Here is a 60,948-nt window from a genome sequence, read left to right as displayed (position 1 = left end):
CCGCTATCAAGGCATATCTTAAAAGAAAACACCCTTTTGACTCCGTAAGGTGTAAAAAACTATAGAAAAAATAACATGGTTTGCATTAGTGAGAGACACTTTGTATAAAAAAGTTTTTAAGCACCATTCTCAAGTATATCTCCTCATTTGAAGTAGAGTAGGCATTAAAGGAAATTCATGAAGAGGTGTGTGGCCACCATGTAGATGGGTGAATATTAACATAGAAAGTGCTAACTCAAGGTTATTACTTGCCTATAATGAAGAAAAATATAGTGGAATTAGTAAAGAGATATGATAAATGCCAAAAGTTCACCAAGGTCTCTAGACAGTTAACGAAAGCCCTCAACCAGATTTTAAGTCTATTGCCATTTGCCTAATGAGGTATTGACATTTTGAGATTGTTTCTTATGGCGATTGCCTATAAGAAATTTATGATATTTGCTTATGATTATTTTACAAAGTGGGTAAAAGCAGACCTAATAGCCACCATCACTGTTAAGACAATAGAAGATTTTGTTCGAAAGTTTATTGTGTGTAGGTTTGACCTTCCTCACGCTATTGTGGCAGAAAATGGGACACAATTCCAAGCAGATAAGTTGAAAAAGTTCTACCAAAATTTCAAGATAGTCTTAGTTCACAATTCAATAACTCACCTGTAGACACCCCAATCTATTTGGTAGTCTATTAGAATAATTCTGTTAATATAAAAAATAAAAAAAATGAAAAAATAGTTGTGGAGTTTGTGTGAAATTGTATGAAGAGTTTAAGTTGAATTAAAATTAAGATATTGAAACTTAAAAGGAATTGAAATCCTTTTTGGTTTAGGGTTCTCGGATTTGAAACCCTATAAATACGTGCCCATACAGATCATACAAGAGGACACCATAGAAAATAGAGAAAAAAATATAGAAAAACATAGACCCAAGAAAGTTAAAATCCACAAAAGCAATCAGAAAGTGTAAAAGGTTTTAGAGGGATTTTTAGGAAAAAATAGATTTTTTTGGAAAATTTTCAATTTTCAATGAATTTTTTTACGAGGGTTGAATTTTTCAGTGAACTTTCCAATGCCGATTGAATTTTTTGGCAAGAATTCTAGATTTCGATGAGGTTCCCAATTTTTGACATCACATTTTCAGAAACCAACAAACCTTCAATGAATTTCTGACTAACATCCAATAACTCAACCCAGATTCTGACGAGATTACCAGAATTCGATGAAGAATTCAATCAGTGTTATTCAAATCTAGAAAGAGAATGATAGGAAAAAGATAATGAGAGAGAAGGGGGAAGCAGAAATCTGAAGGAAAAAGGTTGAAACTTGAGCTTTTATACCGTCTAAAAATGACATCATTTTGGGCATTTTATTCAGCCAGGATCCATGCATTTTGCAATCGGGTGACCCGACCCATAACATTGACCTGCTTATGACCCATTTCACTGTCATTGGCTCGAGCTGAGCCAAGCCTTAAATCGTGCCTTTTTTAGTCACTGTTCCTCCCTAAAACCAAGTCACGCTACTACCATTAGAGCCGAGCCATTTCCTGTTTTGGGTATTTTTTATTTCTATTTTATTCTATTTTTTTAGTATTTTTGCATGATTAAATTTAAAAAAATAAAAAAAATAAAAAAATGAAAAAAATATTTTTTGAGAATAAGTATTAATTATCCAATGATGAAATTTATAGAACTTTCAAATGGTAAATTTCTATAAAATTCCTAGATGAAGAATTTTTTCTAAATTTGTCCCAAATAGTGAAATAATTTAGATAAATTTTCAATAACAATAAGTAATGTTTATTCTCAATAAAAAAAAATAAAATTTTAATAAAATTTTGGAATTAAATACAAATTACCCAAGGATGAGATTCTTATAAATTTCAAATGGTAAATTTCTTAAGAAATCTCTAGGTGAGAAATTTCTCTAAATTTATTCCAAAAGGTGAAATAATTTAGATGAAATTTTAATAAAAGTAATTGTATTCTTTTCCAAATTTGGTTGAAAATATTTGATAATTATCCAATGATGAGATTCTTAGAAATTTCAAATGGTAAATTCCCAAGAAATCTCTAGGTGAGAAATTTCTTTAAATTTTCCTAAATGGTGAAAGAATTTAAATGAAATTTCAAGAAAAATAATTGTTATATTATTTTCTCTCCAAAAAAAATTTCTAAATAGGCCCAAATGGTGGAAATTTTAGAAATTCAAAAGAGAAAATATTTCTAATTTGGCCCAAATGGTGGAATAATTATATATATATTCAAATAAAAGCCAAATCAAAACAATTAATTAAACGTTTTTCTGACGACCGAGCCTTTTCAAGAAAATAATTGGGATTCTTGAATACTCTTAAGGTGAGAAAATATTTTTAAAAATTTTACCAAATTGATGGAGAAATCTTAAGAATTATTTCTAATATTTAACATAAAAATTTAAAACCATTAGAATCAAGACTTTAGGATAAATTTAAAATAATATGGTACTATCTTTTAGAAGGGCATGTAGGGGTGCTATAACCTTCCCCATATGTAACCGAACTCTCGAACCCTATTTTGGTATATAGACTTGAACCTATTCTTTTAGGGACCTTTAGTCAAGCTTAGAAGCTCCTTAAAAGGATAGATTCCTTAGGTGGCCAATCACACCTAGTAAAAAAAGATTGTTGGTGACTTCATTTGTTAGGTCTAGCTATAGATTTACAAATCTATATGTTATGACAGTTTGACAACTCCACAGGGAAAGCTATAGAGAGTTAGGCCATAACATTTTGATTTTATCCTGTCCTTTGATCTAATGGTTTTAAATTGTAATAATTTGTTTACTAACATTTTTTTTTTGTTTTTTATTTGATTTGTGGGGCATGAAACCTATATGTTCCTTCACACACACTATCACATGCATTTGCATTACATGAGCTCTATACCTGGGCTTCATCCCTTTTAAAAGGGAGTAAAGTACGTACGTTCTCATGAGATGATAATCTCCGTAATGGCTAGTGAAATACTCTCACTCAAATTGAATCTTTTTTGTTGGTAGCCTGTGATGGGTGAGGATTGGAATGCCTTACTAGTCTATGATGGAATATGATATAAGGAACAATTTAAGAATCTTTAGTGGTCAAAGTCACCTAACCTTGCATATAATCAACTCCTAAGAGGACCAGCCTTAAGATAAAGCCCTTTATACCCGGTGATAGATGCAACCCAAAGTTAGGACACAAAAAGGAACAGTTTATAATCTAACCAATTTGTTTAATTTGTGTGTTTGCATCATTTTAGTTTGTGCATTTGCATTAGCATATTATGCATCACTGTCATATGTAACATTATGCATTTGCATCATTTTCATATAAGATTTCATCCATGAAAATGTACATTCCATTCATGCATTAATGCCAAACATAAAGCATAGCATTTTTAATAATACATAATTGTGGTACTTAAGGTTCAAAGATAGCTCCACTAAGCAAGAACCTCACACACTCGACTCACCAATATAATACAAGGGTTCAAGTCAGACAGATGGAACAAGAAAATTTTAACCGTCTTGAGAAGATAGAAAAAGCCCAAGAAAAGCTTGAAGAGAAGTTGAATAGGATTTTATAGGCTTTGAATAAATTAAATAAGGGAAATGGGATAGAAAAAAATACTAACCAACAGGACCATCCATCACAAGAGGTGACTAACCCTTTGTACCCTTTAGGCTTTAGGCTACATCAAGCCCAGTCCATTCAAGATCCCTCACCACAGTAGTTTATATATCTGATAGGGTATACATACCTTAGAATGCCATCAGCTTCAAATCCAGGACAATACCAAAGTTATGTAAATCTTATATTTACTGAAAAGATAGTAGAACCAGTATCAATCCCTAACTTGGATGATCCAAAAGAGAAAGAGAAATTGAAGCCTAAGAAGAATGAGACTTTAGAAGCCTCAAAAGTTGAACAAAAAATGAACTTATTAGAGGAATGGTTACGGGCCATAGAGGCATTGATTTTTATGATTCTGTAGATGCTACTGGGTTTTGTTTTGTCCCAGATATGGTTGTTCCTATAAAGTTCAAGGTGCCAAAATTTGAGAAGTATGATGGTACGAAGTGCCCAAAGACTCATATTATCATGTACTGTCAAAAAATGATTACCCATACTAATAATGAAAAATTGTTAATGCACATTTTTCAAGAATACCTTACGGGCTCTACTGCTAGATGGTATATCCAATTAGACAGAACCCATATTCATTCTTGGAGTGATATGGCCTATGATTTCATCAGTCAATACTGACATATCATAAATTTAAGCCCTGATCGCTTGTCTTTGCAGAATATGAAAAAAAAAAGTGATTGAGTCATTCAAGGAATATGCCCAGAGATAGAAGGACATAGCTACTCAGTTGCAACCTCCTTTGATCGAGAAAGAAACTACAGTGTTATTTGTCAGCACTTTGAAACTCTTTATTACAAAAAGATGATAAGGAATGCCAAAAATTTTTTTGTTGACACGGTGATCTCAGGTGAAATCATTGAGAATGCCATTAAAAATGATAAATTAGAAGGAGGGGAACCCAAGAAGGTGCCAAAGAAAAAAAAAAGACTGAAGCTCAAGTTGTGAGCTTTGATAGATAGTTTAGGGGATATCAACCATATCCACCATAAGGTTATTCCACATACTATCCTACTGTGAACAATACCTCACCCTACCCATATCAACCGTATCTACCACCAACTTATCTATTAACCTACCAATCAGCCTTTCAAGCATCTACATCAGCTTCAAAGCTTAACAATAAGTAAGTGGATTAAGGAGATCTTGGGATAACCAAAAAAGGGCATACATTGATCCTATCCCCATGACTTATATTGAGTTATTCCCAAAACTGATCAAGAACAGCTTGGTATCTCTAATTATTCTAGAACCGTTGAAACCACCCTATCCAAAGTGGTACGATGCTAATACGACGTGCGATTATCATAATGGGAACTTAGGTCATTTTATTGAAACTTGCCCTACTTTTAAACACAAAGGACAAAGTTTGATTCAAAAAGGCTTGGTCAGCTTCAATGAATTAGAAGGGTAAAATGTCAATAAAGATCCTTCACTTGATTACACAAGGACATAATTTTAAGAAGGATGTTAAGGCTAATTGAAAGTTGTTTGTTATTTTGAGATTTTTTTTTTAGAGTAATGTTAGGATTTCTTTTAGGCAATAGGATTTTATTTGTTATCATTTTAATAAAAGGCAAGTTAATGCATTTCATTACATTTTCTCTTTCATTCAACCATTGTTCCATGCTTTGTCACCTTTCATAACTTTTCATTCCCATTCTCAAATTTTGGATGGTGAATATTTAGACAATGACAACAATAATTTTGGAATTTAATTTTGGAAACTCATTCATATTAATCTATGGGGACCATTTGAGCATAGGAAATAAGCTGTTGGTAGATATGAAATATATATGTTTTGAAGATATGCAGTCATTTATAAAGATCCATGAGCTTATTTTTGTTCAATAGATGATTTTTAAAGAAACCATTCACATTTAAGATGAAAAATGGCTGTTGTTCCTTTACCATGTGTAAAACCATTCATTGCTACCCCTTTGAACCTGTTATGATTTTTTTTTAAAGAACCCCCAACCAAGGATCACCCTCTATATTGGGGGGTAATTTTTTAAAGAAAAAAGCAAAACAAAGGGAAAAAAAGAGAAAAGAGAAAAAAAAAAGAATGCCACACATGATTTAGGGCAATGTAATGAGAATCTTTTTATGAAGAATGAAATGAATGAAAAAGGAAAAAGTAGTAAAATGATGTGAAATGGTGTAAAATGCCAAGTTGCATCAAATGATGAATGATTATTTGGTTTTGAACCCTTTAAACACATGTGTTTTGAGCCTATTTTATCCATTTTTTCATGGCCCCTCACCATAGCCTACATTACAACCTTTAAAAGTCCATTTAGATCAAATGTGAATGTTCGAATTGAATGATCATATGTTGGGCTAAAGCATGCTCGTAATGGAATAGCGAAATCATGCTATATTGCTCTAAAGATTGATGTGTGAGAGGTATCATTAATGGATGGAAAAAAATTTAAAAAAAAAAAAGAAAGAGAAAAAATATGACAAAAAGAGAAAAAAAATAAAAAGATAAAAAAATAGAAAAAAAAAGAGAAAAAATGAAAAAGAGGGAAAAGAAAAACTCAAATTGAAAACTCGAAAGGGAAATTTGGGTAGAAAAATCTCTAAGTTAAGAGTTGGATAAACAGTTCACATAGATGGAAGATTAAAGGCATATGAAGATCTCTTGAAGCTGGTGCAAAGTTCAATGAGCTTAAAATGAGTTCGAAAGTCAATGGAATGAGTTTTTGAAAAGGAATTTTAGATTAATGTTAAGAATTGTCTAAGTATTCATTATTTGGATATTGAGATACCATTCAGTGCCATTCCTAAGGACATGCTTTGAATTTGTTCCTTTGCCTATTTGTTTTTGTATTAACTCACTTTTCATTGATTACCTTTCTCTCAATTCACCTTGTGCTATCTTATTGTTGCATCCCTAGAATAAATTGAAAAAATATATGATTGCATTACATTTTTCCTAAATTGAAATGAAGATGAATGAATGATAATGTGCATAAAAGATTCTTGCATTTCTTTGAAAAAAATCAAGGATGATAGGGGGCCAAAAAATGAAGAGATGGCAAAAACTTGAAAAAATGATTTGGAAGAATATACGGTGATGAATATGGTGATGAATTGGTTGACATAATCTTTGAGTTGTGATTAAATGATGAAAATAATATGGATCAGAGGACAGAATTTATTCTAAAATGGTAAAGTGTTGACAAGCCTATGATTGTGGTGAAAATAGTATTGATCAATGGACAAAATTTGTTCTTAAATTGTTAAGTGCTAAAAAGCCTATGAATTATGGTCAAGTATCAATTGACGGAACTTATCCTAAATGGTTAGTGCTAAGAAGTTGAAAAAAAAAAGATGAAAGATGGTGGAGTCTTGAGAATCATATTACCATAATTAATTAGAATTTCATGATATGGACATCCGCATTACATGCATTACATTTGTATTATTATTTGGAGAATATTTGAAACTTTGGTTTGGCTATGCATATGTATTATGCAGTAAACATTTGAATCATGGTTGAGAATATAGCATTGTGAGAATCTAGATTATTGCATTTGCATCATTAAGAAAACATTTACATCATTGATAATGACATTAATTACATAACAAATTTTGACTCTGATAGAAGCCTAAAAGTCATCTGAAAAAGAAATTTTGAATCTTTGGATAAGTCTTTTGAGATAAGATTGTGAATCCTCAAATGAGAATCTTTGAATTTTCAAATGAGAGTATTTGAGTTTCAAATGAGAATATTTGAGTTTTCAAATGAAAATCTTTGAGTTTTAAGTTTCAAATGAGAATCTTTAAATTTTCAAATAAAAATTTTTGAGTTTTCAAATGAGAATCTTTGAATTTTCAAATGAAAATCTTTGAGTTTCAAATGAGAATCATTAAGATGTGAAACCCTAAAGTTTGTTAGATGTGAATCTTTAAACAAGAATGAAAAGCTTTGAAATTTTGGATGCGAATCTCTAAATTTGTGAAGAAGAACATTTGAATGAGAAACTTAAAAATAATTCAAATGTGAATCTTCAAAATGCTTTAAACCTTTTGGTGGTGAATCCCAAATTTTTCAAAAGTGAAGCTTTGAACTTAGATGTGAAGCTCTAAGATTTATTGACTATGAATATTTGAATTCGAATAAAGAGTTTGAAATTTTGGATGAAATCCTGAAGTTTTTATCTTTTGGGTGTGAATCTCTAAAATTCGAATATGAGCCCCTAGAATTTGATTATTTAAATGTTGGATGTGAGCTTCGTAATTTGCATGCGAACTCCTAAATTAAAATTTTGGATATGAATGTCACAAATGCAAATATTGAAATCTTGCAAATCAGAATTCTTTCGAAGTTGAAAAACCTTGTGAATCTAAAATTTTGTGAATCAAATTTCAGTGAATTCTCACGAAGCTAAAAGGTTCTTGCGAATCTAAACCTTTGAATTTTGAACTCAAATTGTGAATCTTTGAGTTTCGATTACAAATTTCAGTAGACACGATCTAGACTCCTCTAAACATGATTGTCAAGGAGCTTTTTTTATTTTTTAAAATTGTTGAGCCTCTGTTTAAAAGAGTATTTATTTTTCCAAAGTTATGGAGCCTCTGTTTATAGGAGTTTTTAGAAAGTGTGAGTATGCTTTAAAAAAATATGTCGAGTTGATTGAGTTGTATATGTTTTTGCACAATTCCTGTTTCACAAAAAAATATGCAAAGAAAGACAGCTATAAACACCTAAATCTGTTTGGGGGTCTACTGAGATAATTCTGTTAATATAAAAAATAAAAAAATAAAAAAATGAAGAAATAATTGTGGAGTTTGTGTGAAATTGTATGAAAAGATTAAGTTGAATTAAAATTAGGAGATTAAAACTCAGAAGGAATTGAAATCCTTTCTAGTTTAAGGTTCACGGATTCGAAACCTTATAAATACATGCTCATACAGATCACACAAGAGGACACACATAAAAAACAGAGAAAAAATACAGAGAAACACAAAGGCATGGAAGTTAGAATCTACAAAAGCAATCAAAAAGTGTGAAAAGTTTTAGGGAGGTTTTTAGGAAAAAATAGATTTTTTTTTGAAAAATTTCTGAAAAATTTCTAGTTTTTCAGTGAATTTTTCAACGCTGGTTGAATTTTTCGATGAACTTTTCGACGTCGGTTGAATTTTCTGGCAAGAATTCCAAATTTCAATGAGGTTTCCAATTTTCGGTGTCACATTTCCACAAACCGACAAACCTTCAGCTAACTTCAGGCGAACATCTGGCAACTCAACCCAGATTTTAGCTAGATTACTAGAATTTAGCAAAGAATTCAACCAGTGTTCTTCAAATCTAGAGAGAGAGGGAGAGGAAAAAAGAAAAGAGTGAGAAGGGACGCAAAAATCTGAAGGAAAAAGGCTTAAACTTGAGCTTTTATACTGTCTCAAAATGATGTCATTTTGGGCATTTTATTCAACTAGGATCTACGCGTTTTACAATTGAGTGACCTGATCCATAACGTCAACCCACTTGTGACTCGTTTCACTGTCATTGGCTTGAGCTGAGCTGAGCTTCAAGCCACACCTCTTTCAGCCACTGTTCGTCTTTAAAATCGAGTCGTGCCGCTGCCACTAGAGCCGAGCCACTTCCTGTTTTGTGTATTTTTTATTTCTATTTCATTCTTTTGTTTAGTATTTTTGCATGATTAAATTTTAAAAAATAAAATAAAAAATAAAAAAAATATTTTTTGAGAATAAGTATTAATTATCCAATGATGAAATTTATAGAACTTTTAAATGGTAAATTTTTGTAAAATTCTTAGGTAAGGAATTTTGTCTAAATTTGTCCTAAATGGTGGAATAGTTTAGACAAAATTTCAACAACAATAATTAATGTTTATTCTCAATAAAAAATAAAAAAAATAAAAATTTAACAAAATTTTGGAATTAAATACAAATTACCCAAGGATGAGATTTTTAAAAACTTTAAATGGTAAATTTCTTAAGAAATCTCTAAATAAGAAATTTCTCTACATTTGTCCCAAACGGTGGAATAATTTAGATGAAATTTCAAGAAAAGTAATTGTATTCTTTTCCAAATTTGATTGAAAATATTTGATAATTATCTAATGATGAGATGTTTAAAAATTTTAAATGGTAAATTCCTAAGAAATATCTAGGTGAAAATTTTCTTTAAATTTGTCCCAAATGGTGGAAGAATTTAAATAAAATTTAAAGAAAAATAATTTTCATATTATTTTCTCTCAAAAAAAAAAAGAAAAAAAATAAAGAGAATTTCTAAATATGCCCAAATGGTAGAAAGTTTAGAAATTCAAAAGAGAAAATATTTCTAATTTCGTCCAAATGGTGGAATAATTGGATATATTTTCAAATAAAAACTAAATCAAAATAATTAATTAAACTTTTTTCTGACGATAGACCCTCTTCAAGAAAACAAATGGGATTCTTGAATATTTCTTGACATGAGGAAATATTTTTAAAAATTTTACTAGATTGATGGAGAAATCTTAAGAATTATTTCTAATATTCAACATAAAAATTTAAAACCATTAGAATCAAGACCTTAGGATAAATTTAAAAAAATATGGTACCATCATTCGGATGGGCATGTAGGGGTGCTATAACCTTCTCCATATGTAATTGAACTCCCGAACCCTATTCTAGTATATAAACCTAAACTTATTCTTTTCGGGACCCTTAGTCAAGCTTAGAAGCTCTTTAAAAGAATAGATTCCTTAGGTGGCCAATCACACCTAGTAAAAAAGGATTGTTGGTGACTCCATTTGTTAAGTCTAGCTATAGATTTATGGATTTATATGTTATGATGTCACCTTCAAACGAATAGGTAGGTAGAGTTTATGAACCATAAGATTCTAATTGCCTTAAAAAAAAATTAGATGAAGTAAAAGAGGCTTGGGTAGAGAAAGCTCCTAGTATATTTTAGGCAGCCATGACCATAGATTAGTTAACAATAGGAGAAATGCCTTTTACAAGGACCTAAAAATAAAAGCAACAATACCTACTAAGATGGGTGTGAACATACTCAAGATAGCACAATTTAACCCCAATCAGAATGAAGAAGCTTTGAGGGCTAATTTGGATCTATTGCAAGAAATTAGGGACCTGGTTGAAATTAAAATGGCTATAAGGCTCAACAGGTCACCAAATATTATAACTTTAGAGTTAAGTATAGGCACTTTCATATGGGCAACCTAATTCTCAGAAACTGTGAGGCTTAGTAAACCAGTAGGTGAAAGGAAAAAGTCATCACTCAATTGGGAAGGACCATACAAAGTTTTAGTAGTAATTAGGTTTAGAGCTTATAGGTTGGAAGACATAAGGAGTGACCCCATACCAAGGACTTAGAACGCTACTCATTTGAAAAAGTACTGCATCTAGTCATTGCCAAGTCCTTTACATTTGAAAAGCATTTCAAAATATTTGTATTTACTTTTCAATACCTATATATTATTCAAATTATATTCTTAGGTTTCACTGCCCTCTCTTGCTAGCAATTTTGCACAGGAAACATCTTAATAAAAATTAATGGTGTTTAACTATTTTACTCCAAACCATATCTCACAATTCTTACACTTATTGCGTTAAGGCATATGAGTGAGCACAAACCCCATTTTTCACTAACACGCTCAACATACTGCTATATGCCATACTTATGTATTGCATCAAAGCTTTGCACCAATATGTCTAACATGCCCCATTGCACCACTTTTTATTATATAAAGGCTCTATTCCAACACACCCAATATGTTCCATATGTCACTCTTCACCTCGCCAATATAAACATTAAGCCAACAAGACTAAAACAAGGCTAGTGTGCTAAGAGAAAAGGCAACAAAACAAATACCTTATAACAAGATACACATACTTGTTAACTTTAACAAGTTGCTTTAATTCCACTATTACGTCTGAGTATTTTTTGGCAATGTTAGGCTTCAATTAAAGACTCTTCTTAAAACTATTAAAGATGTTAAATTTGAGATGTTATCCTTTTGATAAAGAAAAGTTTAGTTCATAGTACCGAGTCATAATTACTTTGTTACATTCTAAAAAGCAACTTTGTTCATAACATATGAAATTTATAGTGTTGATTACATTACTTAGTTTAGCTTACACAAATTCTTGAGGTATGATTCCAGTACTAGATATTCACTGCTATCAATGCAAGAAAATTTATAACTTAGCCTTTGCTGAAGACTAGGATGCAAAACCATAGTGTTCAAACTTTTTAACTTAGCAAATTTTTGTGCCAAGTTATAAATGAATGCCTAACTTTATCAACATTATACAAAGTTTGATAACTACTCATTTTTACTTAGTCATTTTAGGATAAGCAAACACATGGTTATATCATGTTAACAGTTGGTATTAAACCATTAAAACAATAAAGTTTGCTAATACACAAGGTTGTGAAAAAAGTTTATCTTATTAATAATTTTGAATTGTGTACATGATTGATAAAAAATAAAATTACAATTGAAAAAGAAATATGAAATATACAAGAAAAGCAAAAGCCGTAAGGGGCAACAACAACAGCATCATTTTTGGCAACAAGGGTGGTAGGCTCAACATCAGCAAAGAGACTAAAGACTTTGTTAACAAGCTCCTTAATCAAAGAAATAACTCATTTAAAGGCTAAGAAGCAACAACATCAGCACCTTTTTGTACACCAATAAGGGCGAGCTCTGCACTAGAGCTACTAGCCTTAGTATCACTAATAGTAGTTGGCAAAGCATTCAAGTTTAGGCTAGCAACAACTACAGTGGATTCTACAAAAGTCCTTAACCTCTTTAGTAGGGCTCGATCTTTAACAAATTCCATATTAAAGCCTCCAAAAGGATCCTTTATTTCTGAAATGTTTATATCTCTTAAGTTTAAAAGCCTTGCATGAAGTTGCACTTGGTAAAGAGCTGGCAACCTATATTACAGTCAGTACTCAAGCACCCTTTCGTCCATTTTGCATCTTATCCTTCAATCTTCCTAGATGATTTTGCCTTTTCTTTTTCTATCTCAACCTTCAGCTTGGCTAACTCCACATTCACCTGTAAGGTGTGCGCCAATGCCTGATCTTTATTTTTTAGGGCCTGGTCCTTGTCTTTTTACATTAGCTACTCAAGCCACTAATCCAGATTGCTCTACCCTTAGGTGATTCTTTTCCCCCTTGACATCATTTAAGTGAGCATTAGTGTTATCAAGGCGCTGTTGTAGGATTATATTCTTACTCGTGGTCTATTTTATTTTGGCTTTCATAGGCTTCATCTTTCTGATCAAGGAAGCATTACGGGCTTTCAAGGCCTTAATAGAGTCATCCTTCTCCTTCACGAGGGTATCCTAGTCGATAGTCCTTTAGCTCTCCCTCTATAACTCTTTCTTTAAAAAGTTCACATATTCCACCAATGCCCTAACCTACTTATAGATACCCATTTTGTTGGCCAAAGACTACACAAAACATAATAATATATAAGAGTTAGTTCTCAAGTTAGATACAACAAACCTATATACAATTTAATAACCATAATTCTTACCTCAACACCTTAGAAAAACTCATTTTGTAGGTTGCTAAGTAAAGAAAACCTTTAAACCCTATCCTTGGCAAACTTGGGTAGGTTGGTGGTAGCCTATACACAAGACCTATAAGTAGGAAAAAAGGTCCTAAGCCTTTCAAATATTTTAGCAAAGTACTTGGAGCATACTCTGTCTAGCTTCTCAATAGCAAATCCAACAGTAAGGGTACCAACTCGAAGGCTCACCTCAAATTGTTTAGTGGTTAGCCTACTTAATTCAGCCTTTGGAGTTATAGAGTTGGCCTCAGTTACTATTGATAAAGGCGAAATGGTTGGTGTTGGAGCAGTAGCTGATGTGGTGGTAAGAGTAGGTGGAGCAGTTGGGGGTGCTAGAGAAGCAATTTTTGGTGATGGTGAAGCAACAACAAGAATAGTAGCAAAAGTTCTTGTGATAACTGCCAGAACCACTATCATAGTTGAAAAAGGCTTGAAAATAGTAGTAGCAAGTAAATGTGGTGGAGTTGGGGCAACAACAATAGTAGTAGTGGCAGCAGAAGAGCTAGACCCTCCAACTGTGGGCCTCTTAACGGGAAGAAGACTGGTAACTATAGATCTTTTACCTTTCTATCTCTTATTGCTTATAACCCTTTGAAGTTTGGCTGCACGATCCATCTCTACAAAACAAAGTCACAATAATTAAAATCAGTTCACAAAACAAAAGTTAAAAACAAATACAATAGTTACCTCAAAGGAGCCACTGCCACTTGGTACGCCCACACTTTCCCCTATTTCACTATCCCTATTATGCTTCACACCCCAACTACTTTCTTCTCTTTCAACCTTTGGTGCTGAAATTGGTGCAGAGCTATTTCAAGGGTTATTTTTGTAGCCCTGTGTTAGCTCAAGTGTAGATAATAATCCAAGAAATTGGTGTATTGGATTATCTCCAAATTTTTTTCCAAAAATGGATTTTAATCAAATTGAATGGAAAATTAAAATCAAAAAAATCTTTGATGAAAATTTGATGAGATTAAAAATAATAAAGAAAATTAAAGCACAAATAAATAACAATGAATATAAAGAGTAGGGATAGAGAAATCAAATACAAAGATTTATAGAGGTTCGATAATTTTTCAAAGGCACTTACGTCCTCTCCCTTAGCCTCAATTACCAAGAAGTTCAATTCACTAATTAAATTTCAAAATACAATCATTATCTTTCAAGGACAAGATAACAACCTCTACGTTTTTTAGGATTCTACTTAATCTTATCAATTTCACATAAGAGGATATCTTACCCTTGACTCACCAAGTCTTTTTTTAATACAAAAGAATTTGCAAACTAAGAAATACCTCTCAAAGGTTAAGTGTTTGCTTAATTTAAGTATAAAGAATGATAAATAAAGAACAAATATAACTTGGATACAAGAATGGGAAGAATTAATAGTCTTTAGAAAACTCTCGAATTATTGAGAGAATGAATGTAAGACTTGTTGGTGCTTGCTCTCTCACTCCACAAATGTATTGGAATGCCCAATTGATAGAGAAAATGAGTTTGTAGCTGTTGGGGATGTTTGGAAAATGAAAATAGCCATTGAAAACATTATGGGCAAGACCTGATTGATCTGTTTTGATAGAGGATCGATCGATTTTTAGACCTAGTCAATCCATTCCTTTAGGAAATGATCCATTTTGGCTATCATGAAATCTCATGGCTTTTTGTATTAAAAATCGATTGATCCTATTCCATAGCGGATCGAGCCATTTTGCAAAATTCAAATTTGAAACCTTTCTACATAAAAAATCAATTGATAATTTTTACCAAGGGATCAATCCTGTCCTTTAGGGGATCGATCCCTTATTTCCAAAATTGTATAAAACATGTTTAAAACATGAAAAAAAAAGTTTTTTTTTTCTTTTATCTTAAAACATTTTCCTTTGAAAATTTGTTGGAAAACTTTTCTTTTTCAATTTAAATCAATTTGTTCCAACTTTTAGCAAATCAAATAACATTTCGAAAAGCATATTATTTATGTAGTACCAAAATAATAAATCATAAATATATGTACTAAATAAATCTTTTCAAGTCAAAAATCATTTTTCAAAATATATTATTCAATACCAAAATAATAAAACTTAAGAACATGTACTAAATAAATCTTTTTCGAAAACTTAATCAAGCTTATTTAGTTTAATATTTTGTTATTTTAAAATAAGGTTAAATTAAAGGCTAACAATCTCCCCTTTTTTGATACGATAGAACTTAAAGATAAATTTGCTTGATGAAAATCTTTCTTTAAAACATTTAAGAACTTTGAAAGCCATTTTGAAAATCTCTCCCTTAAGCAATGCATGTTTTCTAGCAAAAACTCCCCCTTAAATAATTCATTCTAATCCAACACTGAACATACATATATGTTAAAACATATATATCTACTAAGCACAAACACATATATGTATATCAAAGCAAATTTGTTCACAAAATATTTCTCCCTTTTTTTTGTCATAGCAAAAAAGAGATCAATTCAAGGTATATGACAAAATTCAAGATCAAATAATATCATGATGAGGAATCCATTTATTTAAGTGTAATATGCACAATCAAGTTCAAATGCATGTATACAAGCACAAGAGCATAAATGTATCAATATATCCAATTTAAACATTTTAGCACAAGTCTTAAATTTACTACATGAAACTTATGAGCAAAATGATAAAAGAATGATATGTGTGCTACTCATAAATCATGTTTTTATAAAATGTGCTTAAAATTTAAAACATCAATATCATTTAAGTATATATTCAAGCAAATATATTCAAGCTCATACCAAATGTTAAAGATATGTTATCACCTAAACAAATCATTTTAATTCAACCAAAATTGTATTATAAGATTTCTATTGTTTTTCAAAATAAGAATTAATCAATTTAAGGCACACAATTTTGCATGATAGGTGCAAGCTATATCAAGGATAGGTATACTTTATATCAAACATAGACATGAAAGCACAAGCATTTATGAAAGTTTAAAAAATCATTAGCAATTTTATCCACTAACTTCTAAAGAGCAAAAATATTTCATGCATATGAAAGATTTAATCAATAAATCTAAAATAATAAACCAATTTTTCTCAAGTATATTCTATCCAAACAAGAACCATAAGCTCATACATATGTAATGAAGCATGAGTATTACTGAGCAATGAGGTTTAGTCGTCATGTCATAACCAAAATTTATATAGGCATGATTTCCTAAACATGACAAACACATATATTGTAGCAAAAAAATAATAAAAGCATAATTATTCAAATATATTTCAAATTATTTCAATGCATAACAATATACTTAATCCAAGCATATGCAAGTATTTAAACATATATTTCAATCAAAATCATATAAGCATATGCAAAAGCATTTCAAATAATATATAGCAATATACCCAATTCAAAAAGATATACAAGTTGTTAGGCACAATATGATACATGCTATCTTAATGATCTTAATCAATAAATATGTATAAAATTTCAAATCATAAGTTCATAATCTATGAGTCAAAGCAATTTAAAGATCAAGAAATCAATATAGTCAACTCATAGCCATGTTCAAAGATTTTATCTTAAATAAATATTCATATATTAAAACATTATTAGTCGCATTAAAGCAAATAAGAACTAGGCATGATATCAATCAAGGTGCATTAATCAATCTGAGCTTTCAAGAATGTTAAGACAATATTTATCAAATAGCTTGGTGACTAATTTGTGTAATGAGTTCATATATTCAAGCACAAAATCATATATTTGCACATAAAAACATTCAAAGCAATCAAAGTATATATATATATATATATATATATCTTAAGCACATATCAAAGCAAGCATATATAAAAGCATATACTAAACATTATGTATGGTCTACTTGTAATAAGATAAAACAATCAATTAGTCATAAACCTATAATGTTTAGATTCAACAAATTTACCTCTATCCTTGTTAAGCTTTGTTGTTGTGCTCATTTGGTTTTGAATTCTCCAATCTACTTTATTTGAGCAAAACTAGGCTTAATTGATGAAGATTTCTTGCTTTGCTTGCTCTACTTGAAATCATAAAAAGAATGTTGACCCATTCATGCTCATTTTAAGTTTTCCTTGTATAGACTTAGAAAAATTCTTGACAAAGAAATATTCATAAATAGCATCAAGAATACCAATTGATAAAGATTATACCAACCGTTAGAAAATGAATTTCATATCCCAAGTCATAGGCCAAAAAAAAATTATCCATTTAGCATAAGTTGCCAATTGCAAGGGAGATACATTTTATTAAAACAATATCATTAACTTAAGCTATAGGCTATATATCACATTAAACATCAAACACTACAAACAATTTTCCATATACTAATGCTTGGTTATATTGACAATCAAATTTCGTTAGTAAAAATGACTTTTATTGATAGATTTTTAATACTGTCAGACTATACCATACTTATACCAACACTTTATTTAAACGTTGGTATAAATAAACTTTTTTTAATAGTATATGACTATTCGTTAGTATAAATATGTTATATATTGACAGTTATTAATGTAACCATTAGTATAGGCTCAAAACAAAAAAAAAATATTGGCTTACGAAAAATTGAATGGGATTATTGAAGGCGTTTTTGGCCAAAAACGAAAAACGCCTTCAATAATCTATAAAAAAAATTTTTGGAAGGGATTATTGAAGACATTTTTGGCCAAAAATGTCTTGAATAATCCTTTAGAAAAAATTGAATAGGATTATTGAAAGCATTGTTGGCCAAAAACACCTTGAATAATCCCTTAACAGAGTAGCTCAATTGGTTAGAGTATACGGTTATTAATCATAAAGTCGTAGGTTTGATCCCTCCCTCTAGCATTTTGAGGGTTTTTCAAGGGATTATTTAAGGTGTTTTTGGCCAAAAATGCCTTCAATAATCCATACAAAAAAAATTTATTAAGGGGATTATAATAATCCCTTAGAAAACCCTCAAAATGCTAGAAGGAAGGGTCGAACCTACGACCTTATGGTTAATAGGTGTATACTCTAATCAACTGAGCTGCTCTGGTGTTTTTGTTAAGGGATTATTCAATGCGTTTTTGGCCAAAAATGCCTTTAATAATCTAATTCAATTTTTTTGTAAAAGATTATTCAAGGCATTTTTAGCCAAAAACGCCTTCAATAATCCAAAAGAAAGTGGTAGGGGATTATTCAAGGCATTTTGGCCATAAACACTTTGAATAATCCCTTACCATTTTTTTAGATTATTCAATTCAAGGCGTTTTTGGTAAAAAATGCCTTGAATAATCTTTTAACAAAAACACGGGAGTAGTTCTGTCAGTTAAAGTATACGGTTATTAACCATAAGGTCATAAGTTCAATCCCTCTCTGTAACATTTTGAGGGTTTTTTAATGGATTATTTAAGACATTTTTTGCCACAAACACCTTCAATAATTCCTTCAATAAAATTTTTTGAGGGATTATTTAAGATATTTTTTGCCACAAACACTTTCAATAATTCCTTCAATAAAATTTTTTGGGTGCACTATTGAAGATATTTTTGGTGAAAAATGCCTTAAATAATCCCTTGAAAAACCCTCAAAATGCTATTAAGAAGGATCGAACCTATGACCTTATGGTTAATTAGTGTATGCTTTAACCGACTAAGCTACTTCAGTGTTTTTGTTAAGGAATTATTCAAGGCGTTTCTGACAAAAAGTGCCTTCAATAATCCAAAAAAAAAAAATGACAGCGGATTATTCAAGGCATTTTTGGCTAGAAACACTTTGAATAACCACATTTAATTTTTATGAGGGGATTATTCAAAGTGTTTCTTGCCAAAAAAACCTTGAATAATAAAAAAAAAATAGAGGATTATTCAAGGTATTTTTGGCCAGAAATACCTTAAGTAATCCCCTTCAATAAAAATTAAATGGGATTATTTAAGGCATTTTTGGCTAGAAATGTCTTGAATAACCCCATTAAATTTTTTGTAAGGATTATTGAAGGCGTTTTTGGTGAAAAACTCCTTGAATAATCCAAAAAATGCGAGCTTCTAAAATTAAATTATTTTCTTTACTTCCACCTCTCACCGATTCTACATACTTAATCTTCACCTCCCACTAACTCTCTTGACTCGTCAGTACCCGTAGTCTCATTAACTTTATAAACTTAAACCCATCAGCACCCATTTTATTTTAAAGTTGAATTAAAGTTGAAGCATCAAGACTCTCGTCATTTCTTAAAGGTATTTTTCATTTTCTGCATTTCAATTTTGTGTGATCAAGCATGCTTTTTTTTTTTTTTTGTATTTTTGGCTATATTAGATGAATCTAGGTTCATAATATATATAAAGGATTTGAGGTTGAGCCATTAGTAATAGCACCAGGAGGATTCTTTGATGCCAACTGGTTTACACAATTTTGTACAAAAAACACCCAAATCTCTACAAGTAGTGACTCAACACATTTGCAACCTTGGTGTAGGTACAATAAAATAGTAAATTGCATTGTTTAAAAAATATTTCCTGGAATTTAGTTATTAAATTATATATTTTCTTTGTATGTAGGTAATAATAATCATCTTATTAACAAAATCCTAGATCCATCTTATCTAGATAGTGGGCAGTAGCCCTTTAAAGACCCTCTAACAATTCTAAAGAATTCAACAACTTTAGAGTTACTTAGGTTGGTGAAGCAAGGGAAGCCTATAATAGTGGACAAAATCTTGTCTACAATTCATTTGTTTATAGTTTCTAGTATGCTTGGCTTGACCTTGGAAACATTTCCTATGTTAATTGACTAGAAAAAGCTTAATTTGACATGGAATTCTTTATTAGAGTTTACTAATTAAATAGGTATTCAAGCCAACTTGGGATGGCATCATCTTACTTTGGGGAGTTGTTTATTTACTTTGAGCACCATTTTTGTATACATTCAATTATAGATATTAATGTTCTTTTTTTTTATTTGGTATAATGATGTTAGTTCTTGACTTATTTTAAATTTGTGGATTATAAAACAATTTGATTGTTGTTTTATTTCAAATGTTATTAAATATTTTTACTTTTTTGTGTTTTTTTTTTACTTTATATGAAACTATATCATATTATGATTATAAATAAATTAATATTAATAATTGAAAATATAATTCAAAAAAAGAGTTTTTACCGAGGCCTTAATATTTATACTAACACATTTTGCTATTAAAATAATTTAGGCTATACTAACAATCATCACGGACCGTCGGTAAAAGTTAAAATGCATAAAGCTATACTGACAGGCATTAACCGTTAATAAAAGATATACTGATGAAGACATCATTGGTATAAGTTAAAAAAATTAAAACATACAAGTCTATACTAACGAAAACAACTATTGGTAAAAGGTATAATGCAGAACTCACAATAGTTGCAATACCAATAGCTATACATATAATGATGGACTAAAACCATCAGTATATCTCTGTTAAATATTTTGACAGCTTAAAAATTGTCAATATAAGTCTATACTAATAAGGGATATACTAACGGTTATAAATTTATCAGAATAGATATTTTGACCTTTAGTAAAGGGTTTATTGTGCTATACCGACGGATTTTTAAGTTTTATTAATGATTTTTTAAGTGTCAGTATAGAACAATTTTCTTGTAGTGAAATTTTCACAATATTGGCACTAAAGCTAAAGTTCTCATATAATGTGCAACCATAAATCCTTTTAGGCCACTTATAAACACAAAAAAGACATATCTAATATTCAAATGTATTCAAGAAATCACAAAAGAATATGTCAAAACTAATTAGGTCATATAAAAATTAAAAACTCAAACAAAACATATTTATCATCCAAACATATATTTAAGAAAATTTCAACACAAAAAATATATATATGTTTACACAAGTAATAGGCCATAAGGAACAATGACTTAAGGCAAATATAAGCACTATAAGAAAATTATTCACTTAAGTCATGTTGCAAATATGTCAAGTCAAACCAAAATCATATTCATATAAGTATATAACTTGACAAGCACAATAGATGAACTAACAATATATTTCATTTAAAAACAAGTTCTTCATCATACATCAAATTAAAAGCAAAAATCAAGAAATAAGTCAAATAAGTGCAAAAGTAAGCATATTTCAAAAATATTTCACAAAATCAAAAAATAAACAATTTAAGCATTTTAACTCACAATCATTAATTTCATAAAAATCATATATGTAGCACTAAACTCATTTAAGCAAATTTCTTTGTGCCAAACAAAATAGAAAGAACCATTCAAAGCTTAATAAGTCTAAGATTTTGATTTTTGACACTTTAAAACTCATTTTTGCTCAGAAAATACCTTGAAAAAAATCTCATAACTTGTCAAACTCATTTTTAACCATCTTTAAATATTCTAACAAATTTCAAATAACGAAAAAATTGTTTAAGTGAGGATTTGGCCTTAGAAACAAAGAAATAAAAAGTCAACTTTTAAACCCCATATTTCCTTGAAAAAGGCTACTAAGATTAGCAAATATGTTAAAAATATATTTTAAGCTCTTTAAACCATTTAGAAAAGTTTTATATCATGTCAATAAAAATTCATTACAAATCTCAACTATCAATCATATTTATTATAGGGATTTATTCTTGAATGAAAAAATTTTAGACGAACTATCAATTTGTTGAAAGTTTGGGTTCCATTTGTTTTACTGAAAATAGTTTTTTAAGAATAATTTTTGGAAAATAGACTTATTTTCTAAAAAATATAATTTTTTTTTGTTTGAATGATCCTTTGAAAAATATTTTTTTTGCGTTTGAATTTTTTACAGGAAAATCAGTATTTCTATTAAAATAATGTTCTTCACATAACTAGTTAAATAATATTTTTACACTTATTTACAATAATAAATATCATAAATATAAAAATAACAATTAATAATTAAAAAATATAACACAATAAAATCATTATAATAAGATCCTACAAACTTAAAATATAATAAAAATAGTTTATAATTTATTTTTACACAAATGATAGTCTTAAAAAATTTGCAAACTATGTCCATAATAATATAAATTGTAGGATTTTATCTAAATAAAATAGTTTTTAGGTGTACAAAATAATTAATATTGCTAGTAGACATAATAAACCTACAATAACCATAATTAGCCTACACAAAGAAATTATTTCTATTCAAATTTTATTAACATAACTATATTAAAATGTTCAAAATTATTTATTATTAAAATACTGAAATTAATTATTTTTTATTAAAATTATTATGTATTTTAATAATAATAGTTAATATTAAATTATGAAATTATTATTCACATTAATATTTTAAAATATTTAAAATAGCATTATTTTCTTGAAATATTATTCTATTTATATTATAATATTTTTAATATTATTTATTATTTAAATTTTAAAAATATTTACTATTAAAATATTTATATTGAAAATGTTTATTATTAAATTGTAACAAATGTATTATTTATTTATATTTATTATTAAAATAGTCATATAAATATATTTGTCAATAAGATATAAAAATAATATATCTTAAATTAAAAATATCAAAAAATAATTAAAAATAGTCATCGTATTAAAATAATATTACTATATTAAACAATATTAATTATAAAAATAATAAAAAATTACTATATAAATATTTATTATTTATTATTAAAATAATAATATAATATTATTTTATTGAACTTTTAAAATATTTATGTTTAATAATATACAAAATGCAAATATTTAAAATTAAAATTTATAAAATTTTAAATATATCAATATTAATATTTTAATATTTTGATAATTTTTAATTAAACTCAAATAAAATTACTTTTTATTAATGTAATATTGTTTTGGATCAAATCAAATTAAACTCGAACTTAAATAATCATATCTAAAGTTTATCTTAATTAACATTATTAAAGCAATTTAAATTAAAATATTAAAAAAATTTTAATATTAATATTACAATTTTTAATAAAAATTAAATAAAATATTTTTATTAAAAAATAATATTCTAGCTCGAGTCAAATTAAGCTTGAACCCCAAATATCATGTTAAAAAGAAAAGATAATTTTAAAAAAAATGATCTTGTTTTTAATTGACCAACAAGAAATTTTCTATTGACGAGTCAATTTGTTGCCAAATAAACATAAGGATATAATGATCATTTTCTAAAAATTATTTTTTATGAAACAAATGTTAATATCTATAACTTATATTTTGCACCTTGTCTGATAAGTTCATCAATTGATCCAGTCCTCAAATTTTCAGATGTTTGCAAGAGCTTGATCTAATCGAAATCAGTTGCAAAATTTTCATCCATGTACATAATTAATTAAGAAGAGGTCCAGAAATCACACATGCTAAAACAAGCAGTCAAGAATCGACAAATAAAAAAAAAAAAAAAAAAACAAACAAACAACTTAATACTGTAAATTTAACATTGGAGTAATGCAACCGGCCAACCATCAATTTCCACCCAGGAAAGAACGGCCCAAATTGGGGGATTTTTTTTTTTTTTTTTGAGCTATCGAGATAACAACTCAAGGGAAACCGAAAATTTATCAGTTATTCTTAAACCACAAACAACAAATGACAATATTTGCAAGAAACAAGAAACATGAAAAACCAAAACATTTAAACGGAGGTAAACATCCATAACTCCAAAGGGACCAGCATTAGCGAGACTGACAACTCAATTTTGCCATCTATGCCTGCAATTGCGTACAAATATCATCACAGGTAAATATAAGGTAGGAGAAACAGAAGCCCAAAAGGCTACAATTTGCAACTTTAGGTTTAACTACAATCAGTCATCTGCATGAGCTTACCTTGTTTGCAATGTTGTTTGAGAGCCAGTCCAGTCCTTCATACAGTCCTTCACCAGAAGTGGCGCATGTGCTCTGGATATACCTGCAAAATATATTATATTGAGGGTGACATACAAATCCACAAACAGAGATGGTCACATACAGAGACAAGGAGAGACAGAGAATTGTTCATCTCACCAGTGGCGCTGGCGGAGAGAATGAAGACCAAGCTTGTCAGTAATCTCAGCAGCATTCATAGCATTAGGAAGATCTTGCTTGTTTGCAAATACTAGCAGCACAGCATCCCTCAACTCATCCTGACAATGCACATAAAATAATACATTAAATTTCGAAATGAAGCCCCTTCCAGAGTGCAGCTTTTACTAATTTCACAACCGTGTTCATCAGAACCATTGCACCAGTGATAAAAAATTTTATGCTCAAGTACCTCATTCAACATCCTGTGCAACTCATCTCTAGCTTCAACCACACGATCACGATCATTGCTATCAACCACAAAAATAAGTCCTTGTGTGTTTTGGAAGTAATGTCTCCACAATGGTCGGATCTATGTAAAAAATCAAAGCAAATAAGCCAGCTGAATAATTAAGATAAACAGAAAAAACCATAAACACTTTTTCATTATTCTAACAAGATCTAATATATACTCAAAACATAAGGTCCAATAGTGACAGCTAAGTATCCACCTTTGCATATACCTAACAGACATCTCGCATGTATTCTCTACTTTCATGGAACCATACACATTCAGGTTATCAAGATGCTTAATTGGTGATGGAACATTTGAGACAAACACAATCCCATCAACGCTCAAAAGCGAGCCAAAAAATATAAAACAATAGCTAAGAAAGTAATAAACAGAACATATCCACAGACAACCTAGGTTTTTCCTCTAATGAAATCTTTGCAGTTAACATTAACATGTTTGAATAAAAAATAAACCTTGTTACCTTGTCCTGGCCACCAACATCCCAAACAGTGAAGCTGATGTTCTTGTATTCCACTGTCTCAACATTGAAACCTACAAGATTACAATATATCATAGTTAACCACATCCTTCTTCGAAACAAAATTCATTTGAATAACAAATGTTAAACTTTACAAGGCAGACAAAGGGACTTACCAATGGTGGGAATGGTAGTGACAATCTCTCCCAACTTCAGCTTATAAAGAATGGTGGTTTTACCAGCAGCATCAAGCCCAACCATCAGTATACGCATCTCCTTCTTGGCAAAAAGCCGGCTGAATAGCTTTGTGAAAGACAGGCCCATTTTTCACGTCTGCCAAACACCAAAATCCACATATCAATTTCCAAAAATCATCAATATAATTTGAAAATAAAAATAAATAGTAGTATTTAAAATCAGAGCGGATCCAACGGCCAGAATTCAGAATCAACAAAAGATCGTTCAAGGAACAATCGGAAACGAAACAGACCCGAATTGATCGAGATCAACACATAAAAGTCTAAATCAGATCTATTACGACATAATTCAATTCGAAAAATGAAGATTCGAGCAATTTAACGAACTTACGACGCTTCCAAGACTCAGATCAGATGAAACTACACAAGGAATTGAAAATTCAAGACATTTAAACAATTTTAAAACAAAATTGAAGTCAAATTTTAAGAATTATCTAAATTAAAGCAAATTAAGTGAGAAATGAAAATCTTTTTTGGTTTTGGGATGACAGAGAGAGAAACTTGCCTGAGAAAAATGCGAGCGGTTATTACGCGTAGTCGAACAAAGGAGAGTAGCGAAGTTCTACACCCCCCCCCCCCCCCCCTCTCTCTCTCTCTCTCGATATGAAAGAAGCTGTCCTTCAGTATTTTACGCGGATTTGTAGATTGGGTACTTATAGATCCAAACAGGATCTTACTTTGACGGAACGCCGTGACATTTCAGAAACTTTTAGTTGTTCGTTAGCTTGGTCCTTTATGACGTCGTTATGGCGACGCTTGATTTGCACGCGTTGTAGATCGCTCTGTTTGGTAAATGGGAGGTCGGTTTCCCTCGCGCGGATAGAGAATTTAAAATAATTGAATAATAATTGTTTTTTATTACTTATTATTTATTTTACATTTTTAGTTTTTCGCGAGTCCCTTAAACACCTGAGTTCTCAATTTTGACGTTATTATAGCGTACGAGAAATTTTGAAAACGAAAAACATTTTAAACACTTTATTTTCTTGTAATAGTAATTCAAATTTTTAATTATACATAATTTTTTTATTTATATGATTTTAATTTAATAATCATCGACATGAAGAAACTAAGATCTAGATTCACTTATCTTAATTCATCTTAAACAAGAATATTAGTTTAAATTGATTCAATTAATCAAAATTGATTGAATTTGATTAAAACATTTTGATTAGTTAAACTTTTGTAATTATCGATTAAATAAATTAATTTAATTGATTAATTTGATCAATTTTTTTTAAAATTAATGATCAAATTTTGTTTTAATAAATTTTTAAATATATTATGCATAATATAAATATATTTAAAAAATATTTGGTATTTGTATTTTTAAAAATGATAAATCTAACATTAATGATAAAATTATAATGTGAATTTTATTGATTGAAAATTATTACAAAATTATTATTCAAAATTGATGATAAAAGAATGACAAAAAAATTTTGATTTTTCAATTGAACCAATCTAATTGACTAACTTTATGACGGTTCATTTATTTTCAATTGTTAAAAATAGATCAATCATCAATTTTGTTATTTTCATGAAAAATTAATTAAACTAATTTTTTTTATTTTTAAAATCAAACTGATTAATTATCCAGCCCTAATCCTTCTATTAAGCTTATTAGTCCCAATTGGTAAAGTTTATTTACTGTAGTTTCAAAATTATTTGGCACGGAGATTTTGATTCTTAAACAACTGTATCTATTCTTTTCAAATATTTCTTCTATAGAATAAAAATCAAAATTAAACTAATCTTAAAACTTTTAAAATTATTGAAAATCCAATATGATAACTCTAAACAAAATATTTTAGATAATCCTAAAAAATCTATGCCAAAACTGAATAAAGACATCCATCAATTCTTGTGGTACGTATACCTCCCTCGTCGGTCAAAATATCCATCACCGTTCTACGTTTTTTTATAAAATTTAAGCTTTGATCTCACAGATTTCTTGAAAATTATTATGAAATTTTGAAGAGATTTAATCAATCATAAAATCTTACCTTATAATAAGAAATAAAATTTATTTTAAAATACTTTAATTAATGAATTTGATTTTAGTTGAAATTTTTTTATTGTGATTAAATCATGTTAAAATTTCATGATAATTCAGCATGGAATGAGATTAAAACTCTGTATTCAATATAATGAATAAACTAAAAATCATGAAATTAAAACTCATTTTTAAAAAGTAACTCGAATCTAATAACATGTTTAGATTAAAGGAAAGGGAGATAAAAGAAACGAATGAAAATGAAACAAAAGGAAAACAAGAATCCTTTTCCTTATTTGTATATGACATAAACAAAAATAAAAAAAAATGACATCATACATAGCTCCTCTTGGTTTCTTTCAACTTTGTTCATTTTTTAATTACCTCAAATTAGGGGAAAAGGAATGAAAAGGTAAAGAATAAAATTTTTAAAATATAAAATGATTATTATATCCCTATTAATTTTTTTAAATTAAAAATGTATGATTTTGAACTCAAAAATTAAATTGAAAATATAAAATATTATTTAATAATAAATTTATTGTCTCCATTTTTTTTCTTATTTTTATAAATCTCATAAATTTCATTTATGACTATTATTATGAAGAAATAAAAGAAAATTGAAAACATCGAATATGTTACATAAACATATAAATGTTATAGTAAAAACAAAGATTATTAAAAGTTATAATCGAAAAAAAATAATGTAATAAATCATTTCTTTCCCTTTTAATTATTTAACCAAACAATTGTTGTTAAGATTCTTTTATTTTTTTTCTTTTATTAATTTTAGTTATCCACACAAAGAGTACATATATCCTTTCCTTTCTTTTAAAAAGCCTTCTTTTCCTTTCCTTTCTTTAAATCTAATTCAATTAGTAATTTGCATAAATGAATATGGAATTTTAACTTACTTACACTCAACTCAAATCAACAATTGCATTTTGCATATGTTGAGAAAATATGAAATAGATAAATATTTTATTCTTATATATTTATCTATTCCATATATAATATATGTAAAATATGAAATTTGTAATATTACAATGATATTAACACATAAACGTAAAACATATAAGATTCAAGTTTCGAGTAGAATCTCTTCAAGAATTTGGTTTCTGTGGGAGGAGTCATAGTTTTGTCCGATGCAAGAGTTTCTTCCCTTGGGATCACCAATAGGAGTTGGTCTTTGGTGGTTGGTTTTAGTATGGGAATTTGTAATAGTCTCTGAGACAGTGGAGGGTCAAGGGGACGAAGTGATTAGGATGGAAGATGATTTGGATCAACTGTGGCAGCAACTGTCCTTCACAAAAGAGGAGAAGGTAGGCGTGGAAGTGAGTGAAGGAATTGATACAATAGAAACGGGGGACGAAGATAAGTGGCTGGCAGGCAAGCTCCCTACCGTAAGGCACTTCAACAAGGATGTGATTATTGTTGGGAATATTGACTCAAATCCCATAAGAGATTCGTTTGAGATTTGTTAGAGATTTGTTTGGGATTTGTCAGATATTGCTTGATGGACAAGAAGACTTGCAAAAGAAGAATTCCAAGAGAAAGATGATTCTTAATAGGTAAGTTTGACTTGCAAGAGAAGAATTCTAAAAGGAAAGGGATTCTTAATAGGCAAGTTTGACTTACAGGAGAAGAATTCTAAGAGGAGAGGGATTCTTAATGGGCAAGTTTGTATGGTTATAAATAGGTGAAGTCTCTACAGGGTTAGGTATGAGAAAAAGATGTAAGAGAGTTGTAGGGTTTTGTGGGATAGACACCCCACAGGAGTATTGGGGCTTTACGTCTTATGGGTGTGTATGTTTGTTTATGAGTGGACTAAAGGAGACTGAGAGGGTCCATATAGGTATGATGTATGGGAGCATATGGGTATGTGTTTGGTCATGTTGAAAGGGTGCACAAGGGTTTGAGTTTGTGTTTATTTGGGTTTAGAATACTCCATAAGACTAGAGGAGATTGAGAGTGTCTTATGAGTATTGATTGTTGAGTGAGGTTGATGATTTGATGTATGTTTGTAATTCTCTACAACTAGTGGATCTTGTTTCTCATCCGTGGATGTAGGTCAATTGGACTGAACCACGTTAAATTATTGTCTCTTATGTGTTTGCTTTATTGTTTGATTTCGCTTCCGTTGGTGTGATTGGATTGGAGTCTTTTAGCCCAACAATTATCAGTATGTTTAAGATAGTATGGAGACTGACAAAGACTGTTGACATTGTGTGTCTTGAAGAAAACATCTTCCTATTTAAGTTTGGTACAAAAAATGATAAAAGATGGGTCATTGAGGGATCGCCTTGGTCATTTAAGAAGCATCTTTTATTTATGGAGGAATATGATAGAAAGTTGAGGCCTGATGGGTACAAATTTGATACAATTCCCTTTAGGTATGAGATCTCAGAAGGTTGCTGAAAGTGTTGGTAAAAACCTAGGTAAATTGATTGTCATAGATGGATCTTTGGAGACAAGGGGATAGGCCAGATTCATACGACAAAGGGTGGAGATATAGCCTAGTTATAGACCCAATTGACCTGAATAATAGGAGGTGGAAGGAGGACGAAATACAACAAATTTTTCAGTAGAAGATGCGAAGTTGATATGCTGTATTCCACTGGGATGCCTTAGTAAAGAAGATCAACTCATACGGGTATAGGAAAGGAAAGGTGAGTTCACGGTAAGAAGTGCATATAGGCTTCTCATCAGTTCCACTGGGGATGGCACTAATGATGGTGCTAGCAACGGCTTCTGAAAATACCTACGGCAGCTTAACATACCTGCAAAAATAAATATCTTAAATTGGTGTCTAAATAATGGGATTCTGCCAGTTTTTAACAACCTGAGGAAGGGAATAGAGGTTCAATATGTATGCCCGAAATGTGGACAAGAAAAAAAAATAATGATGCATGTGATCAAACGATGCAGGTCGGCAAGTGACATCTAGAAAATGGGATGCTGAGGAGATGAATGGTCTAATGCAGATATTGAAAGTGAAAAGGGATAATTGAGTAATTTGTTTGAGAAAGGAGACCAAAACAGCTTGGAAATGGGACTGACAATATGCTGGGTGATATTGCATAACAGGAATGTGGATTTAAAAAACAATGTATGTAAAACAGCTAAAGAAACCATGGCATATGTGCCGTAATTTCTGGAAGGATACAGAGAAGCTTAAGTACGGTTTGGTTTGCAAATCATGCAGGAAACTACAAATTGGAGAGCCCCAAAAGATGGCTATGTTAAGGCAAACTTTGATGGAGCACTTAAGGTGGATAAATATGTGTGTGGGATTGGGGTTGTAGTGAGGGATGGAATGGGCAAGGTGCTAGGGGCCTGCTCAAACAGAGCAAAGTAGGTTAGAGATCTAGTCGTTGTAAAGGCTCTAGCTTTGAACACAGCAATTGATTTCTCCAAACAGCTGGGTATATAATCGATTATAGTGGAAGGGGATGCTCTAGAGGTGGTGAACTAGCTAATGTCTGAGGAGGAGAATCTATCGAAGATTGGAGAACTTATCTAGGATCCAAAAACCTTGAGGCAAAGTTTTAGGCACTTTTCAGTTGTTCAAACTAAAAGCGAGGCAAATGGAGCTGCACACAAACTAGCAAAGCATGTAAGTACATCACCAGCAGAGGAATTACAATGGTTCGATGAATGTCCTTTTAGGCCAAATAGCCCCAGTTCCATCACATGAGCGAAAGCGAAATCAAATAATCAATCAAGCAAGCACAAAAGATAATAATTTAACGTGATTCAGTCCAATTGACTTACGTCCACAAATGAGAAACAAGATTCACTAGTTGTAGAGAATTTCAAACATACAAATCATATAAATCACTCAACAATCAATACCATAGGCCCTCTCATTCTCCTCTAGTCCTATAGAGTATTTTCAACCTAAACAAACACAAACCCTTGTATACCCATGCACCATACTTATATGGACCCTTTCAGTCTCCTTTAGTCAACTCATAAATATTCAAACATACACACCCATAAGATGTAAATCTCTAGTAGACTTATGGTGTGTCTACTTATAAAATCCTACAACTCTCTTATATCTTTTTCTCATACCTAACACTATAGAAACTTCACTTACTTATAAGCATTCAAACTTGTCTATTAAGAATCTTTTTTCTTTTAGAATTCTTCTTTTATAAGTCAAACATGCCTATTATTGCAAGTCTTTCTGTCCATCAAATAATATCTAGCTGATCTCAAATAAATCTCTTATGGGATTTGAGTCAGTATTCCTAACGATCTCCACCTGAAATCAAATTCTATCAAATCATCTATCTTTGTGCTAGACATTCTCGGCTTTACCTGTAATGAAAGTTTCACAATCAGCTTCTCTTGTATGTCTTCACGTTTCATGCAAACTAATTTTTAAAACATGAACTTGAACTTCTTCTTTAAGTCGAGCTCTTTTGGACCTGCATCTTCCTATGGCTCGAACCTTCAGCTCTTCTCACGTCTCAAACTTTCAATTGTGATATCACTTGTTAGGAATCACGACAGCTCTAATACCACTTGTTAGGGATCACCACAGCTTTAATACCACTTGTTAGGCCAAATAGCTCTAATTTCATCACATCAGTGAAAGTAAAATCAAATAATCAAGCAAGCAAGCACAAAAGACAACAATTTAATATGATTTGGTCTAATTGACCTACGTCCACGGATTAGAAATAATATCCACTAGTTGTAGAGAATTACAAATATACAAATCATATCAACCACTCAACAATTAATATCCATAGGCCCTCTCAATCTTCTTAGAATTGTGGAGTATTTTCAACTCAAACAAACACAAACCTTTGTATACCCATGCACCATACCTATGTTGACCATCTCAATCTCCTCTAATCCACTCATAAATATTCAAACATATACTCTCATAAGATATAAATCTCCAATAGTCTTACGAAGAGTCTACCCAAAAAATCTTACAACTCTCTTACATTTTTTTCTCATATCTAACCCTATAAAGACTTCACATATTTATAAACATACAAACTTGCCTACTAAGAATCTCTTTCTTTTTAGAATTATTCTTCTGCAAGTCAAACTTGCTCATTAAGAATCTTTTTTCTCTTAAAAATTCTTTTTCTACAAGTCTTCTTGTCCATCAAGCAATATCTAGCTAATCCCAAAAAGATCTCTTATGTGATTTGAGTCACTATTCCTAACATGTCCTACCATTATCTTTGATGTAATATTTGCTAAAAGCACAATTTTATAAACCAATGAATTTATATTTAAAAAATAAAACATATAACATATTTTTTTTGTTTTCACAAAACCTAAATATAATTTTTATTAAAAGTTTTAAAGTATATCATTTTCATTTTTTTCTATGATTTTTTTAATATGTTTACTATTGTCTATTCTCTTTCTTTTTTTCTTCTTTTCTAAATATAATAGAGATAGATGATTGATGAGGTTGCTAGAAACATTTTTCCTTACATTTTTCATCCTATTAACATAGATTAATATCAAAGGCGTTAATGAACCCCATAGTTCATATCCATGAACCGATGTATTCAGTTCAGAACCTCAAGTAGAGTGTACACAAACAAAAAAAGGTTCATGATCGTATAACACCAAACCAAAAGCATTAACTAAGGGTAAAGAACATGTTAATATTGACGTTAATGATAGCAGGCAAGCAAAATAGGCCATCATTACACACCTTTTACAGATGCAAAAAACACATAAAATTTTAGCCCTAACGGAAGGACCCTCTTACCCTTTTAGGCATATTTCTCAAAAATAACATTCAATAATTTTTATTTTCTTCTTTATGGATTTCTCCACCTTTTCTCTTTTAAGCACAATGAATGTTGGAATAAAGTTATATAAAATTGAAAAAAGCATAATCTTTTTTATTATTCAATTAGTTTTATTGACTAAATTGTGATAAGATGGAAAGTTTCATGACTGATACTTTTCCTAAATTTATCTTTTATTCACCATCAAATAATTTATATAGAACAATGGCAATATCCTAATCATGGATTAAAATAGCAGAAGCATAATGAAATAACAATCGCGATGTCATGATATCATTATTGCTCATCACTATTATCGAGAAATAGACAATTGTTAAATTAAAATAAAATCAAAATGATGCATCGTGACTGTTGAAAAATGGCATAACAAGGAATAGTAAAAATAATGGTCCGTTATTACTGCTATTCCCGTTTCTCGTCACCAATTCTTAATAAAAAAAAAATATCCAAATCAATATCCAAAAATCGATCTCTAAAAGGAAAAGAATCAAAATATATTATAAGTTTAAAACTCCAAAAGGCAAAAAGACAAACTCTCAATCTCAAACAAAAACAATATCAAATATTTAAACTATCAATCAACAACTCTAAAGGCCTTATTTGCTCAATTTACAAAAACCTAAATTTAAGTCAATCTTAATCAAGAATTAAGATCAAAGAACAAGTAATTAAAGGTAAGAGTAAGTTAAATTATCTTTTTTGTTGAAAAATTATTGTTGAATTTGCCAATTTGGATCTTTATGAGAGAGAGAAAGATAAGAATGAAGCTCCAAGCAGCATTTAAGATTGGAGGTAGTGGCAGTGGGAAATAATAGAGGCTAAAGGGGATGAGGGGTGTGTAAGAAAGTTGAGATTGGCCGACTAGGGACTAGGTTTTGTGGAAAATCTTGAGATGCTAGGGAAGAGAGATTAGAACCTAGATAAAGGGGTGAGAGTGGTGAAAAACTGGTTTGGACATCTGGTGAGTGAAGGAGGCTAGAACAGGTGAAAGGCAAGTGGTGAGAGGTGAGATACGTGAGAGATTGAATGCAAAAGAAGTACTTAAAAGTTGAAGGAATTAGGGAAAAGCCTAAAAGAATTATCAAGGTCAGAACGCAATCTAAGACGTGAGGTGGGATAGGTAGTCCAATGAGGCAACGCAAGTTTTTTTTAATTTGGTATTTAATTTTATTAAAATATAAATTTAAAAATTTTTATTGAAAAATTTTTTAGAGCAAATCTAGTTAGAGAGATTGAGAGAAGTTTCTAATTGAAAAAATTAAGGGATTAATAATTTAATATGATATATATAGTAATTTTAGATGAAAAATTTTGGTAAAGTTTTTGTATAAGTTATGTAAAAATAATTAGAATTAAATATTATATTTTGATTTTGTTATTATTAATTTATGATTTCGTATTTCAAATTTAGTAATTTTTTTGTTATTTTGATATTTATATTATTGTCAATTTTTTTGCTATTAGATTAATTCTAATTAAATTATTATTATTATGTAATTATTGAATTTTTTATAATTATTGAAGATTCTATTCATTTATAATAAATTCAAAGTAATTTGTGGTAAAAAAATCTTACATCAATTAATTTGTAAAAAAGATTAAGTTGCTTAATAAATTGAATGTTTCATGATCTATTACTCTTAAAATTAAAAACAAAAAATTAAAAAATTTAACATAGATTTAGTTTTGAATAACAAAATAAGTAACATTAATATTTTAAATATAAGTTTATTTTGTTTTTATACAAAATAGCAAGCATGCCATCACATGAAGAGTTCTAGAGTAACGGAATAAAAGGCGTGCCAAGTGATGATATTGTATACCTATGCCAAATACCAAAAAAAAAAAATATGTTTCATGTGAACTTTGTGACAAAGTTGTAAAATAAGGAATAACACATTTCAATGAACACACTGCTCATAAAACTAGTAATATTGTACCATGCCCCAAAGTTATTAGTATATTATGCTTTTATAATTCTTTTGAAAATATTATTGTTAATTTCTCAATAAAATTTATAAAATTACATAAGCATGTGCAACTATTTTTTTTCTTTTTTAAACTATATTATTACTAGATATGGTAAGAGAAAGTATGATGAAACTTTTTGAAGAAAACAAATAAAAGAAAGTTGACAACAAAAGGAGAAAAAATGAATTCTTTTTCTAATTAAGAGGAAAAGAGTATGATTATGAAGGATTTATTAATAAAGACATCGTTACTGGGCAAACCATGCGAGATAATAATCAATCACAACATGAATGGCATAAAAGACAAGAATTTAGACAGAGAACTAGTTGTTAGAGTAATATATATGGAGAATGATGAAACTCTCATGGCTCGTTGCTGAATTTTATGAAAGAATAAGAAAATCAACTCTAAGTGAGTTTGAATTTTTATTAAGGAGAGTTATACTTGACTTGGTTAGAAATAAGAGTTTAAAGCAACTAAAAATAAGTGATTCATTTTTAAAAACATTAAAAGGAAGATAGGTGAATCAACATCAAAACTTTTTATATATGATCGACTTCTTTTTCAGTTAGCAAACTCTTCACGGTTGCATAGTTCACTTTTTGTGGTATCAGAAGTTGGCTAACCTGTAAAATTTCTAATACTTTTAAGGTTTTAGATGTATATTAGAGTTTGAATATCAACAAGTCCATAAATGGATTACTGAATTAAAGGCACCTAGGAATGAATTTGGTGCCACTTTAATGTGTGAAAGTTGGACTAATAGTTTGAATCGAATGCACATAATTAATTTCCTTGTCCATTATAGTAAAATGACTCTTTTTTGGAGATCTATAGATGTCTCAAGTATTTGTACTAGAAATCAAATACACATTTCAAGGAATATCTTGCTCATAAAACTGGTAATGTTGTACCATGCCCTAATGTTACTGATATATTATGTTTTTATAATTCATTTAAAAATATTATTGTTAATTTTTTAATAAAATTTATAAAATTACATAAGCATGTGCAACTAATTTTTTCTTTTTTTCTTAACTATATTATTAATAAGTGTGGTAAGAAAAAGTATGAATAAACTCTTTCAAGAAAACAAATCAAAGAATATTGACAACAAATGGAGAAAAAATGAATTCTTATTCTAATTAAGAGGGGAAGTCTATGACTATGAAGGACTTATTAATAAATACATCGTCACTGGGCAAGCCATGTGAGATAATATCCAATCATAACATGAATAGCACAGAAGGCAAGAATTTAGACAAAGAACCGATGGTTGGAGTAACATATATGAAGAAGGATAGAGCTCTTATGAATTAGTTGTTGAATTTTATGAAAAAAGAAAAAAAAGTCAACTCTAAGTGAGTCGAATTTTCATTAATGAGAACTATACTTGAATTGGTTAAAAGTAAAAGTTGAAAGCAATTAAAGATAAGTGATTCATTTTTAAAGACATAATAAAGGAAGATGGGTGAATCGGCATCAAAATTTTTTTATATATAGTCAATTTCTTTTTCAATTAGCAAACTCTCTATGGTTGCCTACTTTACTTTTTGTGACAACAAAAATTGACCAACATGTAAAACTTCCAGTACCTTTGAGATTTCAGATGTGTATTTAGAGTTTGAGTATCAACAAGTCCATGAATGAGTTAATGGATTAAAGGCACATAGGAATGAATTAGGTGCTTCTTTGATGTGTGATGGTTGGACTAATAGTTTGAATCAAATGCACATCATTAATTTCCTTGTCTATTGTAGTAAAAGGACTATTTTTTGAAAATCTATAAATGTCTTAAGTGTTCGTACTAGAGATGCAAACTTTATTATAGATTATTGGATGAAGCTGTGAAAGAAATTGAGAAAAGTATATTGTTTAAATAATCACTAATAATGAGATAGTATTTAAGGCTGCTGGAAAAAAAACTAATGGAGAAAAGACAGCATTTGTATTGGACAGTATGTTTAGCTCATTGTTTGGATATGTGCCTTGAAGATATTGGCAAGAAAAAAAATGCGACAAAGGTTTTGGATGATGTGGAAAAGTGACTTGTTTTATATATAATCACATTTAGATTATTGATTTGGTGAAGAAGTATGCATAAGGGAAGCAAATACTTTATCTTGCTTTTACTTGATTTGCCACTTATTTCATACAATTAGAAGAAATAATAAGGCAAAAGTAAAGTTTGAGAGAGATGTTCAATTCTAAGGTTAATACTTAGTAATTAGTATAACTATTTAAATTTAACATTTTTTTGTGATATCATTGTTTAAAATATTAAGTTAAAAAATATTACTCTAAAAATTCATTGATAAATATATAAGAATTTAAAGAATCAAAATGAGGACAATAAAAATTAAGGCCTGCTTATGAAGTAAAAAAATTTATTTTGAGAAAAGATTTTCGGAAAAAAGCAAGTGATATAATAAAAGTTTATAAGCCTTTAGTAAAAGTGTTGCACTTTATGGATGGTAATGGAAATCAATAATGGGATTTATTTACAAGGCTATGGATAGAGTTAAACAAGCAATTCAATAAAATTATCATTATTTTGTTGAATATGAAAAGATTATTGTAGTAGATAGAGTTTCATACATTTTGAGTTGCATTCAATTGGTAAGTAAAACAAGAACGTGGATTGTATTTTAAAATACCTTTATTTTTTACACTTAAATTACTTATATATTTATTTTTTATTACTTTAAGATATTATTGTTAAGCATTATGTTTAGGTTAGTACGTCTATCTACAATTTTAATTTGGAGTAGGGCATTCTATAAATGTATCTAAATAAACATTAAAATGTACAAGAATAGTGATTGAAAGATTAGAATCTTCTATAAATACTCAAATCAGAATGATTAATCATATTAGTGTTTAATACTATTTTATAACTTTGACATTTATTTTATGTATTAAAAATAAAATTATTTTTATTTATCAATTTATTATTGTATTTTCTATCGTTGTAATTGCTATTATTTCAACATAAGCATTAAACATTTGGTACTCCACAAGCATAAAGAGCTTGAAAACAAATGAATTCAAGTAAATAGTAAATTAAATAATTATAATTTATTTTATATTATTTAATTATATAGCACATTCAATTTTAATTTAAATAATTTATATAGCTAAGTGGTTGATGATATATGGCACTTGTGTTCCTAAATTGTAAAAACTAGTAGTTAAAGTGCTTACTCAAACAACCTCAGCATTAAAATGTAAACGAAATTGAAACACATTTAGTTATATTCACACCAAGGTAAGAAATATATTGAACTTTGAAAGACTTCAGAAACTAGTATATACCTATTACAACATGACACTAAAAATGAGACTTCAAAAGAAATGAGCATTAACAAGATAAATAATAGTTTTAATCCTATTAGCCTAAACCACATTTTTGAAGAGGATGATCCACTAACAGAATGGCTATAAAAAAAAGAAAATCCTTTGTCAGATGGTCAAAACTCTGATTGGTTGCTTATGGATAATTTTGATAATGAAATAAATGTTAAACAATCACGTCAATCTCAAAAAAGAAATATGTCTCATTTAAGTTCAAGTGCAACACCAAGAGGTTTAAGTTCACATGATGGTGTGGTGATGGTGCGAATTTGATAGCGATATAGGTGCAAATGGACCTTACAACCCATTTGGAGGAGAATTCGGGCTTGCTGTTACTAGTGGACTTTTTATTAACATGATAGAATATAAAGTAAATCCATCTACTGAATCTAGTGGAGATAAAAGTGCACAAACATCTCGATCAAAAGGAAAAGCCAAGAAACACCACTATGACATTTTAAACGTTCTTCATATTTAGGTATGAGATCAAATTCTAGTAACTTTGAGTATAATAAATTATCTACTAATACTTAAGGACATTATTATCCATTGAAACTACCTAATTTTCAAACTTCTTATGGTTATCTACCTTCATATGTTATTATCCAATCCTCCACCTCTCTTGTCTCCTCCACCTCTAATGTCTCATCCATCTTAAATGTATCCTTTACCACAAATATATCCCCCATAAATGTATAAAAAGCAAAGACCATAGAGATGGGGATGAAGTCAACTTGGCATTTAACATATTATGTTTTAAAAAATTTTTAAAAAAATCTTTTTAGTATATTAATAAAATAAGTGTATCAGCCTCAAATATATACTCCTCGTCATTCTACCATATGGTAAAATTTGAAGTATATATTAATAATTATAAATGATGAAATTTAAAATTATTATAGTTTTAAGTTTGTAATATTGTTAAATATAGATCTTGGCATTTAACCTATTATGTTTTGTTAATTTTTTATTTTTTTGGAGTTAATATTGAATATGAACTTAGTTCAAGTAAAGATTTGTTACTAAACCAAATATGACTATTTTGTTATAATCTAAATGAAATTGTGAATAATTTTTTTAAAAAATAAAAAAATAAAATGTCTTAAACTATTTTTAAAATAATAAAATAAAATTTTTATGATTATAATTATAATTATTATATTTTATAATAAATTGTGCAAAATTTAAAAAAAAATCACGACATGCAATGATCATAATAATTTCCGTTATATTCAAAAATATGATAAACTTGATGTGACAAAAAATACGACTGTAATTTAAATCTCTGATCCTAACCTTATGTGTCTATAACAAGTAGCAGCCGGTATGATTAAAGTAGGCTGTGCAACACAGGTTTTACTGGTAATCAACGGTGCTAATATAGCAACTTAGGTAGATGAAGTGGCTAACATATCAGCGCATCCTCCTATCATCCTCTCAGTTTTCTCTCCATGTTCACCTGAAAATTGTGTCTACAATTACTAAGGTACTCTTGAAGAGGAACGCATCCTTCATGAGCAATTGCTCGAGCAAAGAAATGATGAGTTACTCTAATCTTGAATGGTTATATTAGTGTTACCTGTGCGAACTCTTATGACATCAGAGACAGGAACCATTATAGAACCAGTGAACATCATCAGGAGTTTGATCACCAATTAAAATAGGTAGTATTAATCAACAATAACAACAGTTTAATTCTTCATATACTGGCATGAAAATCAGATCACTCTGGACTCTTACTAACAATTTCACTCATGCATATGTGGATAGGATGCAGCATAAGCCAATTTCATAATGATGTAGTCAATGAGGTCCCGCAGTAAAAAGAGTTCAACAAATGGTAGTTATCATGAGCTGCCAGTTGATCTGATATTTAGACTTAGTCATGCAGAATTCAATCAATATTCTCATTTAGCCAAATGTCAGCACAAACATGGAGAATTTGATCCTTGTTCCCTATGCCACCAAATGTCTTCTCACTTGTCTCTAGTGATAAAACAACTTTCCCTTCATGAAAGAAAGACAAAGAGTTGCAAACAAAACTTACTCGGCTAAATTTTCATTAAACAGGTTTTGCACTTTACCCTGACAGTTCAGATCCATAAAATTCAGCATAAAAGAAATTAAAGGATTTCATTATTGGATATGGACAATAAACAGTTTGAATTCTTACCAAAAATCTTGCCAACTCCAATCTCTCCAACCTTCGCTTCCTCAACTATCTTACCTATTATGGCTTCCACCTTTAGCAGGATAATCATTTATAAATGAACATTATGTGAAATTATCAATATACTGTCAAATCATTCATATTTACACTTCATTTTATTCAAAAAATTTTTAATTTAAATTTTTACATCTTTATTTTTGGATCTTAATTTGCATTCAAGTTATGGGCTTGATGCTTGATGCGGGCTTTGAAACCCAAATTGAATTGTTTATTAAGATTTTAGTTTGGGTATGAGCCCAATGAAGTGTGAGTCTTTATTTTATTTTTTTCATTTTTATTTTATTTCGTTCTAAGGAATTTTTAAAAAATGAAAGTTTAAAGTTTAAAAAAATCTTGAGAAAAATCTAAAAAGATTTGGACCAAATTTCTTCAATGATAAAGTTATTTTTGGATTGAATCTCTTAAACGATGAAATTCCTTATCATAATACAAACTCTTTTAGAGATCTATCCCAACTAAAATTCCATGCATATAAGAAAACACAATCAACATCAAATTGAAGGGGAGGCAGCAACCATTAGCAAACAGTTGAAGCTTAACTTACTGCTGTTCTAACCTTCCTTCACACAAACCTCTCAATTTACAAATTAAACCCAATCAAAGTCCGTACCTCATTCACACTAAAAATTCCCCGTTCTTATTGGTTGAGCCTCTTGCGTCTTTATTAGTCAAGCCCTTTTACAACTACTAGCGAGATCCATCATCATTATTGACTACAATAACCACATTCTATCTTATTGCTAGAATAGAACCAGTCAAAATCGTACTGCTTTCTGACGTCGCCCACTTAAATCATACTGCTTACCAACAACCATGCACTAGGCACAAAAAACAGCAGCAAAGGCCACACACAAAGCAAGAAACAAAGAATAATAACACAGAGTAAGAAACAAAGACATATGCAAGTAGAAAGAAAAGTTTTTGGAAATGATCATTTAGAGTTCGGGATTGTGAGTTTATGGGCCTTTTCGGGATTCTAAGTAAGTGTAAGAGAGGGAAATAGTGAAAAACCCACTAACGCCAGTGGTAGGAGTGATGACAACGATGGTGGTCGACGATAGCAATATGAGCTTTTGGAAATCCGCGCGATGAGAGGGAAGAATACGGGGAGGAAAATAACAAATTTCAGCTAAATCGAACAATGCGAAGAGGCTAAAATGGCAGTGGAAGAGCCTCAACTTTAGCTTCAGATCTAGGCCATTGGAGGATGATTTTCAAAAATCCGAGCTCGGATCTGAAGCGAGGAGGCCAAAAGGAAACAATGGTGAAATTTTAGGCTTGAATAGACTCTGACCAGTGGAGGATTACGGCAACTGACGGCAGCCGAGAATTCGAAAAGAGAGAAGCTCTAGTAGGAAAAGGGAGAATAGAGAAAAAGAACAAAGGAAAATTAAGAAAAATTTGATTTTTGCTTTAGATCCATCAAAACTATGTCGTTTTAATTAAAAGAGAAGTGAACCGAACCAATATGAACTAGATTGAACCGGTGAATCACTCGAACTGATCCATCGGCTTAACTTGTTGGCAAGTTTACTTTCTCAGATTTTACTATTTTTTATTTCTAATTTTTTTTTTTGTTTATTTCATTTGATTTTTTTCCCTTTTAAATTAGAAATATTTTTAAAAGTTTAATTATTTAAAAAGAAATAAAATTAAGAATGGTTTTAAATTTAGTTTTTTTTTTCCTTTGGAATTTAATTTTGAAATAAATTCTACCAACATATTGAAAGGTATGAAATTTAGAAACAATTTTTTTTGTAAAAAAAAAAAAAAAAAAAAACCTTATCAATATATTAGAAGCTTTGAAATTTTGAAAAATAATTTTGTAAAAATTAAATAAAAAAAATTTTATCAACATAATGAAATGTTTAAAATTTAGAAAAGAATTTTTAAAAAAATAAAACTTGACTAACACATTAGAAGATTAAATGTATTGAAAAGAATTAAAAAAAAAAAGACAAAAATAAAAATTTTACCAATCGGAGAGTTTTGTAATTTTTAAAATGTCTAAAAATAAGATTTTACTAATATATTGAAAAATCTAATTAATTTTAAAAAAATTAAATAATTTTAAAAAAATAATATTTTTTGGAAAGAAAATTAATTTGCATAAAATTCTACCAATATATTTGAGGATTTTTTTGGACAAAAAATCTTACAAACATATTTGAAGATATTTTCTGAAAATAAAAATTGATTTTGAATTTTCGATTATGGAATTACTAAGAACGTTACAAATAGTAATTTTTATGTAAATTCTTTTTAAATTTTACTAACATATTGGAGAATTTAAAAAATATTTTTAACATCAAGATTCTCACAAAAATTATCATTTGTCATGAATAAAGGTTTTAGTATAAAAATTAAATGAATTCAACAATAAAGTCTTTTCAAGTATGACAAATAGTCTCATTGAATACTCTTGATATGAGAGAATGTTATGAAATTATTACCAACATATTAAAGTAATTTAAGGATAATTTTCAATAATTAATTATCTAATAAGATTTTTTAGGCTTTTGATAATACAAAATCAACTAGTAGCATTCTTTGAATAGGCGTAAGGGTGCTATAATCCTCCTTGTAGCCTAATTTTAGTATTGTAAACTAGAATATAAGTTTTTAATAAACCTAAGTTAAGCTTGGATTTCTCTTTAAAAATAAACAAATTCAATTAAGTGATCAATCACAAATAACTAAAAAAATATTAGTAACAACTTCTAAAATTATGTCTAATAATGGGTTATGGACTTATACATTATAATATTCAGGACAAATGGCTTTTTAGATTATATATGTATATGCCTGGTCCTTGCTCACCGTAATCTCCATCTTAACTTTAGCAATGAACTTGTATTTAGAAAATTCAGAGCTTACAGAATAATAAACATGAAGAAAATTTAGTTAAAAAAATGAATATCAATAAACTGAAGTTTGCTTAAAAAAGGTTAGAGAAATTGAATAAGGTAAATTAACTAAAAATCTGCTAAATTTCTTAATCTTATCGCCACCTAATAAATAATAAATTGATGAAGGGAAAAATTAAAATAAAGAAGAGATAGGTAAACCTTCAGTCCCTTGTGCATGATAAAAGTTTACCACCACGTCTCTCTATTAAACCTCCTTGAGAACTGAAGCCTGGAACATTAGAAACCATAACACCACAAATACCCATTTTCATAAAAGCCTTTTACTTTTTTCAAAATTAAAACCAAAATTCAAATCAAACACCATCAAGGGTTTACCTATCTCCTAAGTAACATAAAGGGGCTTTAGGAGAAATAAAAACAGGCTTTAAGCTTCAAGACTATGACAAGTATTATTGTTTCATAAAGAATCTGTTGTTTGGACAAAACCAAATCTCTTCAATATCAACCACTACACACTTATTAAGTCTAATTAGCTCATCTTTGGAACAATGATAATGCATATCGAAACTTGACCAGACTATTTTGGACAAATGAAAAGGAAGATCAAGTGCGAGTTATTTGAGGAATTAACCATTTTGTGATACTTTGGTTTTTATCATCTTTGAGTCCAAAATCGTCCCAATTCCAATTGAAGCATGCTCCCCCATCCTCATCTTATGCTATCATAGTAAAATTATTCCAACCTCTATCTTATGAACTATCTCTTTGCCAATATAGGCCAACTCTTCTACAAAAGCATTGCCTTGACTTGGAATAGTACCGAAAGAATTCCTCAATACCATAATGAGGTTTATGATTTAAGGTTAAACCTGAACAAGATTTAGCAAAAGTAATGCCTGAAATAACTACTAGTATACTAAAAAGCAGACCAAAGGTGCAAATTTTAAGTAGCATTTGTTACATATATTGTAAAAAGTATTAGTACTATATACTAAAAGGATAGTAATCCAAAGCAAAATCTGGTTATAATTATAATGTATACATAATTATGAAGTTCCAAAATAGAATTAGATATGCTAAATTGACAAACTTATTAAGTCCCACGCTCTCAAAATGAAAAAACAAAAAGAATAATGAAAAGCATTTGAGAATCACTTTTACTTTATAAAATTTTACATCAAGGATATAATCTACTAGCAGTGGAAACATAAAACTCAATAAAATTTAGAGGCACCTATTTCATACTTCGTTGAAGAAAAAAAAGTATTGCAAAAAAAAAAAAAAACTCATAAAGTTATGATGATGCTTGGTTAGCTATCCATCCATACTATGAGAGTTTAAGGCTCTGATATAGGAAAAAGTGAAGTGTTTCTTGAGCGTTTCAAGGTGACGTTACAGTTAGATAAATGAGAATCTCTAAACCTGGCAAGCATAGAACTAGAAATAAGAGGATAATCCTTGTAATGATAAGAAGAATAAAAAGGAGTAAGCAAGTTTGGTTTTGTTATAGAAGCCATGGTTGGTTGTTGAACAACAAAATAAATAAATAAATAAAGGAAAATGGCTTTAGGGCTCTGTACAGTAGATCCTTACAATTAATGCTACAATATTAGTTTCAGCTTTTAAGTTAACTTTTGGAGTTGAAGCCTCGAAAGCCATTATATAGGTGGGCTACATATTACATAAATGAAAAAGAAGCGCATAAAAGGAAAGTTGAACTAATATTATTAAGCTTAGTCGCCAAGGCCATCCGTTGGAAAGACATTCCTTTGATTGGATTCAAATCATCTGCTAGCCGCCATTACTACTGCATGAGTGTAAAAAGATGGCTACAAGTGAAGATAAACAATTTGTGTAGAGGATTAGCACGACTAAATACTGGGAAGCTTTGCAAAAGAATTGAGTATCGATAACAACATAGTAGTAAATGCTAGGTAACTTAATAAAAAATAAGTACTAATTAATAATTAATTATTGATAATTTAATAACAAATTAATGATAATTTAACAACAAATTAGTAATAACTTAATATTAAATTAATTTTAATTTAATATTAATTAATTGATAAATTATTTAATAGCATAAATCATAAATAACTTAATAGTAAACAAATCAATAATAATTTAGAAGTAAATAATTAATAACTTAGTGGTCAATTATTGAAATCTTAAAAATAAATCAGTATAACTTATAGTAATAATTTATCAATAATATAATAGTCAATAAGTAATAATTGATAACTTAATGATTAACTACAAATTATCAAGTATTTAATACTAAGTTAACATTTATATATCTACTACTATGCTATTTATGATTTATATTGCTAAGTAATTTATCAATTAATCATTGGTAAACTTAAAAGTAAACAATGATAATTTTGTAATAAATAATTGAAAACTTAATACTAAATCAATAATAATGTAATAGTAAATATATAATAACATAATAGTAAATCATTGATAATTATAGTAAGCAATCATCAAGGCTGCAAGGTCAAGCAATAGAGGTTCCCAAAAAAAGGTTGTCTAAGAGGTTAAACTCAAAGAAAGAAAAAGATCGAGTGACAGGTAAGAAGTCACTCTTTGAGGCACAACACCATTCTTTAAGCCCCATTAACCTTACTCATAACCAACCATTTAGGTAGAAAAAGGATCCGAATCGAACCTATCACTATTTAAGATATTGATAGGGCAAATATCCATTCAATTCAATACTAGGCATAATGAGTATAAAGATCTCAAAAATTCTCTTTTCATCTTATGAATCTTAAGGTGTATGAAGTTTCATGCTTATTTTTTAATCAGGATGATAGAGACTCCATTAACTTAGGTTGATCTAGGCTAGAGGCAAACCTATGTCAAGAAAAACATTCTCTTATTTAAAGCACTTTGAATGTAGGTCACCATGGCCTAACCATTTTTTTTTTTTATGTTATCATCTTCTTGCCTTTTCTCATTCTTATTTAAAACCTAAAATGTTATCCAACAAACTCCAACAAGTATAATTTTCATTCTTTCTTTTCTTCTTTTTATGACCTTTTTTGTTCATTTCTTTTGCTTATTCTTTTTCTCTAATGGGTAACACCCATCTTCAAACACCAAACACAATAATCTAATCCTCTTCTACACTCATAGTCCCTTAATCCTTGCAATTCTCATTGTGTTTTTCATCTTTATTAAGTTTTAAGCTTTTCAATGTACTATATTTCATTGACATACATATTACCTTTCTCGATATTCATTAATGGATTTTATCTTTTTAAATTGTGAGTTTTAGGTCTTGATCATGATTTAGCCTTCAACCATCCAATATAAGGAATTCATATTTATTTTGTAGGATAGCTCTTACAAAGGTTCAACATCTACTCCCCCTTTTCAAATTAAAACAAGTGGAGCTTATTTTTTATGAGCTTTCTTTCTTCGACAATCATTCTTATAAAAATCCATTGGGTCTCGACTTTTGCAAATTTCTTCAAGTTGGCTTTTCTAATTAATTTTTTGTGTGCCAACTTGAAGGAGTATATTGGGAAGTATTCCTAAGAATTCTCTGAAAACAATTATAATATAATTCTAATAATTATTGATTCAGAAAATGTTAATGTTATAAATGATTCTTAAACTATAATGAAATGTTCAATATGATATTCAAATTTTAGTATTTGAATTATAAATTTGTTAATTAATGTAATACTTAACCTTAATATGGCCAACTTCAGATAATGATATGTAACACACAAATAACCTTTCAAATATTATATTAATTAACAAATTTATAGTTTAGATACTAAATTAAAAAATTTTAAAATTTAGGTTATATATTAAATATTTCACTATAACTCATGGATTATTTATAATATTATCTCATTTAAAAAATATATTTAGAATAAATTATAATAAATTATAATCTTTAATAATTCTCTCATTATTATTTTTCATATATTATCTATAGTACCTATATAAATAAGGATTCTATGTATTCTTTCGTATAAATTAGAATATTAATAATGTAACTCTTTGGATTCTTCTCTCATGAATGTGGATCCCACGATCAAACCGCATATTTCTTGTTGTTCTTGTGCTCTTAACCTTTTCTCGTTCTTATTTAAAACTTAGCATCGGGTTTCAAACCCAATAACTAATAGGTCCAACGAGAGATGACATGGTCCAATCAAAATAAGGAGGCACAAGGATGGGGTACCTCTGAGTAGCAGAGGATTAGCATCCCCTCCAAAGAATAACAGTGAAGTTCACTCTCTCATTCCTTTTGACCCCCGTGGTTGTCTGCACCTAATCTACCTCACCTTTCAAGCAGCCTATATACTTGTATCCTTCCACTACTCCTTCTACGCCAATGCATTGCATCAACAAGCAATTCAAAAGCTAGCAGTGCCTTCTTTTGTTAATCAAACCATCAATTTTCTCTTCCTCAAACACGATGAAAAAAAAAAAAAAACTTTGCAATACGGTGCCTTTTCCTTTCTATCTTTCGGTCTTCTCAAACACACATGTAATTTGGTGTCTCTCTTGAAGCTTGAATTCATATCTTTAACTCATAGTCTGATCCGTCACCTTTGATTTTCTCTTCTGATCTTTTCCTGGAGAAAAAGTTCTATAACATGAACATTATCTATCTTCGCTAAAGATTTTATCTATAGTTTCGAACTCCCAAGTCATGTAATTTTCTTGATCGTATGTGCGTTTGACTCTCATTTCTTTCCAACGAGAATCTCCTTGCTGGATCATTTAACAGCCCGATCTTTCCGATAGCATTTATTCCTGATCATTGTCAAGAGTGTTTCAGTCTTTTTCTTTCCCTTAGAAGATTATTCAAATTAAGAGGGAATTAAAACCAACTGTTCAGAGTTTCAGATAGACAAAACTAACCATGGAGGAGACATAGGCGCCTTTCCGAGGAATCAAAAATGACCTCAGATGGAGATTGATGTGTTACAAGGAAGATTGGACTGGTGGCTTTAAAGCAGGCTTCAGGTGCATGCTATAATATGCTTTCGGCCTTTGCTGATCTTAAAAGAATTCCTCATAGTCTCATTATCTTTTCTTCGATGTTCAATACTTGCAAAATTATTATGATTACATTTTTAGGCTTCCCCTATTGGTTATTCCTGACGACCCAACTGTGGTCTGTACAGGATTCTGGCACCCAGCATTTACATTTTCTTGGCTTCTGCGATTCTTGTCATTTCATTTGGTGAACAACTTGGGAGAAATACTGGTATTTGAACACTCTTTTTCTTTGGCCTGAAAGTAGTTACTACCGTGATCAAATCATAAAACTTTTCTTATCATCTTAATTTACGTGAAGAACAAAGTGAGAAACAGAAAAGATTGTAGCATATATCTGATCAATTTTGTTACATGTGAAATCTCTCCACCTTGCAACTATAGATGGAGTTCTCACAGCAGTTCAAACCTTAGCATCCACGGCATTTTATGGGATCATACACTCAATAATCGGAGGTCAACCTTTGCTGATATTAGGAGTCGCCGAGCCAACTGTCATTGTGTGTGCATTTATGTTCAACTTTGCTAAAGACATACCGGATTTTGGCCGGGACCTGTTTCTACCATGGACTAGATGGTGAGCTGTTACCTCTCTGCTTTTCTTTAAAGAATAATTAGCCATACCATGTTAATGTTTTTGTCATGTATTTATTTAATTAGATAGATAATAATATATTGGCTGCTATATTTGACAAAAGTTGCCTGGTTTTTTAATTTTGTAGGGTATGTGTGAGGACTGCAGGCTTGCTGTTCTTACTGTCTATCTTGGGAACCTGTTCCATAATCAACAGGTTTAACCGTGTGGCAGGAGAACTGTTTGGTCTGCTTATAGCTATCCTATTTATACAGCAAGCTATCTAAGTAAGAACATTTATGATCTCTGATATTTTTTTTCTACTATTAATCACATCTATTAAGTTGCTATTACTGAAATTTGTGTAACACGGTCAATGTTACCGGACTGTGAAAGATTTATCTTGACTTTTTTTATATCTTTACTCAAATATAGCAGCAAGCAGCTACTTATAATAAATCTTGTGTACAGGGCCTTGTGGAAGAGTTCCGCATTCCACAACATGAAAATCCAAAATTGACAATTTATACCTTCATGGAGATTTGCCATTGGCATGTTTGCTTTTCTTCTGTCATTTGGCCTTCTTTTCACCGGATTAAGAAGCCGGGAAGTGAGGTCATGGCTCTTTGGGACAGGTAAGGTGATGTTCCTTGGTAACCTTTTGGAGATATGGCATCATTTGCTTTGAGAACTCAAAGGAAGCTTTTTGATAGGTTGGATTGGAAGCCTTGTGGCAGACTATGGTGTGCCACTTATGGTACTGGTGTGGATAGCTGTGTCTTACATACCTGCCGGAAGTGTTCCAAAAGGAATCCCACGTCGTTTCTTCAGCCCAAATCCCTGGTCCCCTGGTGCTTATGAAAATTGGACAGTTCCCAGTGCATGTATAACTAAGTACAGTTGTCAATAATTCGTAAATATAATGTCTCCTTACAGGACTAATGAACTGACACGAGGAACTTGAAAAAATAAATGACGGAAAATGCTCTATGTTCCGGTTGTCTACATTATTGGAGCCTTCATTCCAGCCATAATGATTGCAGTGCTCTAATACTTTGACCACAGTGTAGCATCTCAACTTGCTCAGCGGAAAGAGTTTAATTTGAGAAAGCCATCTTCTTATCATTATGACTTAGTCCTCATATGATTCTTGATATGCAAGTTTCCTCCTAGTCTCTAATCCTTAATCCAAAAATTTTCTTTTCAACACTTCTTTAATTTGTTTAGCATCCTTAACATTAATTTGACTATTGCTTGATGGCAGACATTGTTATGTGATCTTATTGGCATCCCTCCAGCAAATGAGGTCATTCCACAATCTCCAATGCACACAAAGAGCTTGGCTACTCTAAAGCACCAGGTACTTCTTAAAAGTCCTCCGATTAGTCCAAATTGGCGATTTTGTTTTTGAAAGAAAAATCCTTTTTTTTGGTCTTTCTTTTATGGTTAAAATGTTTTGCTGATACTGATTTTTGGTTTATCATGCAGCTACTTCGTAACCGACTGGTTGCAGCTGCACGCAAAAGTATAAGAAAGAATGCTAGCTTGGGACAATTGTTTGTAAATATGCAAGAGCCTATCAACAAATTCTGACTCCTTTAGTTTACTCGGAGCCTTCAGCTCGAGTAAGATTGTGTTTGATTTCCCAGGCTGCTTCTTGTTGAAACTCATTAAATACTATCATACTAAAAGAAATTTAGGGAGACATAGCATTGCATATAAAAATCCATAAAGGACTTAAAAATGTTGACTAGCGTGCTTGGATGACTAATAGGAGACTTCACCATTAAGTTCTGTGAGCTACAAGAACTCTCATTATTGCTGGCATAATCAAGCATGCTTTGCTATGATTAACTAATGAATTCACTGTAATTTTAAAATCTTGAGATCAGTAATTGTTTTCGTTAAAGGTCTAAACCCTTAAGTTAAAAACAAAGAAAAGAGTTGATTGTCACTATCCCGTACTAATTAATTAATTACTTAAAATTTCTTAAGCAGGGATTGAATGAACTAAAAGAATCGACTGTTCAAGCTGCTAAATGTACAGGCAACATTGTTGCCCCTATTGATGAGACTTTACTTGATATGGAGAAAGAGATTGATGATCTATTGCCTGTTGAAGTAAAAGAACAGCGTGTCAGTAACTTGCTTCAGGCCACCATGGTAGGAGGATGTGTTGCAGCAATGCCCATCCTGAAAATCATCCCAACTTCAGTCCTCTGGGGCTATTTCGCCTTCATGGCTATTGAAAGCTTACAGGGTAACCAATTTTGACAAAGGATCTTATTGCTCTTCATAGCACGAAGCAGAAGATATAAGTAAGATGTTCAAAACACATTTATATTTTAGTTAAAGTTTCCGCTGCTCATCTTGTAACACAAAGAAAGCTTTCTCTTTCCTGCAGAGTACTTAAGCAGCAACATGCAACCTTGTGCAGAGTGGAGACTGTTCCATTCAAGACAATCGCAATATTCACCAATTTTCAAACTACTTATCTTCTTGTATTATAGCCGGCGTTATGTTTCCATTGATGATCATGCTTTTAGTTCCAGTAAGACAATACATTCTGCCCAAGTCTTTCAAAGGGGCACATCTTTATGACTTGGCTGCCGCAGAGTATGAAGAGGCACCTGCCTTGCCATTTAATCTTGCCACAGTAAGATCTCTTGTCCAACAATCAAAACTCTCCACTTTCAGGTGATCATTAATCATATAAAATTTTCCCTTACATCTTCGATTTTTTTCTAATACAGGAGACAGCTCGGACATGGAGCATCCTATGTGCAGGGGAAGGTGAGATATTAGATGAAATTATTACCAGAAGCCGTGGTGAATTCAGGCATACATGCAGTCCAAAAATCACAAGCTCCAATGCTAGGCAAGCAAATTACCCGAGAAGCCATCAAAGCCCGCGCCTGTCATGTAGTCCACGTCTCAGTGAACTAAAAGGAGAGAGAAGTCCTCGAGCAAATGGGATGGGGCCAAACAGTCCAAGGACTGGGGAACCAGAACCATCTAATCTGGGGAAGAGTCCTCTTAACCCAGGATCGAGTTAGGGGAAATATTGTTGAATATTTTGATAAATCCGTTCGTAATGAGTTTTTAAATGGTTTGGTCATTTCCCAGTCTTTATTTTGCGTGTGCTAGTTGGCTTGGCTCATCCCTATTGTAAAATTTTCCCTATTTCTTCTCTTCTTCTTAAAGCCCATCTTCATTTATAACAACATATTTTATTTGCATTTCTTGCCAGAAATTTATATAGATAATAGTTAGTATATTTTTTGCTTGAAAATGTTAGCCTCTCTCCGCACTCTGACATACAGAAACAAAGGGTTCTCAATCTCAAGTCTCAACCACACCAAGAATTATGGAATTTGAAGATAAGAAAATAAATTACTTATAGAGCTAATTAAATTTATTGAGGATCAGGTAAAACTACCTATAATCACCATTCAATCTGATCAAGCATATTAAATATTAGCCGATACAAGATGTTAACACGCCAATCAGATTTGTTCATTAATTACCTCTGCTTGAGGGAATCACCAAATTTACAGTAGAGAGGCCTGCAACAAAATGTGTCTGGTCAAACTATAAATCTGTGATGCAGTTTATTGATGTCATCCTCGTTAATACCATGAATTTGTGCCAGTTTTCATACCTTTTTAAGTGCATTTTGGCACAAGCTCACCACCTGAAAAATGGCTTGTAGTATCTTTGTTGCCTTGTTTGTAAAGCTTCTTCCAGAGAGTGCGTTCTAACTAAGAACTGTCTTGTCATTTCCTCTAAAATAAAAACAACAGAAGGGTCATCCTTCCAATACAATTACGAAAGCATGAAAAACAAATCAAGGGGAATTTTGAAGCTCCAGCTTGAGATGAAAAAGGGGGCTTTTGGAACAGTTTTGAAGAAAAAAGAAATGGTCAGTATCTTTTTCCTAGCAAGCATTCAACTAAGTTGCAGATATGATGTCCTACATTCTCAATTACAGCAAGGAAATGTGGATCGATAGAGTGTTGTTGTTTTCATAGCATTGACTTTGATGGGGTTAATGCTTCGTGTCTTTCATTATTACATATATGTTGCTTTCTAATGATTTTATTATCTTTGTCTTCGGGTATAATTCATCCAATAGTTCCAAAAGAAATTTTACTTAACCAATACCAACATTTTGATCCTTTCCAAAAAGGAAATATTGCTTGACATCGTCAATGTGAAGAAAACCAGAATTTGATGATCTGGGTGAAGATTGGACAGGACGCAGCACTTGACCATATAACCACGAGCGGCCAATGCCACGTGGTCAGCATTCGGCAACTTAAAAAGTTATAGCTAAAGAACACAGGTATGCATCTGGCTGTCCAAATCACTCTTTTCTTCAAGAGCATTCATATGAACCACACGAATTCAGTCGTGAATTATGTTATGACTGACTAGTGAAAACCTCTTCCTTTCTGGGTAGGGAAGGGGTAGATGGAGGAGGGCTGGCAAAAAACATTTTGAGATCGGTATCCTAATACTATCAAACACCTCATGTCAGATAAGAAAAGGAAATGGCATATCCCATTGGAAAAATCTATTCATAATAAGATGAAGAGTTTAACACAGCCAGTGTTTGATTTAAATCAGTCAGATTATACATCATGAAAGAAAGTAGAGAATTCCTATCTGCAAATTAAAAAGACTCCAAGAAAAGAGTGAGTTGTTTTGAGTAAACAATTCTGGCCTCTACTTTATTAGCATTAAACAAACGAGATGAAAGGATAAAAAGGCTCCTAGTTTAAGTGCGTGCACTCAGGCAGTCCTCAAAAAGCAGAGAGACAATCTCCAATGAAATGAAAACTACGACAGGAACTCCTGCATATATATTCACTACTAGAAAATGGGCAAATGGTGGCACTTATTTAGCGGCATTTCATAATAAACGCCAATAAATTTGATGTTTTTGATATGGTGGCAGCGTTTTTAATCCAAACACCACTATAATTTTCAAATAGCGGCATTTGTCCAAAAAATTTCTTTGTTCGGTCTCTTTCTTCGTCGGTGAGTTTGCCTTTCAATTTCCTTCTTCGGTGGTGGCTATTCAGTTGGGTTTCCTTCTCCACTGGTAGCTCTTCGATTGGTTTCTTTCTCCGTTCGATCTCCTTCTTTGCCAATGGGTTCAAGCTCGATTTCCTCTGTTTCTCTGCTAGTTTCCTTCTCCGGTAAGGCCTCTCTTTCTCCTTCTTCAGTTTTAGGGTTCAGTCCCCACCTACACTCACTGCTAATCTACTCGGTGGCATTGCGATGGTGCCAACTACCATGTTCCTTAATCCACAGAGACTGAGTTACAGAAATTTCTGTGTTTTCTTTGGTGTGATAACACCACACCTAATCAGTTATGGAACTGCCCATTTGATGCTAGAAATAAACCAAAAATGAACCCATATCACTTGATTAATCAATTTGATAATGGGTAAACTACATGGCTAGCTTAAGGCTAGATATGCTGATCATAGCCAGAGGCTAAAGTAGGGTTGTCAAAGCTACACGCATGCTTTTTAGGATTTAGCTAATTTTAATTAGCTATATAATTAGGTAGTGTTAATTAGATGATTAATAACTCATATGCAAACTAGCTATTGCTAGAAGTTGATGCTTTCATTTCTGCTTCACAAAAAAGGTGAACTTTTCAAAACCCATTTTTGTTTTCTTTAAAGTTTTAAATTGTTTTTAAGCTTCTAAGTAAAACCTAGATTGTTAAAGTTCTTAAAACATTCAAAAGCTAACATTTTTGTTATTGGATTTGAGTAAATTTTGGTATTTTGATTGTTCTTTTTTTTTTTTATCATGAATTGTGAGTTGTGACACCTTCAGTTGTTTTGTTGAGAATTCTTGAAAATTTGTAGATTTTGATGTTTTACCATTAGTCTTTTTTATTCTGTTGAATGTTGCTCACTTTGTTGGTTTATAATTGGATGTCTTGTGGAAATGCTATAATTGTGTTGTAATTCAACATATTTACAATATCTTTTGCTACAATTCTAGACTCAAACCAGAATAAAAAGAAAAGAGCATTAACTAATGTTCAAAAGAAATAATTTTTTCGGCATATCAGGAACCACTATCCTGTTCTGGTATTATTGACAGCTGTCTTGTTGCTTCTCTAGTTCATGGTCATACATATTCCTTCACCATGAAAAACAATAATTCATTAGTACTGTAAATTAAATGTTCTTTAAATCATATAGCAACTTTTTGCTATTCCCCTGCATAAAGAACATGATTCAAATTCCCTTTTCACCAAATAAAAAAGTGAAAGCAATTTTATTACTAATTTAAAAGTCATTGGTTTTTTATTTATAAAATCAGGAGATTAATTTTCTTATACTTCTTTTTCTTATTTTTTTAAATATAAGTGTTAAATTTTAGATGATTGTAAGACAGTGAAGGTAAGAAGTTGAGCCCTATTGGTTATTACTTCAAAGTTGACAATCTAGTCTTATTGGTTCTTACTTCAAAGTTGAGCCTGATGATTTTAACTTTTTTTCCATTGCATTTGTAACAATAGCATTGCCCTTGAGTTTTAATGGAATTGTGGAACAACAGCATAGGATAGCAACAGCACATGATTACCAGTAGCATTGCTAGTCTTTATCCTAACCACAATCATCCATTTTGGTTGTTGAAGTGCATTAACACTAACATTATCTTTTTTATCACAGATATGTGACCAGAAAGAGTTTCCTTTGCAACTTGATCTAGATTTGGAGAATTGTAAGTATTTATCACCTAAGTTAGGCCTAAGTGTACGCTTCACAAGTATTTGTTTAGTCTTTCAAATTCCAAATTCCATTCTTGATCGGTTTAAACATATATTTTCTTTCCAATATTTGGGGATATTTTTTTTTACTTCATTTCATATTTTTCCATGTTACATGCATGATATAGATGCGCCAACTCATTTCTTTATATCATGTTGAATATACAAAAAAATTTAAATAACTTGTTTGGTGATATTGACTTGTTATTATTTTTGGGTTTAGGGTTAGTCTAATTAATTATGTTAGAGTTCGCTTTTATATAATTAATTATATATCTTTGGTTTGATATTGTAGCAAGTACTAAATGGATAAGAGTTAGATACAAAAATCAAGATTAAGTCAAGAGTACCGAGATTGAGTGAAAATTTTTCTTAATTTTGCATTTGAGAATGCAAGTGAAGATAATATGATATTATGTCAATGTTTGAGGTGCGCTAATATTGATTGGCAAATCCATGAAGTTGTTTTGGAACGTTTAATCTGTATTAAATTTCTCTCGGGATATGTTAATTGGTATTTTCAATGAGAGTTTGTACCGTCAAGGTCATCGACTAGAGTTCCTTCAACTTCAATGGCTCTCAAATATCAACTTAATCCTATTAGACAAGATGACATTGAAGGCATGTTACGAGTGCTTTCAACATTCATAATAAACATTTTCATAATTCATCTTCCCAAAATGATGGATTTAATGAGTCAAATGTTGAAAAGAATGAATTTGGTGAACATGGGATAGGTGTAGGTGACCAACAACTTAGTGGAAAAGCATTAAAGTTTTATAGGTTGCTTGAGGATATGAATGAAGAATTTTATGAGGGATCTAAGCATTCAAAGTTATCTTTTTGTGTGTCTTTTTCACTTGAAATGCTTATATGGATGGACATAAAGCTTTTTGACTTTATTATTAGAGTCTATGAAATAAATGTTTCCTTTTCCAAAAATTTTGAATCTTGTAAGGATTCCAAAGATATGATCAAGTATTTAGGTTTTAGATATGAGAAAATTCATAGTTATCCCAATGATTGCATGTTGTATTGGGGTGATAGAAAAAATAAAAAATCTTGTCATGTGTGTGGTAATTCTCGTTGGTTGGACACAAATCCCTATGAAAGGTGTAATAAGGATGATAATGAAGTCCATGTCAAAAAAAGCCTATAAAAATTTTACGATATTTTCATTAATACCAAGACTTTAACGACTCTTCATGTCTTTCAAAACAACAAATTCTATGAGATGGCATCATGACAAATGAACGAATGATGGATCATTGAGGCATCCTATTGATTCGTTGGCATGGAAATCATTTTATTATAGGTTTCCAGACTTTGCTTCTGATCCTTGAAATGTTATGCTTGCACTAGCATATGATGAATTCAACCCGTTTAAAGTGATGAGTACTTTTTATAGTACTTGGCTAATTGTATTGGTTTTGTACAATTTGCCATCATAAATTGCCATGAAGCAATAGTCATTTATTTTGTCTATAATAATTTGCAAGGAGAAAGGTCCGATTAATGATATAAAAATCTACTTGCAACATTTTATTGAAGAGTTAAAGCAATTATGGGAAGGAGTTGAGATTCATGATGTATCAAAAAAAAAGAATTTCAATATACGTGCTGCTTTATTCTGGACTATCAACGATTTTTCTATTTATACAAATTTATTTGGTTAGAGCATAAAAAGTTATTATGCTTGTCCATGTTGTGCTGTGTAGAAATATTTGAAATAGTTACATAATGGTAGGAAGTTGTGTTATATGGCACATCGTCAATGTCTAGATGATAATTATTAATTTAGATTCCAAAAACATCTCTTTGATGAAATTGAAGAGTTCAGGAGAGTGTCGTTACCAATTATTAGGTCTAATATCTTGTCAAAGTTAAAAGATATCAATTTCACTTATGAAAAATTGACCTAATAAAAAAAATGAGTGAAAGAGATCTTTGAAGGTGTTCAACCTCCTATTACTCAAGTTAGTAATACTGATACTCAAGTTGGTGATGTTGATGTTGATGCTTAAAGTGATGAGGAAGAAAATAAAAAAGATAACCTCAATGAGTTTAAGTTATGAAAAAAAGTATCTTTTTTGAGTTACCTTATTGGGAATATAATTTATTATGTCATAGTCTTGATATGATGCACATAGAGAAGAATGTTTATGAAAATTTTATCGGGACAATTCTCAATGTGAATAAAGATCAAATGATGACTTAAAGAGTCGGCTTGATTTAGTTGACATGGGGATTTGTCCTAACCTTCATCCGAAGTTGCTTTCTAATGGCAAATCCCAATTGCCTCATGCTTGTTTTAGGATGTCTAAAGCTAAGAAAGATGTATTTTGCAAGGTTTTAAAAAATGTGAAAATCTCGAATGACTATGCATCAAATATATCAAGATGTGTGAATCTAAAATAGTGAAAATTTTCTTCATTGAAGTCACCTAATTCCCACATTTTAATGCAAGACTTACTTCCCTTTGTTTTACATTCATCAATGTCAAAGCAAGTCACTTCAGTGGTAATTGAATTAAGTAACATATTCAAAGCTCTCTGTGGGGAAGTTTTGAATGTAGAAGAGCTTGACAAACTTCAAAATCGAGCCGCGATTCCAAACTTCTTCACTATTATAATGCATTTGGTTATCCACCTTCCATATGAAGCAAAAGTCGATGGATCGATTTATTATCGATGGATGTATCCTATCAAAAGGTGTTATTTGTTAATAGCTTGATTAGATTTTTAGAGTTGATCACTCTAGTTAAAAAAGTATATGACAAATATTTTATGCCTTAGATTTTTAGGGAGGTTAAAGTCTTATTGTCATGACAAATGCTATCCGAAAGGTTTTATTGTTGAAAGATATTTAGCAGAAGAGTGTATCATATATTGTTCTCGTTATTTGGAAAATGTTGAAATGAGATTTAATAGACTATCAAGAAATGGTGGTATGTAGCATATTGACTTTGCCTACACTTATCTTTTTGAAAGTTACAGATAACTAATAGGCAAAGCTGAAGTGGTGAAGTTAGATAATAAATCTTAGGCACAAGCACATCGATATGTTTTTTTCCATCATGACTCAATTGAATCTCTTGGCATGTAAGTTTTTCTATGAAAAAATCATTCATTCTATTAAGCATAATTTATTTTATTTTTCTTACTATTAATACTTTATCTTGATACATGTAGTGAGTATAGAAATAAATTGAGAGCTTTTGCACATTATTGATGATTAAACCCTTAAGAGCTTGATAAGTTTTTCACCAAAAACTTTCATGAATAGTTAGGAGAAACTATAAGCAATGTTATACTTCCCATTACAAGAATTGTACATAAAATGGTTAAGAGAAACTATAAGTAATGCTATACTTCCCATTACGCGAATTGTACATAAAATGCTTAGGAGAAACTGTAAGTAATGCCATACTTCCCATTACAAGAATTGTGCATAGAATGCTTAGGTATTAATAACATATATATTTATTCCACCTTTATGAGTTTGGAGAGGAAGCCTTGTTAGTGAAGAGGTAAACTGTCTTTTATAAGGTTCGAATAAGATTGTGAAATGATACAAATGTTTCATCATCAATGGATTTAGATTTCACACTAAATCCAATGAGAGATTTAGAAATACATAAAATTCAAAAGTTGTTGTTACTTTATCAACAACTAGCTATACTAGTGCTAGGGATACAAACCCTTTAGAAGGAAATGTTGACTATTATGACATGATTAATGATATCATCGAGTTGGATTATTATGGCAAGTGAAAGTTTATCTTATTTTGGTATGATTGGGCTGATGTGAATAGTGCAAGGATATTAAGAAAGATCAGTTTAGATTTACAATCGTGAATTTTTTTCGATTAATTCACACCGGACAATAATGCATCGATGAACTTTATATCTTTTCCTCTTAAGTCAAACAAGTTTTTTATTTTAAAAACCCCCAAAGAATTGGGTTGGGTTGTTCTTTGTAACACATCTAGAGACTTATTTAATATGGAGTCAGATACTAGATATGATATTGAACATGGAATTGAATGTTTTTCTTTTGCTGAACAAAACTTAGATAGAAATATCTCTAGTACCTCTGTTCAATGGGTCCGTGAAGATGTTGATGAAAACATTTATGAACTATGATGGATAATCCATATTTTGTAATTAGAGTGTTTAAAACATAATGTAATCAATGCTTCTATGTAATTTATGTGGCATTTACTTTTGTATATTTTTTGTATTGTAAATCATAGATTATCTTTTAATTTAATTAAATCAATATGTTCTTTATATATCATTTGCTATATTTACAATGTCTAAACTTTTCAACTTTTAACTGATTTGCTTATATGATGCAGCTAAGTCACAATGCTGAGGAGTTGATTGAAGGGAATACATATCAGAGATATTAGTTCAGAATCATCTGCAGCATCTGTTAATCTTGGCCATAGACTAAATCCTATGTTCTTACTGTCAGTTCTAATTTAATTACTTCTAACCTTTCAATTGATACTAGATTTGGCAATATAGGAGGTCCAAGTTTAGATAGTATCTCGCTAATTGATTCTGCTTCTAATTTGAATGCAGGTATCATAAGCCTTATATTTAGATTTCAATTATAATCATTAAAGTATAGGTAATTTACTAATTGACTTTTTATTTTTTTGCAGTTGATAACAATGGTCGACAGAGGACCAAAGGTTGGACAACTTTAAAGGAATTGTTTGCATTATCTCAAAATGAGTGTATTATAATATCTGTAAACTTTGATAGGCAACCAATTGGTGAAAAGTTTCAATTGTTGGCTGGATTTCTAAGCATGATTGCCCGTAATGAAACGAAATTGCCTATTCATTATGAAACATGGCATAAAGTTCAAGTAGAAGTTAAGGCCGTTGCTTTAAACTTTATTGAGGTATAGTATAATTAATTACATGTAAAAAATTAATTATTTTAAATTTGGTTTATCAATTATAACTTTTCTTTTTGTATTGTTACAATCAAGATTTATACTTGAAATACCTACTTCATTTGTGCTTAAGTCATTAGGACAAAAATGGAAAGACTATAAGCATAATTTGAAGAAAAAGTATTTCAA

At 30.3% G+C, this 60,948-nt stretch overlaps 2 protein-coding genes and 1 pseudogene across 4 annotated transcripts; 1 reads left to right on the top strand and 2 right to left on the bottom strand.

The window, feature by feature from the left end:
- Positions 1 to 23,501: 23,501 nt before the first annotated feature.
- LOC111283719 (ADP-ribosylation factor-like) lies at positions 23,502 to 25,857 on the bottom strand. 2 transcript variants are annotated; one of them, XM_022872314.2, is made up of 7 exons: positions 25,738 to 25,857; positions 25,152 to 25,308; positions 24,979 to 25,049; positions 24,456 to 24,575; positions 24,206 to 24,324; positions 24,029 to 24,110; positions 23,502 to 23,911 (listed from the first exon to the last, which is right to left on the bottom strand). In XM_022872314.2, the coding sequence occupies exons 2-7, from the start codon at positions 25,297 to 25,299 to the stop codon at positions 23,906 to 23,908; spliced, it is 546 nt and encodes a 181-aa protein (XP_022728049.1). In that variant the 5' UTR covers positions 25,300 to 25,308; positions 25,738 to 25,857; the 3' UTR covers positions 23,502 to 23,905. The 2 variants fall into 2 exon arrangements, with proteins under 2 accessions (XP_022728049.1, XP_089614608.1); XM_089758482.1 differs by having other exon boundaries at positions 23,819 to 24,110.
- Positions 25,858 to 39,736: 13,879 nt separating this feature from the next.
- LOC111283311 (nitrogen regulatory protein P-II homolog) lies at positions 39,737 to 43,759 on the bottom strand. Its single transcript, XM_089757829.1, has 5 exons — positions 43,678 to 43,759; positions 43,384 to 43,451; positions 40,523 to 40,591; positions 39,928 to 39,964; positions 39,737 to 39,807 (listed from the first exon to the last, which is right to left on the bottom strand). The coding sequence occupies exons 1-5, from the start codon at positions 43,757 to 43,759 to the stop codon at positions 39,737 to 39,739; spliced, it is 327 nt and encodes a 108-aa protein (XP_089613955.1).
- A 4,577-nt stretch (positions 43,760 to 48,336) lies between these two features.
- LOC111283516 (boron transporter 1-like) lies at positions 48,337 to 52,284 on the top strand (annotated as a pseudogene). Its single transcript, XR_016336500.1, has 13 exons — positions 48,337 to 48,440; positions 48,602 to 48,684; positions 48,858 to 49,050; positions 49,196 to 49,334; positions 49,519 to 49,682; positions 49,761 to 49,925; positions 50,004 to 50,202; positions 50,314 to 50,407; positions 50,536 to 50,621; positions 50,935 to 50,938; positions 51,046 to 51,365; positions 51,452 to 51,703; positions 51,801 to 52,284. The product of XR_016336500.1 is annotated as a boron transporter 1-like (transcript).
- Positions 52,285 to 60,948: the final 8,664 nt, after the last annotated feature.

The sequence above is a fragment of the Durio zibethinus genome, chromosome 3 (genome assembly GCF_047325235.1).
Source record: "Durio zibethinus cultivar Kanyao isolate XHJ-2024 chromosome 3, ASM4732523v1, whole genome shotgun sequence".
Classification (NCBI taxonomy): domain Eukaryota; kingdom Viridiplantae; phylum Streptophyta; class Magnoliopsida; order Malvales; family Malvaceae; genus Durio; species Durio zibethinus.
Note: the sequence above shows the minus strand (reverse complement) of the source record. Positions and strands in the feature narration are given on the sequence as shown.

Excerpts from the sequence above, each read along its gene's own strand:
- LOC111283719 (XM_089758482.1), bottom strand. The coding sequence starts at position 25,299 with ATGGGCCTGTCTTTCACAAAGCTATTCAGCCGGCTTTTTGCCAAGAAG. Across the intron at positions 25,050-25,151 it reads CACTACCATTCCCACCATTG|GTTTCAATGTTGAGACAGTG; the intron begins GTAAGTCCCTTT and ends GTAATCTTGTAG. Across the intron at positions 24,111-24,205 it reads TCTCTCCGCCAGCGCCACTG|GTATATCCAGAGCACATGCG; the intron begins GTGAGATGAACA and ends TATATTTTGCAG.
- LOC111283311 (XM_089757829.1), bottom strand. The coding sequence starts at position 43,759 with ATGAAAATGGGTATTTGTGGTGTTATGGTTTCTAATGTTCCAGGCTTC. Across the intron at positions 40,592-43,383 it reads TTACGGTGAGCAAGGACCAG|GTGGAAGCCATAATAGGTAA; the intron begins GCATATACATAT and ends ATCCTGCTAAAG. Across the intron at positions 39,808-39,927 it reads TGTCATAAGAGTTCGCACAG|GTGAACATGGAGAGAAAACT; the intron begins GTAACACTAATA and ends CACAATTTTCAG.